This window comes from Lynx rufus, unplaced genomic scaffold (assembly GCF_022079265.1).
Source record: "Lynx rufus isolate CCGP_SWC_20201006 ecotype Redwood Valley unplaced genomic scaffold, mLynRuf1.p SCAF_2, whole genome shotgun sequence".
NCBI classification, from domain to species: Eukaryota; Metazoa; Chordata; class Mammalia; order Carnivora; family Felidae; genus Lynx; species Lynx rufus.
Window position 1 is genome coordinate 62233624 of NW_025814834.1, and position 69313 is coordinate 62302936.

At 44.4% G+C, this 69313-nt stretch overlaps 1 protein-coding gene across 3 annotated transcripts; it reads right to left on the bottom strand.

The window, feature by feature from the left end:
* Positions 1-11184: 11184 nt before the first annotated feature.
* Positions 11185-52717, bottom strand: GAD1 (glutamate decarboxylase 1). Of its 3 annotated transcripts, XM_047084627.1 has the most exons (17): positions 52677-52717; positions 51110-51254; positions 47647-47709; positions 41432-41590; positions 39824-40066; positions 33865-33955; positions 27115-27227; positions 25843-25958; positions 25680-25759; positions 25402-25456; positions 23738-23854; positions 22505-22569; positions 18327-18405; positions 17053-17202; positions 14329-14436; positions 12484-12573; positions 11185-11715 (listed from the first exon to the last, which is right to left on the bottom strand). In XM_047084627.1, the coding sequence occupies exons 2-17, from the start codon at positions 51189-51191 to the stop codon at positions 11542-11544; spliced, it is 1785 nt and encodes a 594-aa protein (XP_046940583.1). In that variant the 5' UTR covers positions 51192-51254; positions 52677-52717; the 3' UTR covers positions 11185-11541. The 3 variants fall into 3 exon arrangements, with proteins under 3 accessions (XP_046940583.1, XP_046940582.1, XP_046940584.1); XM_047084626.1 differs by lacking the exons at positions 51110-51254; positions 52677-52717 and adding an exon at positions 48070-48181 and having other exon boundaries at positions 11542-11715; XM_047084628.1 differs by lacking the exons at positions 11185-11715; positions 12484-12573; positions 14329-14436; ... (7 more) ...; positions 27115-27227; positions 52677-52717 and adding an exon at positions 28666-28702 and having other exon boundaries at positions 51110-51191.
* Positions 52718-69313: the final 16596 nt, after the last annotated feature.

Genomic DNA, 69313 nt, shown 5'->3' on the forward strand with positions numbered 1-69313 from the left:
TGGCTTGGGATATGCTCTCCCGCATCTGCAGGCCATGGCCACTCCACTAAATAGGGAAAGGACACTGACGCCGTGGCACATGGAGCCATTTCCTTGATTGGACCCCTTTTGCTCCTTCCTTCCAATGTGTAAGTGCTTAAGAATCTAGTGGAAGTTCTTTGACTTCATCTGCTCACAAAATGGTTGGGCCAGTTTCATGCCCTTTCCTTTGTTTTGGTTCTCCAAAGTCATTTGTGGAAACAGTCCTCTCTCCAGGGCTTTTTTCCCTTGTAGGAAAGGGTAGGGTAGCTTGCCTACTATCAGGGGGTAAGTAAGGTCCTTGGTGCTTAATCTGTTAGTAAATTCACTGTAAGCATTTTTGAACAATCCTAATTCAGCGGAGTAAAACGTGAAACTGTTCTGTTTGTCTTTCACCCTTTGGTCCCAATTGTTGAACCTCTTTTTTCTCACTATGCAATGGACCCTTCAGCGACAGTTTAGAAGCCATAACTGCCTCATCACTCTCGATTAGTAAATGACAGTCCAGCCCCCTTTTTTTTTTTAACACTAAAAAGGTCACTCTTAATTGTCTTCTAAAAATAACCACTGTTTACAAGTTGGCATATTTTCTCCCAGAGACTTTATTTTACACGGTCGTGTATTTTCAACAAGCGTTCACGACTGAGACACAGGGCAATTTTAACACCCACAATGAACCCGCAGCAGGCGTCACTACTTCAGCAACCCCTCCACCTGCTTCTCTACACTCCATACACTCGCAACCAAATCCAGAGCTGCTGCCGAGAGCAAGACTCCGCGGGGAAGTGCATGTCCCAACTCGGGCTGTGGCCCGCCTTACGCGCCGTTGGCGCATGCTCTGTGGCGATTTCTAGAACCTTCCACGCGGTCTCGCTGGGAACGCTATCCCTTGGGAGCACGACAGGTCCTTCTGCGTACCCACCCCCGAGGCCAGGCCTGGTCCCCTCACACTCCCCTTGCCCCGATTCACCTCACCTCCCGGGCTTCAGAGGCTCATCAGGCAGCCCAGGTCCAGCTCTTCAGTTCACTTCCCGTCTCACCAGACTTTGTGTGGGGAGGGACCTGACGTGGCAGGGGCGGGACCGTGAGCCGAGTCACTCCTCTGGGATGCCTCCTCCCCCTCGACTGCCAGGCTCCATCTTCTCTGGGGGTGTTGGGCCCCAAAGCACAGCCCTGACAAAGTCCTTCTGTCCCCTCTGGGGAGGTGGTGGGGTCAGAAGTCTTGTTTGAGGCCGCGGCTAGTGTTAGAAGGGCCACTTCTACCACCTCTGTGTAAGCTGTGAGCAGGGGAGTGACTTCATGGTGGTCAGTTCTCTTTAGAATGCGGTCTTACTGCTTCTTGACTCTGTAGTTGAATCTAAACACGGATTGGGAGACAAATTGAAAAACCTCACTCAGAAGCCTACTACAGAGTACAAGACCATCCCTCATGCCTTCTTTCCTTTCCCTCAACACACACATGCTTTGAGGACCAGGAGCACAGGCAAAGTCTGAAACCACTCACCCAGCCACATCCTCCTGCCATTTGGTGTGCCTGTTGTTCCTCCGTTCATGCCTGCTGGAGTGACCCGAGGAGCATCCTGATGGCCAAGTAGTCCTGGCATTGGAGCAGAAGCACCTGCCGCACTGGCAGCGGATAGCACTGTCCTTTTTCACCCTTTTCTCTTCCCTTGAGTCTTGAAATGTATTTACGACTGGGAAGAAATACCCTTGAAAGTTAACCACTTTGAAGCCATCATCATTAGAGTCTTTGTTGAAGCCAAACTTAATCCAATAATGTGAGATCCAGACATAAGGCATGGCCTTTTCCCTGACATCCTTGTGCGGATCCCATTCTGTTATGTGGCTACAAAGTCATGCCAGTTATGTTGTAAATGACTCACAGTATGTAGTGAAACAACTTCTCAGCACCTCCTCGTCAGATTTCTGATAGTAGTTCTTAGGAATAATCAAAGGTCTCCCTCTTCAAAAATTAATCTGTTAATAAGCCATTTCTCTGTTGAATTTAAGAGATTCCGTTCATACCAAATTATTGTTCTTGGACCATTAACTGTCTCTTCTCCTCAGATGAAGTTTTTGTCAGGAGATACCTTGGTCCCTAATCCACATTTAACTCATGGTGGATCCAACCCATAGATGGATGTCCCCAAGATGTCCGTGTCCTTATCCCTCAACTGTGGAATATGTTACCTTACATGGTAAAAGGGAGTTTGCAGATGCGATTAGATTATGGAGTTTGAGATGAGGAGATTATCCTGGGTTATTTAGGTGGGTCCAATGTAATCACAAGCATTCTGTAATGGAAAGAAGGAGGCAGGACAATCAAAGATGAAGATGTGTAGCAGGGCCATGAGCCAAGGAATTCAGACAGCCTCTAAAAACTGGAAAAGGCAAGGAAACAGTCTCCCCTAGAGCATCCAGAAGGAATTCACCTCTATCTCCAGGATTGTAAGAACGTAAATTTATGTTGTTTTAAGTTACTACATTTGTAGTAGTTACAGCAAGAAGAGGAAACTAATATAGCCCTTTGGACAAACTCAGCCTTAGTAAAGAATCTTAGGGTGAACATAGGGTAGGCTTTCAAAGTGGGGCCCCCGTTCCATCTGTTATGTCAAGGCCAAGATTCCTCGGGCTTCTCACATGTTGCTTTACTCATGGAATCCTTATTGTCTGGGGCTTCATGACGTCACTTCAGGAATCTCCTCAGCCTGTCTAGGGTCAAGTGTCCATCCCTATGGTCCAGGGGATGGAATGCCCTGATATGCCATATCTCATATCTGAGTCAGGCGATCTCTGGAATCAGGGAATGGTCTCATCCCTTCAAATTACACTGTCAAAGGAAAATTAGAGTGATGTGATCAGAAAAAAAAAAAAGAGGCCAGGCAAACATAAAACACAGATGTTGATTATGGAGGCTGAGGAAATCAGGAGACGTTTTGAAAGTGGCTTTATTGGAATACTAAAGCAACCTTGTATTATAAACCTTGTATTCTGCAGCTCAAAATATAGCGAGATCCCTTTTGTTGCTTTACATCATTTGGTCAGATTAAAGGATTTTAAGATTCTTGCAGGTAAATCTGATGCATGTATCTGACTTCCTGTATGTGTAAGAGATGACAGAGTCCCCATAATGCCTAGGAGCAGGGCCCCTTGATGTGACTGAAACATTTCCTGTCTAACAAAGTCTGCCTTATCTAATAGTTACCCTTTCCAGCTTCAAGCAGCAAATCACTTGGATCATGTGCTTTTAAGCCAGCCTCACAAATGATGTCCAGGAAGTAAAGTTAGCCCATTCTCAGACAGGGGCTATTAAAAGGCTTCAATAAAGAAAAGTTCAAATGCATGCAGATCAAGGAAAAAGAAAATTACCCAAATGGAAGGTCTGAGATGGAAGAAGGTATCATGCATAAATAGAGTGGTAAATATGTGTATATAACTAAGCAAAAATCTATCGAATAAAACTATTAATAATATACAGACTGTACTGTTAAAAAAGAGAGACCTAAGATACTAGCTAACAATGGCATATATATTGGGAGGATGATGATCAGAGTAAAAGTATTCTAATGCTCTTATATGATTCATAAGGAGTAAAATTATTAACTTTTCAAATGGTAATGTTCAGGGTAAGCAATAAAAAAACCCATAAAAACTGGGTAACTTATGAGCAGTTCTACTCTCATAAATAAATGACTATCAGATAGATAAGGAGAGATAGGAGCCTCTTTTAATTAAAATTTTTTTTTTAATGTTTATTCATTTATTTAGAGACTGAGAGAGGAAGGGGCAGAGAAAGCAGGAGAGAGGCCAAGCAGGCTCCACGAGTGTGGAGACTTACACGGGGCTTGATTCCATGACCCAGAGATCATGACCTGAACCAAAACCAAGAATCGGAGGCTTAATCGACTGAGCCACACAAGCCCCTGAAGTCAGAGCCTCTTTATATCCATTTTATATTACTTGTTCTACTTCACCAGGACACCATGGTGCTGTGACTCTGGGTGTTTCTTTTAATGTTTGGTTTTTTTCTTTTTGAAAGAGAGAGAGCAAGCACACACATATAAGCAGGGGAGGGGCAGAGAGAGAGGGAAAGAGAGAATCCCAAGTAGGCTCCGTGTTGTCAGCAGGGAGCCTGATACGGGGCTTAAACCCACAAACTGTGAGATCATGACCTGAGCTGAAATCAAGAGTTGAGACCCAACTGACTGAGCCACCCATGCAGGCACCCCTCTGGGTGTTTTCTAACAACATGACAAGGAAGACTTCTTCCCTCTTCCTATCAAAGAGAGAATGATTTTGGGAGGGGAATAGTGGACCAAAACAAACAAACAAAAAAAAAAACAAAAAAAAACAAAACAAACAATTTTCATTTGTGCTGTGAAATGTGAAAATAAAATCGTCAACTGTTTTAGTTTAAAAAAAAAAAGACATAGAAAACAAATTGTTTATGAGTAATGCCACATTAATTAAACATTTATTTATTACAGAAACTCTTAGCAAACTAGGAATAAAAAGAAATGTCTTTAACCCAATAAAGGGCATCTATGAAAAAACCTAAAGGAAACAAAACTGAATGGTGACCAATGAAAGCATTCCCTCTAATATCAGGATTAAGGCAAGGGTGCCCATTACCAACCCTTCTTTTCTGCTTTGTACTGTGTATCCTGGCCAGTGAAGCATATCAAGGAAAGGGGGTATAAGGATCAGAAAGGAATAAACAAAGCTGTCATTATCCATAGATGGTATATTTCTCAATTTGGAAAACACTAAAGAACTAAAGTTATTTGAGCTTTAGCAAGCTTTCTGGTTACAAAATCATTACCCCAAAGACAATTGCATTTTCATACATCAGCAACAATTAGTTAGAGAATGTAATTTTTAAAAAATGCCATTTTGGGGTGAAATAGATCAGGGGGTTAAGAATACACTTATCATTATGAGCACTGAGTAACATAAAATCATTAAGTCATATATTGTACACCTGAAACTAATATAATACTGTATGTTAATTATACTCCAACAAAAAAAAGATGCCATTTACAATAACACTATAAAGCACCTAGGAATAAATCTATCAAAAATCGTGCATGTCCATTATAAAACTTCATTGAAAGACACTGAAGATGACCTAGTTAAATGGAGATATGTATTATGCTTATGGTTACTATATTCAATATTGAAAATATGCTGATGTTCTTCAAACTGATCCACAGATTCCATAAAGTTCCAATAGGTTTTTTTTTGTGGGGGGGGATCTTGATGAATTGATTCTAAAATTATATGGAAATTTATATGAAAGAGTAAAGGGCTAATAATAGCTCTCACTCTTGAAGAAGAACCAGATACAAAAAAAATGAATAAATAAGTTCAAGACAAATTAAAGACTTAAATGTGAAATAAAACGATAATACTTAGAAGCCAATGAACGTACAAAAATATCTTTGTGACTTTAGGTTAGGGAAGAATTTCTTAAGACACAAAAAATGCAGAAAATGTAAAGATAAGTACTGATGAATTCTACTACATTAAATTTAAGAACTTATGTATCTCAAAAAAGACCATTAATCAGATGAAAAGGCAAGCTCCAAATTAGGAGAAGCTATTTGCCAAACACATAATCAAAAAGAATTAGTTACTTGGAATGTATAAGGAACTTGTAAATATCATAAGAAAAAGACAAACAACTCAATTGAAAATTGACAAAGGGCATGATTTAGGCATTTCATAGAAGGGAGAACACAAATAATTCATAAAAAAATGTGAATAGATGCCTCATTTTTAATCAGGGTAAGACAGATACCATGAGATACTACTTCATACTCACAAGACTGGCAAAAATATTAAGGCGAATGATGGTGAGGTTATGGAAAAATGTGCACTTCTGGTTGATGCACAACTTGGTATGACCACTCTGCTTTACTCAGTAAAGTTCAGCAATGTGAACCAGCAATTTCACTTCTTGGCATAAGCCTTAGAATTTTTTTTTTTTTAACATGTGCACCAGCCAACAAGTACAAGAATGCTCATAGCAACATTGGCCCTAAAGGCAGGAAACTGGAAAAAAATTCATATATCCGCCCCTGATCAAATGGATAAACGAACTGCACTATATTCATACAATAGAATAGTCATAAAAGTGGATGAATCCCAGCTGGAACCATCATCAAAGGTAAATCTCAACGACATGAAGCTACCATGTAAGGCTGTGTTTGCAAGCTGTGGCCATGGGTTCAGTAGGCACGGAAATTTATTCCATGCTCTATGTGCCAAGCTTTACACTAGCACAGGGATGCCTGTCCCTGAAGGGAGGAGCGGCGTCTTTTTAATTTAACTGTACAAAGACCCCCTATAGGTTAGCTCTGGTCCTACAAAATCATAATGTTGTGGGGCACCTGGGTGGCGCAGTCGGTTAAGCATCCGACTTCAGCCAGGTCACGATCTCGCGGTCCGTGAGTTCGAGCCCCGCGTCAGGCTCTGGGCTGATGGCTCGGAGCCTGGAGCCTGTTTCCGATTCTGTGTCTCCCTCTCTCTGCCCCTCCCCCGTTCATGCTCTGTCTCTCTCTGTCCCAAAAATAAATAAACGTTGAAAAAAAAATTTAAAAAATAAAAAAAACAAAATCATAATGTTGAATAGAAAGACAAATCATAGAATTACATATATTCTGTATTAGTCTATTTCTATAAAGTACAAAACCCGGTAAAACTAAACAATAATGACTCATACATGTGGTAAAACTACATAGAAAAACAAGGGAGTGATTAACATAAAATTCAGAATAGTGATTATCTCTGGGGCGCCTGGGTGGCTCAGTTGGTTAAGCGTCCAACTTCGGCTCGGGTCACGATCTCACTGCTTGTGAGTTCAAGCCCCGCATTGGCTCTGTGCTGGCAGCTCAGAGCCTAGAACCTGCTTCAGATTCTGTCTCTGTCTCTCTGCCCCTCCCCTGCTCGCTCTCTGTCTCTCTGTCTCTCTCAAATATAAAATTAAAAAAAAAACATAAAAAAAAAAGAATAGCAATTATTTCTCGGGAAAGAGGAAACATCCAGGTAAAAAGGGTTCATGATGGGTTGGACAGCTCTAAGGTACTGATAATGTTTTATTTCTTTGGCTAAGAAGTGGGTACTTAAGTATTCTGTTATTATTTATCCTTTACTTGCCTGTTTAAAAGAAAAGTAAAAACAAAAAACCACACAAAAACCCTCCTTATATATTCCACATACTGATTTTTTTAAGCTTATTTGAGAGAGAGAGAAAGGGAGAGAGTGCATGCATGTGTGGATCAGGAGCAGGGCGGATGGGGGGGGAGAGAGAGAGAGAGAGAGAGAGAGAGAGAGAGAATCCCAAGTAGGTTCCATGCTCAGGGCAGAGCCTGAAGTGGAGCTCAACCCCATAAATCAGAAGATCATGACCTAAGCCAAAATCAAGAGTCAAATGCTCAGCAGACTGAGCCACGCAGGGGCCCCCCACATACTGATTATAAATAAAAGGGACACCACCCAAGAGTACAGCATGGGGAGAAGGGCTCCCAACAAATGGTTTGGACAGGGTAGATTGTCAAGGGGGCCAGCGCTGAGCATGAGTCCTAAGCGGTCTCAGGAGGAAAGACCTTGACTTCATCAAAAGTGTTTCATAAAAAAGCAAATGAAAATCACAGCAAGATACCACTATTAGTTCAAAAACGTACGTCTATATAAAAACTTGCACACAAATGTTCCTAATAGCATCATTTACAATGACCAAGAAAGTGGAAATAACCCCAATGTCCATTAACTGATGAATAGATAAATAAAATGGAGTATAGGGGCACCTGGGTGGCTCAGGCGGTTAAGCATCCAACTTCGGCTCAGGGGCTCAGATCATGATCTCAGGGTTTAGGAGTTCGAGCCCTGCCTCAGGCTCTGCGAAGACGTTGCAGAGCCTGCTTGGGATTCTCTCACTCCCTGTCTTTCTGCTCCTCCCTTACTTGCGTGTGCTCTCTCTCTCTCTCAAGATACATAAATAAACTTAAAAAACATGTAGTATATCTCTACATGGAATATTATTCAGCAATGAAGAGAATGAAGTAGTGGTAAATGCTACAGCATGGATGAGCCTTGGAAACACGCTAAGTGACAGAAGTCAGTCACAAAAGACCACCTTCGTGTGATTTCATTTATATGAAGTGTCTAGAAAAGGCAAATCTGTAGACAGAAAGTAGATTAGTGGTTTCCAGGGGCTAGAGGGAATATTTGTATGGGAATGAGGAATGACTGCTAATGGGTACAAGGCTTCTTTTTGGGATGATAGAAATGTTCTAAAATTGATTGTGATAATGGATATAGAGCTCTGGGAATATTCTACAAGCCAGGAAGTTATCACTTTAAAGGGGTGAATTATATGGTTATGTAAATTATATCTCAATAAAGCCATAACCAAAAAAAAAAAGAAAGACTAAAATTTGTCAAAATTTATAAGAACAACTGTCAGCGAAAATACAGAGCAACTGGAAAATTGGTACATTGCTGGTGAGAATGCCAAACAGTACAGCCACTTTGGAAAACAGTATAGCAGTTTCTCGTAAAGTTAAACACACTCTTACCATATGATCTAACAATTCTATATCGAGGCATTTACCCAAGTGAAACGAAAACCTATGTTCACACACACGTCTGCAGACTAACATTTAGAGCGACTTTATTTTAATCGCCGCAAAGTGCAAACAACCCAAATTTCCCTCTGTGAGGAAATGGATAAACACACTGGCACATCCATACAAATGGAACACTATGCAGGAATAAAAGGAATTAACAACTGATACAGACAAAACATGGATGGATTCAAATGCATTGTGTTAAGTGAAAGGAACCAGACTCAAAAGGCTACATATTATATGATTCCATTTACGTGATGGGAAAGGCAAAACCCTACGGACAGAAAACAAACCAGAAGTTGCCAGGAATTAGGGATTGGGAGAGGTGGTGCGTACAAAGGGACATGGGGAAATTTATCGTAGTGGTAGTTATGTGACTGAATGGGTTTGTCAGAACTCGCAGAACACTATACACAGTACACTATAAAGAACGAATTTTATTGTATCTTTGACTTTACCTTAATTAAAAAAAAATCCCCATTCCACCCCCTCCCTACCTCATGGTCCCATGAGAAAAAAACTCTCATGGACCAGAGGCCCTGATGCTAGATGAGAATTTATCAGTTACCTAAAATTGTGCCTCTGTTACTTTAATCCCTCTGCCTCTAGGGGAAACGCAGCAGCTAGGGAGCAGAGATGAGCTGAAGAGTGAAAAGAGAAGCTGACCTTATCTGAACACCAGCCCCTCTCCCCATGCCACTACGGGACTGCAGCCTAAAACACTGTCAGGCCGAGGGAGGGTCCCTGTTGTATAAAAACGTGAAGTCTTACTACACTGAGCTGGACATTTGGTTGCTGAGATGAAACTGTTCTTATAACTGAGAGGCCAGCAAAGCTTTGGGATTGACCTGAATTCAAACAGGGGCGTGGAAAGAATCACACCACAGAGAGGATTTGAAGGAACAGTGGCAGATAGAATAAAGTGACTGTGATCATCTCCCCGTGGGACTCTGTTTACTACAACAGTTACATGTGAAGTCAGGATGCTCATTACAAAGGACTTTTATCTAACCCCTGTGTGTGCTGAATAGAGAACTCCTTGTATTCCAAATGAGTGAAATGGTATTATTATAGCTAAATAGAATGTTGTAGAAAATGGGCCCTATTTCCTAACAATCCAGCACCAAAATGTATTTCCTGAGAAAGTGAATTGGGCCCACTGCTCAAGCATAAGCAGCAGTGAGGCACGATTCTGTGATCTTAGAAGTATCCAGATACCACAGATGCCAAATGCTGTTAAGACCCCTACTAGAAGGAAACTTTATCTGCCACGCACTCTACTGTAACCCCAGTGCCTAGAATGGTGGCTGCGACAGAGGAAGAAAACATGTGTCAAATGACTGCATGAATGGAACTCCAAGATGCAAATAGGAAAAAGAGAAACAGGGATGGCTTTTCTTTCTCTAGGCTTGAATTGCAAATTTTATTTAATTACAGTCATAATGATTGTACAGATCAGGGGGTCGGGCACCTATGACAGTGGGTTGAGTCCCAATACCCTTAAGAAGGTTACTGACCGTCACCTAAAGTCAGCTGGTGGAAAGGGGATGGGCTGTGGTGACCCGTAACCATCACTGGAAAGCTCTGTGTATCAAACACAAACTAGGAGAAAATTTTGTTCCAATTCTCCATGGAGAATATTTTTATTTGTTTATATTCTTCTTGCATACTCTAAAACGCACAGTGTGAATTTCCTTTCCTCAAAAACAGTTGTGAGCCTGGTCAGTTTATCGGAGCTCTTCAGAAGGTCTTCGGAAACGTTGCCTTAGGTTTGAGCTAAGCGAGTCACAGAGATTGGTCATGAACTACTACAAAATTACAGGAGATCTAGTTATAATCCAACAGTTACTAGAAAAGCGTTGAGAACACCAGACACACAGCCAGACGGAGAGAGTAATAGAAGACCAGATGCTATTTAAGTAATGGGATTTCCGTATAGATGATTCTATGTACAGTATCAGAATTCTCTTACAGACAGTAAACTTAGGCTTCAATCATTATTTTAAGGGCACTCTAATATAAATACAAGTCTCACTAATTTTAATCTTTTTTCTTTGGCTCACAAATGCACGAAAATACCATAAACAGTTTTCTGAACTTACTGCATTAATATATAAATAAGATACATTACAAATGGGAAGAAAATACAAGATGCCTCTTTAACATGGTAAATCTCTGAATATAAATAAGCAATTATTTCATTTACCTACAATTTAAACAGTCATTGAAACCATTACATGTGTTCTTCCCCTACCCCCCAAAGGTCAGACAACAGAAATATACACAATCTACACAAATTAGTCTCTAAAAATACAGCAACAGTACACCTGTAACAATGACTCTGCTACAATTTTCCCCTCACAGGATACTAATGGGGAGGGTGTGACTCTTGTCATCTAGTGGTACTTTGTCTCATCTGTCATCACTTTAGTTAGGAGAAACACTGACAACAAAGTCAACTCTCACCAACAGTATGTCCCTTGGTCCCTATGACACAACATGTTGAAAAACATCTTTCCCTGGGGTTGTTGGGCAAGCAGGTTTGCAGCATGTTTGGCCCCTCAGTAGCTGCTGAAGGTAAAGTTAATTCTCTTGGAGGGGGACACATGCTGTGATCTATCACCAAGCCACACTCACTATACATACATATACATATACAGAGAGAGGTATATATAACTGTACATATATACTGTATTCCTAATGTGCAACTTTTTAAAAAGAACATTATTTCCTACATACTAGAACAAGCTTAAGTAATGTTTAAACAGTAGTCTTCAAGATATTATATTTTCCCTCAGTGAAATAGCCTATGTGTTTTGGCAATTTATAGAGGTTATTCTAGAATGCCAGAAGGAAAGGGGATTCCCATAAACTCATGTTCTATGGAGGGCAATTACAGATCCTGGCCCAGTCTTTCTATCTCCTCGATGAGGAAGTCAATATCGGACTGTGTAGCAGCTGGGTTCGAGATGACCATCCGGAAAAAGTTGGCCTTGTCCCCCTGGGGCTGGTAGCCAACCATGGTCGTGCCAGACTCCATCATCAGGGCTTTGATTTTGGGGGCCACCTTGTGACGGAAAACACGAAACCAAACTCAAGACCAATATTAACACAACTCTCTTAATGCAAACCATTTCCTAGTTGAAAAAAAGAACAATATACGTTTTGCTATTTGCATTTGTACTGGTATAAAAGCAAATATTTTATATTCTAGTTTCTTCAGTGGTTAGTACCCAATGACTAAGTCTATCCTATCATAAATTCCCTCAGAAACTACTGTGTGACTGAATTTCGAAAGTCAGTCATAGAACAATGATAAAATAAAAAACAAAAACAAAACACTCTTATGGGCTGCAACACAAATTAAGGCTTCTGAATAATCCAGAGCCCAGGATACTGCCTGGCACATAGATTATGCTCAATGAATATTCATTAGATGAATAAAATATTATATAAATTATTAATACCAACAACTACAAATAATAAAATCGATATAGAAATCAACTGGAATGAAGCAATATTAGAGTAGACTTGAACTTAAAAGATATGTTAACAGACACAGTTTAATACAGAAGTTCGCAGGAATACGCATATCATTCGATTGCCCTGCATACCGCAACACCAAACTGAGACAGGGGTGCGTCCTTTAGAGGTTCCCGCTGTATCTGAATCACAGCAAGGGGACAATCCAGAGCCAAAAAGAATATAACAAGATGGCTCCCTACTACCCCAAGTCTTTGTTTTTTATTTCTCTTCCATTAGAAGGACACATAAAGTGTTCTGACCAACCAGAGAAATTGCAGAGGGTTAGATGAGACAAGAAAAGAGTCCATACCCTGTGTAGTTTTTCCCGTCGTTCAGGGCTATCTGGAATGCCCCTGAGGCTTTGTGGAATATACCAGAAACAGACATTTGTATGCTCAGGCTGCAGAAATTTTCACAAACAAAGAAACAAAACAGAAAACTATGAGAACTTGAAAGAAAGCTATTCCCAAACCCCTATGTACCCTTGGTGGAAGGTTCTCAGACCAAAAAAGAAAACAAAACAAAACAAAAAATCCCACACACATTTAAAAAAAAAAAAAAAAAAGGGCTTCAAGTCCATTTTGAAAGCATTGTTATTTCTATACTAGGGAGAACAATACCTAGTTTGTCCAGTCATATCTGGCAAGAGAGCGGTTTCCCATAACCAATTTTCTAGATGACTATATTTACCACTTTTAAACATTGAACTGTTAAAAAATCATTACATTTGGGTAGTTTTTAAAGAGTATTATTCATCTTGCCATTTTGTAGTGCCTCATATATAGAAGATGCTGGACACAGTTTATTTTGATAGTGAATATTTTGTGAGTTTCATTATATTAATTCTGAATCTTTCGTTGATTAGTCAGGATTATCATAATGAATATTAATACCAGCTCTAAACCATAAGACAGACCTCACTGAGATGGCTAGAACTGTTTAGTGTCTCTGTTCTAAGAACTCCTATCCTTTTAGAGTTCTTCTGTATTCTTTTTTTTTTTTTATTTTTTTTTATTTTTGGGACAGAGAGAGAGACAGAGCATGAACGGGGGAGGGGCAGAGAGAGAGGGAGACACAGAATCGGAAACAGGCTCCAGGCTCTGAGCCATCAGCCCAGAGCCCGACGCGGGGCTCGAACTCACGGACCGCGAGATCGTGACCTGGCTGAAGTCGGACGCTTAACCGACTGTGCCACCCAGGCGCCCCGAGTTCTTCTGTATTCTTGACATAATTTTTCAATTTCCTTCCTAGGCTGCTATTTGCTATCACTGTGCCTTCCTCTAACTGGCTTGAGACATCACATTTGTCTCTAATCTGCTAGTAGAATGTTTAAAATAGTGTAAATGATCCAAGTGTGGTCCCATAGGTGAAATGCATGAGAACTGTATCATTAAGTTGAACTGCTCAGGGCTTTTTCGTCCTCGTCTGGTGACTCTCTAGTGTGTTCCTAATAGCTTAGGCTGCCTGACAAATAGACTAAGTTGAATGGAGGTGGTGTTATATTATAATGGGTTATGAGTGGATTTCCTTTTATTAAATACTGGCTCCTATTCCAACTTCCTTTATCCAACTGAGAGCTCCATTAGGGCAGAGACAATATCTGTTTTGGTCACTACTATATAACCCAGTTCACGGCACAGGGCCTGGCACAAAGCAAGGATTCAGTCAATACCTGTATGACAAGGATCTTGTTATGTGTAATGTGGATATGAACTCAGAGCAGAAGCAATTTTATCTTGCTCTCCTCATAATGAATCTATGTAAAGTAGAACTTCATTTTAGAACAAGTCTTAGAAGATAAGGATATACCCATCTTATAAGCTTCATGGAACTGAGAAATACTTATCACGAAGTTCAACACAGTGATTGATAATACACACCCAGGAAAGATAAAGGATTCAAACGTGCCAAGGAAAGATTTCTTGTCTGCAAAGGACTGGTCAAGAGCTGGACAATTTTAGAAAAGGCAAATGGCAAAAGTCATTCCAAAGCTATCAAAAGAAAAGCTCATAGACACAGAGGGAATTAAATGAAAAGTGCATAAAGACAAAAATTCAGAAGTAGCCTCCAGCAATGTGGGAAAATATGGCTTCAGGAGCATCCCTCATTAGATTTTCTGGAAATGCTGTGCATCTAGTCTATGATGACAACTTACCTCACCATCGAAAACCATCTCAAATTCTTCTCTGTTTTTAATCTTGGCATAGAGGTATTCAGCCAGCTCCAAGCATTTGTTGATCTGATTTTCAAATCCCACTGTGCCCTGGTTTAGAAAAAGAAAAGTCATGTTTGTTGGTGATGGGTTGTATTTTCCTGTGACGGGCGTTTGAGAAAGCTATGCTGACCTTATCTATTGGAAATACACGAGAGCATTCTTGGAGATGGTTAAAAAGAACTGCTTAATTAAAGGAGTACAGTTTCTTTACAGCACTGCACCCAATAATATAAAGTGTGTCTATTCTCTTTTGAAGGCACTCTAGTCTCTGGGCAGCTATTGTCAATAGGGCTTTTAGCTTCCCTCTAGTTACTCACAGCCTGGATCTGAAGCCTGTTGCTAGTTTGCTTTGGGATCGTGGTACTCAAATTGTTGCCTATGGATGGAGGACAGTCCACAAACTGTAACTGGTGCAAGATAATGTAAGAACAGAAATTGAGGGGCAGCTGGGTGGCTCAGTTGGTTAAGCGTCTGACTCTTGATTTCAGTTCAGGTCATGATCTCACGGTTTGTGAGATCAAGCCCCGCTTCAGGTTTTGTGTTGACAGCATGGAGTCTTCTTGGGATTCATTCATTCATTCATTCATTCATTCATTCATCTCTCTCTCTCTCCCCCTCCCTCCCTCCCTTTCACTCACAGTCTCTCTCTCTCCCCCCCTCCGCTGCCCCTCCCCCACTCACAGTCTCCCCCCCCCCCAAAATAAATAAACTTAAAAAAAAGAAATTGAGATTAAGCAGTAAGAAAACTTAATATAATTTTGACAGAGTAATTTTATGTTTACTGAATCTAGTTTTAAAAATTGATGTTTAAGCCTTATATACTTTTTACTTTCATTTTTCTAGTAATTTATCTTTATTGTATTGGTCCATGATAGATTTAAAAAACCCAAACAACCGGTTCTTCACCACAAATAGTTTGAGAAATACTACTTTAGAACCCACCTTTCCCAGCAGTAAGTCCTAGCCAAGCATGTCCCCAAACTCCCTGGCAGGCTATCTTCCATATAACAGTATTATATCCCTTTTTGGTGATAGGCAGGCAAGCAGATGGGGAAGCCATTGGTCTCCATACATGCCCTGAGATTCCAACAGCTCCAGTTATTGACAAACTGGTTGAGCATGAGTTTCAAAAACCAGCACGGCTGATTAATAATAGCGGCATGGGGGTTGTTGAGTGGGTCAGTGTTAACAAGGGGAGCAGACGCGCAAGGCTGGCTTGTGGATTGCTAATGGGCCTGGGCAGAGTCCAACACAGGCAAAGCATGAGCCTCCCCAAGTAGTCACTGTTGAGTGTACACCTTGTCCAGTCTATTTTCCACTTGAGAAAGAAGCTTGCACCAGGGTCTCATCTCAGCAACCGATTCGCTATGAGCCAAACTCCCGGCAGACGGTTCAAGAGGTTATTGTCAGGCAAAATGAAGACACAAATTACTGATGTAAGCCACGTGGCCATTATATTTCTAAACGATAGGGCTCCTTCTCTTCTTGCAGTTCATGGCTATTTATATGCTTAAAATACCCATGATTACTTGGTGGTAGAAATCATATTCAGACTATTTCTATATTAAGACAAAATGACTTGGGGCGCCTGGGTGGCGCAGTCGGTTAAGCGTCCGACTTCAGCCAGGTCACGATCTCGCGGTCTGTGAGTTCGAGCCCCGCGTCAGGCTCTGGGCTGATGGCTCAGAGCCTGGAGCCTGTTTCCGATTCTGTGTCTCCTTCTCTCTCTGCCCCTCCCCCGTTCATGCTCTGTCTCTCTCTGTCCCAAAAATAAATAAACGTTGAAAAAAAAAAAAAGACAAAATGACTTAATGAGGGAAAAAAACTAATAATCCATTAAATCTTTCTACCGAAGAAACATTAGATGAGATGTATCACTGGAAAACTTCATTGTTTTGGTATTAGTAGACACAGTTTCAAGTGTGGAAATTTTTAAAACTAATTTACAGTAGGTAAGTAAAAACAACGGTTGCAATAAAGAGATGTGAAATGAAAATTGCCTTTACTTGATTGCATAAAAATACTTTTGAAACAAATAGTCAAAATGGTAATCGCCCTCACCCAAATTCAGGGGGAAATCCCAATAGTTTGCTTTTTGTTCCTAGACACAGAAATGCAACTTGAAAAATTAATAAATGCAGACACAGCATGCCTTAGCCTAGCAGCAGGATTTCTCAGAATAAAATATGCATTTTCTAGAATAACATAAAAAGTACAAATAATGAGAAAGCCATTATTTAAATAGAACTAAAAACTGTCACATATAACCCATGATTCGAGTCCTCATAAGAAATTCAGGGTTCTGCATAGAATGACACAGTAATTTTATCTCTATCTCTTTCTCTACATCTGCACTAAATAATTTCAGCATCCCTAAGGATTGCAGTGGAAGTCCTTTTTTGGCATAATTTTTAGTTGTTATAAGAGGAAGTTACAAGAAAACTTCGTGTTAATTCAAATTGAGAACACAGAATGGAAGGAGGGAGAGTTTGACATAAGGGATAAAGTGATCTCATTCGCAAACAGAAAATACGGTTAACTCAATTATCTAGATATCGATTACACACATGTTAAATTATCTGTGATACACCTTTGCCTCTCTTTTGCCAGCCAGCCTGTGCAAATTGCATTTCTGCTCTCTTTCCTGAATTCACCCCTTCGTACCTTTGCTTTCCACATCAGCCAGAACTTGAAAATGTCCACGTGGCGGCCACACTGGATTGCCTTGTCCCCAGTGTCATAGGAGACATCATACTGTTTGTCTGGCTGGAAAAGGTATCCTGCACACATCTGGTTGCATCCTTGGAGTATACCCTATCGTGCAAATCAAGACAAATTTGCATCATAGGTCAAGACATAGGACAAGTTTGTATTCATAGGTCAGAGACGTGGGTGGCTTTGGAACAGGGCTGGTAGGTAGGAAGGAGGGACTTGGGATCACCTGCAACTTTCTTTTAAAGTCTTTATGAGGCCTTGCATTTGTTCTGATGTCTTTCTTGAAAACCACCCTTGGAAAAACCTTTGCCCCTTTCTCTCTGTCACTCTGATTATTAAATGATTTTTTTTTGGTCTCAGATGCTTACCACAAGGGACCCACTGTGCCTCTAAGAGGCATTTAGAAACGTGTGTGGGGTGTTTGGGGTTGTTTCCAAGACTGGGAAGTGCTATGGTGTTCAGTGGGTAAAGATTGGGGATATAAACTTCCTGCAGGGAGTGGGACAGTCTCAGGCTATGAAGAATTTTCCTCCCCCAAAGTGCCCCTCCCACCCCAAAAGTCTTCTAGTCTTTTCCAGGATCTCCTGTGATGTTACCAGACACTCTATTAGGAAAGGAGTAAGAGCCTGGGCAGGTTCTGGCTCCTACAAACTGGAGACAGATTTTTGGAATGCCTCGTGTGCAAACATTTTACTGGAGCAACAGTGCTTTGAGAGCAGGGTCTTATTATTAGATGCTTAAAGAACTAACTCATTTAACAGAAGCTTTTTAGCCAACATTCCTAGTTGCCCTAACTTGACATTTGCAGCTGTTGTTCCGCCTAATTTACTTCAGCTCTTGGGAACATAAATTCATGCTAAGAACCTGCAGTAGGTTCCAGTGAGCCCTTTTTGTATTCACTGAGGTGAGAGTTTGCAGCTCACTTTTGTTTATACAAACGTGAAGGAACACGCAATGAAAAAGTGCCCTAATAGTTTCTGTCACTGACAGGGCCCTGAGTACTGAAGGGCACGAAGGGCAGGAGCCAACGGGAGGCACTAGTTGGCTGAAGGCTGAAAGACAAGGGCAGGAAGGAACAGCAATGGTTGTCTCAATGGTGCTGCCAGTCTTGTGTGTTCGTCAAGTACTGCCCAACAAATAAAAATAAAACAACAGTCCATGCTTTTCTTGTGCCTCGTAAAGGACATTCGGGCTGCCAGCTCATCTTTGGAGGGAGTACAGACCTTTTCCTTGACGAGGATGGCCGAGCACTGCAACAGCACGCCCATCATCTTGTGAGGGTTCCAGGTGACTGAGTTGGCCCTGCAAGAAGCACATGATACTTTGAGAAGAAGGTGCAGGAGTCAGCAAGAGGCAACCGTCCTCTTGAGGAAAACACCGTCCACCGCAACCAGAATCGGTATATGTTTTAGATGCCTAGTCCCCCAAACTGACTAATCAAGGAGTAAACAAATATTTTGCAGGCAGTCTTAGGGGCCTAAGTTGCAGACTGCCTCTTCTAAATCACTGCTGTTAACAATAACTAACATTTATGAAGAACGTTTGTTATGTGTCCTATTGTCCTGGGAGCTTTACAGGCATTCTATCACTATGGTATCATGGTTAAGGAGTCAGGCTTTGGAGCCAGACCGCCCGAGTCTGAATCCTGGTTCTGACATTTGCTAGTTTGGGCAAGTAACATAACTCCTCTGTGCCTCAGTTTTCTTATCTGTAAAATAAGAAGTTATCCTTAACAAAGGATAAACGAGCGAATAAATACAAAATTCTAAGAACCATTCCTGAAATATCTACTTCTCACACCAACCCTGTGATGCAGCGACTATTATCGCCTCCATTTTACATGGAGAAACCGGGCAATGAAAAAGTGAAATACATCACCCAAAGCCGAATAGCTGGGAAGGGCTGGGGCTGAGAGTCAAGCCCAGGGAGATGGACTGCAGAGCCGTGCTCATAACTCTTCCACCAGCCTGCCTCCCTCTGGGCAACAGACTGGCTTCTTTCTGCCTTCCCCTTCTTATTTACAAAATGGGCTGGTGATGCTGACCTAACTAACTATTTATGAGGTACTATGAAGAGCAACACTACTTATGAGGTACTATGAAGCAAGGAACGATCGGATCATTCTAGACTTTGACTACTTAGCAGCATTGTTGAAATGCCAAATGAGGATGATATTGCCAGTTTAGGCTGCAATGACAGCTCACCAAGCACAGTCTCCTAGCAACCACATCAGTCATTCAGACACAGTAAAATGGTTAAGGGGCACACTAGCTAGGACATTACAGGGACAACTAAGTGTGGTGTATGATGATTGAAACTTGGCTACCTTGCTTCAGTGGTTTACGGACTCCTTCCCAATGGCCCGGCCCACAGCTGGGCTTTGCACTTTAGTATCTGTGAAGGATGCTTTCCCCAGACATAGCAACTGACTCTGAATTCTACTGCCTTGTTTCCCCTAGAGCTAAATCCTTGCTGTGAATTTTTGACCTCCTCATCTTGCTAAGGTCCTTTAGACAGAAAATAATTTAGTGTATATGTGACTATTGGGTGTTTCAAGAAGAAGTTAGGCCTGAAGTACTTTTCCCCTTTGTGCATAATAAGTTAACGTTTGTGAAAGAGACATGTGAAGAATTGTAAGAAAAGGTTACTAAATGTTTATTTCAGTAAAAATCATCAGTGTCGATCCGTATTTAAAAGAGTGGATTTAACCAATTAAAAAAATTTCTTTTAATGTTTATTTATTTTTGAAGGAGAGAGAGAGACCGAGCATGAGCTGGGAAAGAGCAGAGAGAGAGGGAGACACAGAATCCGAAGCAGGCTTCAGGCTCTGAGCTGTTAGCACAGAGCCTGACACGGGGCTCAAACTCACAAACTGTGAGATCATGACTGGAGCCGAAGTTAGACACTTAACCAACTGAGCCACCCAGGCACTCCTAATGGATTTTTTCATAGCTATCATTCACTGATTCATTAAAAAACTCTATTTAGAGCTCATAAAATGTCTTAAATGGTTTTTTGAATGTCTTAGAGGTCTGAAGTAAATGATTCTTTGCTGTTACAAATGTGAAGTAATAAGATACGATATGGTTTCAATTTCCTTTAGAAGACACATGCGCTTTAAAATGTTAGGGGGTGCCCAGGCGGCTCAGTTGGCTGAGCATCCAACTCTTGATTTTGGCTCAGGTCATGATCTCGCAGCCATGAGACCAAGCCCCCAAGACGGGTCTGCACCGAGTGTGGAGACTGGGATTCTCTCTTCTTCCTCCCCAGGTCGGGTGCACGCGCTCTCTCAAAATAAATAAATAAACTAAGAATAAGTAAATAAATCAAATAAAATGTTAGAAAAGTCTGTGCAAAATGTTTAGGTTTTCCTTGACTCAAAGATGGAAAATGGAGATTGCCTGAGAAATCTAAGGCACAGTTGGACTCGTTCATCTACATTTAATACATCATCCTCCAGGTCACAGCGTCATATAGTTATGCTTCAGAGAGCCAGTCCCACTCACCTTGACACTGGCCTTTCAAAACTGAACCAGAAGGGAAGAGGCACAGTAGAGGTAGCTAAAACTCAAGCCAGAGTCCTTACTGTGGGAGAAGCCGCTGGCATGCTTTCCCTACTGCCTGTCTACCTCTCTCCACCTTGGTCTGTTCTCACCTCTCCCACTTTGCTCCAGCCACACTGGCCTTTTTGGATGGTCCTCCAACTTGCCAAGAACAGTCGGACTTCACGGACTCTGCACTTGCCCTTCCGCCACCTGGAATACTCTTTTATGTATCCTTGCTTCCTGTCTCCCTTTATCCCGGTATCCGCTGAAATATCATGTCCTCAGGAAGGTTCTCTGACTACCCTGTCTCAAATTGCATACCTTGTCCTCACTGTTATCTAACCCCACTTTATTTTTCTTTCCTATGAGACAGACTAAACGTGTCTTCATTTATGAACATCTACCTTACTGGACAGTAAGCTTCAGGAAGATTTTAAATCTCTTAGTTGATAATGCCTTCTGGACCCTGCCTTATTTTTCTTATGTGTACCAGCTACACATTTTTTAGAAAAGTGCCAGAGACGGCTGGACTGAGGCAGGGAACTGAGTGTTCACATCCATACCTGCCTGGATCCTGACAGGTGCTCAGCAAATATTTGCTGAATGAATAAACGAATCAAGGTGAGTTCATTTTGGATCAATACATTGGAGTCAGGTTAAAATCATATCTGGCTTATGACTGCATTCTCTCTGATCAGAAGCTTCTGTTTTTGACACAAAATGTGCCAGGTTAGCTATAGCATGTGAGCACAAGAAGCAGCCTTAATTATAGCTGGCGGGGCAGAGTCCTGGTTCCCCAATGTCCAGGTGGAGGTGTCCTGGCAGCAATGAGTATATGGGGAAAAGCCCAGATGGGTCTTGATGCCTCCCTTCTCCTCTGGGAAATCTTCTTTGCCTCTTCAGCCACTGTAGGTGACAGGAGAGGGGACTGCCATTTCCAGCGGATGCAAGATCCAAACATGCCAAAGGCTTTGACCACCAAGTGAAATCAGTAAATTGAGGAGAACGGGGAACAAAGTGGTGGGGGTGGAGGGGCGCTTCAGTTTGGGAGCTTCTGTAGAAATGGCTCAGATACTGGGCCAGGAAAAATAAAAAGTAGAACCAGTTAGAAAAAGAAAATCGTGGGGCGCCTGGGTGGCTCAGTCGGTTGAGCAGCCGACTTCGGCTCAGGTCATGATCTTACGGTCCGTGAGCTCGAGCCCCGCGTCGGGCTCTGTGCTGACAGCTCGGAGCCTGGAGCCTGTTTCGGATTCTGTGTCTCCCTCTCTCTGACCCTCCCCCATTCATGCTCTGTCTCTCTCTGTCTCAAAAATAAATAAACGTTTAAAAAAAAAAAAAAGAAAAAGAAAATCGTATTTGGCTTAGGACGACCCACTGAACTTAAACGGTGAACAAGAAAGTAAATTCGTTAGATCCACTAACTGTCTTACCCCTTTCCCAGCAATGAATTTAATGAGACAAAAGAATGAAATGAATCAGTGCCCCTTTCTGTGCCCTTGGCAGCCTCTCATTTAGCCTCAAGATCCCTGCACTGCTTTGTTTCTCTTCTCTACCACATGGGCACCCAGAAATCACATCCACTGTAGTGCTTATCACATTGTGTATCAGTGTTTACATGTCTTTCTCTCTCTCATTTGTGAACTCAGGAGGACTCATTTGACTGGGCATCTTTTTTTTTTTTTCTTTTTTCAGTGCCTAGCATATGATAATTGCTCAAATGAACGCCTACTGACCCGATGTGGGCTTAGTCAGACTGAAATAAGACATTGGGAATCGGGGTAGGGAACATCAGTGGACCAGGCAGCACAGCATGCTTGATGGCCTGAATGAAAGGTGGCCCGAGCTCAGGCCCTTACCTTTCTATGCCACTGAGTTTGTGGCGGTGCTTCCTGGACATAAGCAGCCCACCGCCCCAGGCAGCCTGTGAGGACAGAGACAGAAGAGGGAAGGGGAGCAGAGACGTTTAAGAATCCAAAAGCAATCACTCCACACTTCTAGTAAAATATGAGACAGAATGTAAATAGTGAAAAATGAAAGTCTGCTTGACAAAAGGAACCCACACTGACTGTTCAACCAGTGGCAGTTGTAATTATTTATCATTCGTCACTTCTTCAAAAGCTCCTTCAGGTTAACCTCAGAGCGGCTGTGTGACTGACACAGGTAAGTCGGGTCTGAGCCAATGGGGCCAAGACCCAAAGGCCCAAAGTGCTGTGGAAAGCCAGGGGCACTCCGTGAGCCCCAGCACGGCTCTGGGTGTGACGCGAAGGACTGGAGGCTGCCATCCGATTCTCCCTGGGGTAGAATTCTAAGGGCTCCTGAAAAAATTCAGGAAGTCGCAGCTCTGCCAGGCTTGGAGGTCCCACAACAGCGAGACATTTCTGCGGGTGCCCCGATGCAGGTTTACTGAGCATCCGGGGACACCATGGGACATGAGCACAGCCTTTGTTAGTTATGTGCTCAAAGAACTGGGCAGATTACCCAATTGTCCAGTTGTGAGAAGTTATCTCCATAAGAGAATGGAGAGAGAAGAAGGGAAAAAATACACCCAGTCACACATGTGGAAAATGTGTGTGTTTCTGGCAAAATTGGGGACCGAATCTCTTACTTGAGAATACCGTCCTTACACTGCCTTATTTTTCCTACATGTAGCAGATACATGTTTCTTTTTAGAAAAGGGTCATAAATGGCTGGACTGGAAGCAGAGGGCGGAGAGTCCAGCTTCATGGCTACTTTCTATATACCGTATCTTGTACATTTTTCCCTCTGAAACCAGCTATCTTCCACTCGGTAGCCATTTGTCTAGACAAAAGTTTGCTGGAAAGGTGGTGGGGGCTGTACCCTCACAAGAACCACAGAAGACAGCAGTGGGCCGGGGAGGAGCTGGAGGAGTCCCAGGGGATGCACAGCTGTACAGTGCAAACCTGGCGTGAATGGCCGACGGGGTGGGGGTGGGGGCTGCAGAAGGGCTGAACTAACGTGATGCGGAGAGAGGGCTGGCTGGAGCATCGGGAGCCACTTGTGGCAAATCATAAAGTGGAGCTGTTTCCACCCCCAGACGGAGTGGCCGCTCTGTGAGTTATGGCACTTACGTCGACATGTAGCCACAGGTTGTATTTCTCACATATATCTGCAATCTCCTGTATCGGATCGAAAGCTCCATAAACAGTTGTACCAGCAGTTGCATTGACATAAAGGGGAACGTATCCCTAGAAGGGAAGAGAGACAGGCTGATTAGTCTTTTGAAACTTCTCCTTTCCACACGAAGTAGAACTGCAGTAGCATTTCCTTCCAGCAGAGATCAGCCAAGCGTATGTGGTGTCAGATCCTATGTCTGGGAGAATTCTTCGTTGGCCCATTTACTCCTTCATTCAACAAATAGTTTTAGTGTGACATTTACGTGCCAGGCCTGCTGCAGAGCTGTAGGGGAATACAGCAGTGAACGCAACAGATGGAGATTTCTGTCTTCATGGGTTAACATTCTAGTGGGGAGTGACAGACAACAGACAAAATTAAACAGGCAAAATATGCAGTATGGTAAGTAGAACTTACCACATAGTGGTACCACTATGTGGTAAGTTCTATGGCAAATAGTAAAGCAGGAAAGAGTAATAATAAGTGTTTAGAGTGATGGGCATGTAGCTCCGAACATCATCTGGGTATTGTATATTTTAGAAGCAATGATGTTCTTTTTTTTTTTAACGATTATTTTTGAGAGAGACAGAGCATGAGTGGGGGAGGGGTAGAGAGTGAGGGAGACACAGAATCTGAAGCAGGCTCCAGGCTCTGAGCTGTCAGCACAGAGCTCGACGCGGGGCTCCAACCCACGAACTGTGGGGTCATGACCTGAGCCAAGGTCAGACATTAACCGACTGAGCCACCCAGGCGCCCCGAAGCTATGTTGTTCTAAGTGTATTGATGTAATCATTATCCTGAAGCATCGTTTGTTTATTTAAAACACGGCGGAAGCTGAAATATTCATGAATAGTGGGCACAGTAAAATTTTGATGTGAACAAGAAATAAACGAGTAAGGAGAGTAATAGAGCTAAGACAGACTTGGGGCAATCTGGGAATCCTACGTCTTTTTCAAATCCAGCTCCACCTATGACCCTTGCTCAGTCTGAGTGACATTTCTATCCATCTCCTCTACTGACCAGCAAACAAACAGCTATAGCTGGAGAACGCGGTACAAGGATGTAACCAAAACAACAAGTTGGTAAATGCCTGACAGCTACCTGGCAGTCCCTTGGGATTACATCTGTTCTCTGAGACTTTTTGTTTGTTTGTTTGATAGAATTTATTAAGGCTGATTCACCAAGTACCATGAACCATCTTCCAGGGCATGGAAGCATTTTGCTAAACAGAAGCCTAAAGCTAAAATGGTATTTGTATTTGTTAAATTGAAATTATACCTAACAAGTAGCAAGTAAAAGGCTCAATTAGGCTGTATCTTCCCGATGCTTGGGTAGTGGATTTATTGAAGTACATCAAACTAATCACTTGGCATAATAACGGTAGGACAAGTGGCTTAGTGACTGAATTTCTCATTTAAAAAAAAAATGACATTGTATAGACACAGCTTTAAAGTGAAATCGTTTCAGAAGTTGGAAATAAGCAAATACCTGAGAATATAATTTTAGAAAAACAACAAAATTATCTCTTATATTATCAGAGACCTTTATTGTCTAGGGCAGAAAGAAAGTATTTTTAAAATTTTGTGTTTGCTAGAGTTCAGGTGTGCCACAGGGTACATACCTTTTGCTTGGCTTCAAGAATTTTTGCCTCTAAATCAGCTGGAATTATCTTCCCCCTGTAATTATTAGAAAGGGAGAGAAATTAAAATGAAGAATCAATGAGATTGCACATGAGAAAAACTGCAGCAGCAGCAAAAAGTAATTTAATCGGATATTTTCAACAGGCCATTAGCAGCTTGGCACACTGTACTGAGTCAGTGCTTAAGCACAATAAAACAAATTTAACAGATGAACACATTTAATACATCAAGAACCTAATGTTCACTCTCCCCTGCCTACCTTTCATTGCACTTTATCAAAATCACATTGTCGGTTCCAAAGCCAAGTGCAGCTCCAGCCTTCTTTATGGAATAGTGACTCTGCAACAAACAGAGGTTTGAGGTCAGAAGTTAGACAGTTCCTTGTAAAACACCATAATCCATGAGAAGAGCACCCAACTCACATGTTCTGAGGTGAAGAGGACCAGTTTGGGAACAGCTGCCATGCCCTTTGTCTTAACTTCCGGGAAGAACTTGTAGCGAGCGGCCATGATGCTGTACATGTTGGAGATGGCTCCCCCTAAGAGCAAGAGGATACACGGGGAGGTGTGGAGCTCCATCATTATTGTTTCTAATAATTAAGGTTGAGCTGGTGTCTTAAGAGACAAGGGAGGAGGTCAGAAAGGGGAGGGACAATATCCGGATAGCTTTTGCTTCCCTATTGCCAGGGCTTCCCTCTGACCCCTTTGCCTTGGGAATACAAGTAGTCACACTCATTACCAAAGCCATCTAGGCAATTTGGCTGGAGGTGATTCATGTACTCCAATGCCTGTTCCACCTGAAGCCTAAACAGAAATACAAGAGGTGGCAAAGGCAGTGGCTGCAAAGAGACAGGTGAGTTACAACCTTCCTGCTTTCACTTTCTGCTCAATCTATTTACTGAACAAAGATGAATCTATTCTCTGAACGAGAAAGACAGAGAAAGAGAGACTAATGAAGCCTACAGAAGGAAACAGTGACATTGCCTGGATACTCTTCTCAAAGAACAGCTCAACTGAGTTACTGAGTCATTTAGGAGAACTCTAAGTTTATTAAATCCAAACTCGTGTTTGTTTACTTAAAGACATAAGGAGAACTGAGGTAACTATCTAGGTATGGCTGGCTAACACAAACTAATCACTTTTGCATCAATTACTTGACAATTAAACAGGCAAATTCATGGCTGACTTGAATAGCCTGGACAATTGTAATTCTTATTTCTTCTCCTCCCCTTGTACACAACAATCATGCCATCTCTGATACCATCCCACAGTCCTACTTACCTCTAAGAATATCTGCCCTTGTTTTAAAGATTCTTACTGTATCCACATCAAACTAGAGATTCAAAGTAGACACACTATTTTGGCTGCAATCGATTAGTCAACTGATAATCTTGATTCACTGATCCTCAGTCCGATCAAATTGTTGTTGACAGACTGGTGTGGTGTGGTATGATTTGAACACAACCTTGGTCAGTTTGTATAGGTGAGGCATAGGCTCTGTTAGATAGTATGTATATAATGCAGCATTCTTGCTAGCCTTCACTCTGACGAAGATAGGGTAGGAGTATTGTAAAAAAATTCTTTTTAAGGTCATGATTCTTCCACAAACTCACTTTGGATTTAGGGTTCTCAGGGATCCCAAGGATCCATGCTACAAATCTCAAGGAGAGTCAGGAAAAGAGAAGAGAAACATACCAGGAGAAAATATCCCATCACCGTCTTTACTTGACCATCCAACTATCTCCCTCATCTTCTTAAGTGTTATTTGCTCCATGAGGACAAATACTGGTGCAATTTCATATGTAAACCTGAAAAGGTGGTGAGGGAAAAAATGATCATAAAGAAGTCAAACCACTTATTTGGGGAACACAGATAATTGGTTTAATGTTTGTACTTGGGATCTAAAAACAGGTACTCAAAACCACTAAAGCAATTTATTTCCTGGAAATGTATTAAGTCACCAATCATAAAATAGAAACCAGCCTGGGTTACCTAGAGAGGTGGTGGAAATACCTGCCCTGTGACTTTTCACCAACAAAATAGATTTTATCTGAATGGAATATCTTAGATGTGGTCCACCCAGAGATATAGAAGGAAGGAAAATGACTTTCTTGGATCTCCTTCACCTTTAAGATGTAAGACGATGCAAATGTTAATTGAAAAAATGTATTCTAAGTTCTACATAAAATTGGTTTGCAACTGACCGAAACCGACTGCCAGTTTCATACTTGTAGAATCTATAAAACTCAGAGCCAAAATCTATCTTTTAAAAACAATGTAAACATCTGAAACCTAACTGTGAATCTAATTGGAAATATTGACCCAGGTTTTAAAGATCTCAATATAATTATCTACATGGTTATTCTACTAATAATCCCCAAGGACAGCTATGGTTCTATAATTCTCTGAAGTCAATATCTGTCAAGAATAATTACAAGTGATGATTTTCTAATTACCAATTATAAATAATAAGAAGATAGTCAACTGGCATACACAGCTGAGTGTGGGTACCAGATACCTGAGCAGGCTAGCTTTGTCTTCTAACAAACTGATTTAGAAGTAGCAAGCCATACTCTTCTCAAAGCAACTGAGAACAGAAGCACAGTCAAGTAGACCGGTCACTGAAACAAGATTGTGGTGCCAAGGATAGGGCTTAAGAGTAATCAGAGAAGGTCCATCCACCGCAAATTAAGCCAGAAAACAAAAAGATATTTACTGACTCTGAGGCTCTTTGTCTTTCTTCTTTTGGTTGGTATTCTTAAGCATTAGAGCCTATTGTGGGCTCAGCTCAGACCATGCTTGCTCAAGAGAGATTCCTAGATTGACTCAGTCAAGTGATATGGGGAGACTTTATCATTGATTAGGGTGTTTGGGCTGAATGCCAATACCGAGGACTAATGGGAATTCTTGTTGGCTTAATGATTTAGAAAAGCTGTTTGCAAGGATGAAATAACAATTGTATAAGACACAGGTGAAGCTACTAAGTTTTGATCATTGGGGGGGGTTGGGAAAACAATCAAATCAATCACTTGGTGGTAAAAGAGGACAAAGGGTAAAAGACAACAAAGAGATCCTGGAGGACCCTCAGGATATATCTGTTGGTAGAAGAATTCTGTTTCCAAAAAGAATATGTCCATTTTCCTTGGGAGGACCCTTGAAATTTAGGAGGAGGACCCTTGGAAATCGTGTTCAGTTACCATCACCTCTGGAGGTCACAATCATGCTTTGGTTCTGCTCTGAGCCCCATCACCGTAGCAACCAACACTCCCTCATGTCTGATGGCCTGATAAAGGAAGAAGAAGAGAAGGATTCCTGGTTTAGCCTGTGCTGCTGAGTGTACCAAGAGGCAAACTCATGATGTGCTTCTAACCATTCTTGAACAAATGTGGTATCAATAGTGCCACTGAGTTTTGCAAATGTTGGAATGGCAAAAATGTGTGTGTGGTGGAGAGGTACTGGTGTCAGTGTGCGTGCTGGAATCTCGCAATACCGAGTGAGAAGGCTCTCTGGGAAAAGGCAAGGAACAAATGGAATCATACACCACAATATCAGAACCTTATCGAGGATTAGATGAAAGCTGAGTTGGAGTCAAGTCAGTGTTAGATGGCCGGGCAGGGGAAGGGAGGATGGATGGCACTGAAGGCCAGGGGGTTGGTCTGCTTCATGATTTAAATCAATTTAGGTCCCAGGTTTGCATGAATTAGTGATTCTACCCAAGAACCAGGAATAGGCCATTACGCTCAGGATTAGGAGGAAGAGTCTAGAGAGTTTGATCATGAGACTATTTGATCTCATCTATTTCAGTCTCCTTATCTATACCAGGTTCCTAGTTGCTAAAATTTTCTTTCAGTTTTGTTCAATAAATACTTATCGAGTGACTATTCTCTGCCAGGTAGCATCTTATATACTGAGGAAACAAAGATGTTAGATACCATTTCCAACTTTGGTGAGGAAGCTTACAAGGATGAATCCAGCATTTGTTTCTTGGCCTTGTTGCATCCTGTTTGACAGCCCCTGTCTAGGTCTAAAGGACCAGTTATCCCACAGCTAACACCAAGCTTATCCTGATTCATGGCTTTAGTCCTGACATCCTCTCTTGGAAGCTGACAGATTGGTCCATGGCTGTTGATCCTCAGCTAAGCCTGACAGATGGGCTAACAGGATGTTCCCTACTTCTGATACTTCTCTGATCCTACCTTCCCATCCTGAACTGTGTTTACAACTGGGAGTCTGCCTGTGCCCAAAGCCTTATAGAAGGCCTTGAAATTCACCCTAGAGCAGTGGCTCTTAACTTAGCTGGTGTCATGGACACCTTTGGGAATCCTATGGAAAGCTATGGTCCCTCTCTCCAGGAAGAAAATGAGGATATGCACATCATTTTTGTATGCAATTATAGGAGATTCTCCTCTTGCAACCTGGACTCCAAGTTAGGTACCCCTTCTCTAAATGACAGACGAAAAGTGAATAAAGCCCAGAGAGCCAAGGTCAAATAAGGATTCAAAAGAAGCTGGTTAGATGCTAAAGTCAGCATATAAGATGACATTTCAGAATCAGAGAACAAGAAACTAAACCTTCAAAAAGCTCTGGGGTGAAGTAAGAACACGGGACTGGAAATTAGGGACCAAAACAGGATGGTGACATTCATGAGTGACATTAAAGGAGAGTTCGGAGTCTTTCTATGTTCTGAGTAGGGTGGTGAGTCGGCCCTTTTTTAGTGGTTCAGCTCAACTTCCTAGTGGGATTCATTCCAAACTAAGGCAAATTGATTAAGGCTTCTACTTCTCTTGTGGCAGAGTCTGTTGGTTGCTAACCAGTATCAATTTTCCTTTGCTTCATTCAGTTTTATTCAGGGTTGTAATTCACCCAGATCAAAGACTACATTTCCTAGCCTCCCTAGGTGTGGCCATGGGACTAAGTTCTGGCTGAAGAGATGCTATGGGAACTGTTGTGTGGAGCTTCTGGAAAGGTTGCTTAGAAAGAAAGAGTGTGTTCCCCTTTTGACCACGCCCCTCCTCCCCTCCTTTCTTTCCTCCATCTTCCTCCCTCCCTCCCTTCCTTCTTCCCTCCCTCTCTCCCTCCCTTTCATCCTTCCTTTCTTCCTCCCTCATTTCTAATTCTGGGACACATAAGTGATAGCTAGAGCTCCAGCAGCCAGCCTGCACCATGAGGTGACTCTCAGTATGAAAGCCATGTGCTACAATATGGATTAGAAAAGCACAAGGAACCTGGAGCTCTGGTGACTGTCAAACTGGGAACTTCTTTAATGAGAGAAATACTTTTCTATGTAGACTCTCCAACTTTACACTCCTCTTAGATTTCTCCTCCTTACAGATGTGGCAGCTGGCCCATCCTCACCTTAAAAGATAACACATCTGAGAGGAAGCTTAGAGAGCCCCTCTGGTGTCCAGAGATGATGAGAGACAGAAACAAAAGAGCTGGGAGGCATCTCAAATGGCAACGGTGGCCTGTGTAGTGGCTGCCTCTCCTAGGCGTGTTCACTGCACCTTGCATACAACAGGCTTAAGACTGGTGCCTTTCCAGTCTTCAGAACCACTCTGTAGGATGGATATTATTATCTCCCATTTTCTGAAGAAGGAACTGAGTCTCAGAGAAATTCAGTGATTTGCTTTAAGATCTCAGTATATTTCGGAGTCAGAATTCCGTCTTTTACCTCCCAGCTGCTTTTCTATGATGAATGAGAACTGCTTACTGCAGGTTCCTCTCTAACAACTTGCCTAGCAGTATAAAATGACTGATAACTGCCACAGAAAATTTCTCCTGTGTAATTTCTATGAAAATAAAGCACTAGATACTTGAAACCATAACCTCGTAACAAGGGGCTGTGATAGATCTTGCCATTAAGATTACGGATTGTCGTCAGGTGCATGAGGGAAGGCTGCTGTTTGCACTTGGGCACTGCTCAGCCTGCAGAGTTGTGCTCGGTGGCCCTGTTTTGGAAGAAAAGAGCTGGACGTGCCATGGACAACTACACATTTGTGAAGTTTTCTTTGGATCTTCATTGGGTCCTTGCTCGGAGAACAGATCTCAAAGCTACATGCACAGGCAGGTGTAAACGCATGAACGTAAATGTTCTATTTTCTGTGAACAGTCAGATACCTTACGCTTTGCCACTCAAATTAGGAGACCACATAGTTCTTTCTGAAAGACTATATTGAGGAATATAATCATTACTTTCTATTACCAGTGCCACCCAAATGCAATGATAGAGCAGGCCAACAAAATGAGTATGTCACTAATTTTGCCTGCTCTGCCAAAGAAAAATCCCTTTGCCATGCTTTCCCAGGTTTATTTTGAACACTGTCCCCAGCTGGAGAAGGAACTGTCTCAAGGGAGCAAATTTCTGCATAAGTTCCTGACAGTGCTACCACATTTCATGATCTTCCAGGGGAACTGACTTAGAACAATTTCTAGATAATAGTTATTACTTCTTCAGACAATGCCTTGTCTCTAGAACTGACAGAAACTATTTCACTATGTTAAATAACCTTCTCTATCGATCTGTTGGAATCGGATCATATTTTATAAATATCCATTGTGTTCAGTACAGCTGCAATTACTATGTGCCATTTAGTTGGACTGGCCTTGACCTCAGATGGCTGGGACATATTTTAGTGTTTCATGGCTGAGCTGAGGTAAGGAAAGAGTAAGAGACTTGATTTTATGGACACACAAAAAGGAGAATTTGTGAGATCTCTTTGGTTGAAGAAAAGCCTTTTAGGAGACTATCTGGTCATGAACTCACAAAAGAGCGAGTTCCTTTAATTTACCTTGAGATGGGCCATATATGTTAGGAAATTGCAGCTGAGAAGCCTACAGGATACACACTTAAAGATGCTGGGTGAATTCAGTGCCTGTGTTAATATGAGTACTTGGGCCTTAAAGGATATATACCTTTCTACCTATTCTATTTTTCTCATTTATTTTCCAAATAGTTAAGTTTTTTTTTTTAAAGTTATACTTCCTCATTTAAAATTGTTCCTTAGTATGAGATGTTCCAATTAAGCATTAGTGTCTTTTTTCAAGTTATAATTAGTACATCATGATGTCTGGGCTTGCTGATATATTTGTATCTCACAAATCATACCACAGTAAAGGTTGCAAAGGCGAGTTTTTTTTTGTTAGAGGAGGCCAAACAAGCAATTGTATCTTTGATCCCAATTCCTCTTGTCTCTTCATAGCCTCGGTGCTCCAACATACACACTCTGTGACGTTGACCATGACTTGCAAACAGGGAGCATGAAAATCATTTTTGTTTTCAATCAATTTAATCTCCTGTGCCTTTTAGCACTAAAAACTTCACTTGTCACATTTGCTTTTAAAAATCGGTCACTGCTGTTTTAAATTAGCAAACAACGCAGGAATCCTTAATTAATAAAAACTTTTCTGAATGTAGTTAAATATTTTGAGTCACAGCATTAAATAGCTTTGGAACACACATGTATCAACAGATAATTTTAAAGTGCCTTCTCAGGTTTTGTGGCCAGTAGGAATTTGTTGAAGAAAAATAGAATATCTCGAACTTTAATAACTTACATTCTATCTTGATGTCAAATGGAATTTCTCATCTTAAACAATATCACCCTTTCACTTATATTCATTTTTCAAATCTACTTCACCATGAACTTAGAAAGTGGGTGGTTATTTTCTAAATATTTCCACGGTGACTAATGTAATTCTTCTATGGTTATTTTAAAAATTATTGTTAGAAACTTGTTTTATTATTTTCCTCTGGATATTTTAATAGAATGTGGTGCCATGGGCTGGGTGTATAGATAGTGGTAAAACATGATCATAGTGCTCAGAGAAAAGACAGTACTCAGTAGGCTATAACGACCCTCCATCAATTCGTAACCTGTCCTTGTCTCGAAAGAGGGAGTATATATATAAAGGAGTCTGTGGGGGTGATTGCAAGAAGACTACCCAGGAAATCCTTGCACCTCCAGGGCCTTAGAGTCAGTTTCATATAAATTTATAGGAAACTGGAAACAAATGAAGGTTTTGCCAACTCAAGTACAGAAAAAAATGTCAAATTCAGAAAAACAATGAGTTATTTTGAAAGGAATATATATCACTACCAGCTGAATTTTGTTCTAGAACTTTTAGGTAAGCAATAGGTGGGTCAAACTAGTTTGTGGCTTTCTGGCAGCTTTAACTGTGAAGGAAATATGCCCTAAGTGATGAGGACCAATGTACTTAGGTGGGAAAACAGACCAAGATCATACTCCAAAATGTGACCTCTTTAGATGCATCTTTAAGAGACATGGATTCTCTTAGTCTAATATAAACTTAAAAGATTTTAAGAGAAAAAATGACTAAGGTAACTGTAATAACATTATTATAGAACCATTGGAAGTGGGCTTTTAAAGCAACAAGCCATAATCACACATCTTGGTTGCTTACATGAAAATAATATGCGGAACTTACATATTGGTATTGGCAGTTGATGTCAGCCATTCGCCAGCTAAACCAATGATATCCAGTCCAGTGGAGAGCTGGTTGAAAAATCGAGGGTGACCTGGAGAAATGAGTAACAGGCAAGCATCAAGGCAAACAGATTTTTCAAGCTATCTTCCAAGCAAAGGCTGGCCACACTGATGGGCTCTTTATCCCAAGAGTCTAACAGGACTTCCCAAGGATATGGGGGAAGGGAGGGCAGATTGACCTACCCTATTCCAACCTTTAGCATCAATGATGTTCCCAAAACTTATGTTTCTGAAGCTGAATCCTTAAAAAAAATTTTAATGTTAATTTATTTGAGAGAGAGAGAGAGAGAGAGGCAGACATAGAACCTGAAGCAGTCTCCAGGCTTTGAGCTGTCAGCATGGAGCCTGACGCGACTCAAACCCACGAACCATGAAATCATGAACGGAGCTGAAGTCAGATGCTTAACCAACTGAGCCACCCAGATGCCCCTGAAGCAGAATGCTTTTGAAGTTAAAAAAAAAAAATCCTATGTCATGAAACTAATAAGCTTTCCAGTATCTAATTTATTGATTTTCAGATGAACTTCTCTGTCATAATGATTTTTTTAATTACAAATCTGGATAGAGTGGTCCTGATTTTATCCATAAGTGTTTCAACTTTTAATTGAACATCCCAAGGATTTAACCCCAAATCAACATTTACTGATGGAGGAGAGCCTTCAGGACTCAGAGAGGATTTGTGACTCTGTGGCCCAAACCAAGCCCGGGGACGGTGCGAGCTCTGGTCCCGATGTCTCTGGGTCTCTATGTCACTCAAATATGATGTCAAGCATTAGTGTGTTTTTGTCCATACATAGTCAGGTGACCATTAAACCAAACTTGTTGCTGAGATAACCTGGCATCTCCTCTGTGAAACAGAGGCAAATATAGCTTCATTCACTCATCAAGTTGTTGGTAAAATAATTGTTATTACTATATAACCTTAAAACCGGTTATAACACAAAGTATGCTTTAACAGACTTTGTTCTCAGCAAATTCAGGATTGTTGCCAAGTTTTGGCCAACTTGGCATTCACAGGAAAACTCAATCCCACATCAGCAGGCTTGGCTAGGTTGTCACGGAGGTGTCAATGCAATAGATTATCTAGGGGTGTGTGACAGAGAACTGGTATTAGAGAGAGATGCTGACTGCTGTGCTTCCAGTAGAAATTGCTTTTGCCTCTGAAATAACTGTCAGAGAGCTGGTGTTTGAATGTTCCTGGTCTGAGACCCCTCTCTGAAAATGTCTATTCTTCCTTAGATGTGATGGCGACTCATTTAGAATATCCAGACTATGACTTCTTATATCAGAATACACCAATCTCTGAATCTCAACAGTCCTCAAAAAATAATACTGATCTTCAGGGGGAAAAAAATGAAAGAAGCATAAACAGTAAGCTTAGTGTAAGTATGGGGCCAGATTCCAGATATTTATGTAGATTACTCTAAAAAAATGATTCCACTTTGCTCAGTGCCAGCAGAATCTATGAGATCTCCTGCAACATAACAAATTTTGTTGATATCCACTAAAAACATGCAATATCCATTTGAAAACTTTCAACAATAAACATTTCAAGACTGAATATATATATATGTATATAGAATTTATCATAAATAAATGCAATCGCACTTTTTGACAATGTATCAAAACAAGCCATCTCTATGGCAGACACAAAAGATGGACAATGATAGATGGACTAACACAAATGTCCTCAAATAAAAGTGAAACCATATTGGGGTGCCTGGGTGGCTCAGTTGGTTAAGTGTCTAACTCTGCCTCAGGTCATGATCTCACAGCTCATGAGTTCAAGCCCCGAGTTGGGCTCTGTGCTGACAGCTCAGAACCAGGAGCCTGCTTTGGATTCTGTGTCTCCCTCTCTCTCTGCCCCTCCCCCACTTGCAGTCTATCTCAAAAATAAATAAACATTTAAAAAATTCTATAGAAAAAAAAGTGAACCAGTATCTCTTTGTCCATTGAATATACAAAGGAAACAAAATTGTCTAAAATCTTACTTTTATCTTATGACTACAGCATTCTGCCTCCAAATTTCTATCAAGTAATAAAATGACCTATTTTCAACTTCAATTTCAATTCTCCATATTCAATGAAGAGATGATAAGTGTGGTACTAAGCAGCACATGGCCTAAAGTCAGGTAGGGGGAGAAAGTTATTTTTCAAAGTGTTTCAATGAATAAAAAATGGAGGGGGAAATTTACTAAGAGACACATCGAGCAATTGCAATGTGGGGGATGAATTATAAAATTATAATTTATGAATTACAAAATTCATGAGACCATTGAAAATATAAACATTGAATATATTAAGGAACTGTAAATTTTGGATTTTTTTGATCTAACAATGATATTATGGTTATTTTTTGTAATGTTTATTTGAGAGAGAGAGAGAATGCATGAGCTGGGGAGGGGCAGAGAGATAGGGGGAGAGAGAGAGACAGAGAGAGAGAGAGAGAGAGAGAGAGAGAATCCCATGCAGGCTCTGTGCTGACAGCACAGAGCCCCACATAGGGTTTGATCCCATGAACCATGAAATCACAAACTGAGCCAAAATCAAGAGCCAGATACTTAACTGACTGAGCCACCCAGGCGCCTCTTGTGGTTATTTATTTTTTAAAGAGTTCTTGAGAATGAAGAATATTTATGGATGAAATAATATCTTTGAGATTTGCTTCCATATAATAGAGAAGGGAGGGTAATAGGTGAAACAAACTTGTCAGGAGTTGATAAAAGTGTTGGGTATACAGGGTTGATTGTACTATTCTACTTTTGGAAAAGTTTAAACTTTTCCATAATAAAAAGTTAAAAAAGAAAAACCAAGGAAGTTGGTATATCTACCGTGATTGTGGGCTGACCAGTCTCTGTCTCAGGTCACAGAGAATCTATATATACTAGTTCCTTTTTCAGAGATTGTTAATTTGTGGGGGGTTTTGTTTGTTTGTTTTTAATTTTTCGTAATGTTTATTTATTCTTGAGAGAGAGAAAGTGGGGGAGGGGCAGAGAGAGAGGGAGACAAAGAATCCGAAGCAGGCTCCAGGCTCTGAAAAGAGCTGTCAGCAAAGAGCTCAATGAGGGGCTCGAACCCATGAACTATGAGATAATGACCTGAGCTGAAGTCGGACGCTCAACCGACTGAGCCACCTGGGTGCCCCCAGAGATTGTTAATTTGTAAAGAAATTTCCAATACCAATATCATCTCTTTACAAACTGCACCCAGATCAGTCTGTTTTCACTTTATTAAAACCCAATTCATTATTTTGGCTGACTATTAACATCCTTAAAAAAACACCTTCCACCTGTGGGGTTTACCCTATCACTCTGATCTATATCTAAATTACAGATCAGCCACCAGGAGCTGTATTTTCATCTGGCAGCAATATTATACTTTCCCAGGGTCAACACCTTGAGATACAGGTTTCACACTGCCTGAGAGATTACAAACTCTATAAACGCAAATATCTGCTCCCAGAAGCTGCTTGGAGGAACAGGGGTGAAGGGCTGCAGGCTAAATATCTAAGTAGAGTCATACACTGGTCTAATAAGAGTCCATGCTTCTATGACCATGTGATGCTTCAGTTTTGGAGGCAATACGAGCTGCGATTATGACAAATCAATTTTTCTTTGAGGGACAACACTACTCTGAGCTTTGGTGATAAAAGCACATGGTCTCACCTGTCTGAGAAAGTGTGTGGAGAGTGGCTTGACAAAATAAAAAACACTGGACTAAAGCAAGTCCACCTAAAACACACATGGAGAATCCCGACTCTTTTTTGTCTGGCTACATAACACTACTTGATCTCCATCAGGGATAGGTTAGCCATCAGACCAAGGTGAGCCGCAACTAAACTGATGAGCAGGCTTTTCTTTAAAAGTCAAACAAAGACTGGGCGCCTGGGTGGCTCAGTCGGTTAAGCGGCCAACTTCGGCTCAGGTCATGATCTCATGGTCCGTGAGTTCGAGCCCCGTGTCGGGCTCTGTGCTGACAGCTCAGAGCCTGGAGCCTGTTTCAGATTCTGTGTCTCCCTCTCTCTGACCCTCCCCCGTTCATGCTCTCTCTCTGTCTCAAAAATAAATAAACGTTAAAAAAAATTAAAAAAAATATCAAACAAAGACTTTATAGCATAATTAAGTCTTGTCCATCCTGCAGTTATTCAAGGAAGCCACATTCGTTTCAGTGGTCTTGGCACACCTCAAAAGCTGTTTGGGATTCCTTATTTAAAAATGCTTCTTTGGCCAGCCTATTTCATTCCAACACTTGGTTTTTGACACGCAATAGTCTCACTCAAGCTCTATCACCCCCAACCTCCCTAGTCTTGGCCTTAAATCTATCTTCAAGTGACTAGGAGGAGTGAGAGGGATAACAAAGGAGAGGAGAGGGAGAAAGAATAAAAAGAACAAGGGGCTACCAGGGGCTCCCCTGTGGTGGCAACTATGCCACGGACTGCCACTTCCTGTAGATCTGTCTGCCCAAGAGCTCGGGAAAGCCAAGCTGCTGTGGGGGAAAAACAGCAGGAAGGAGAAACCATTGCTCCACTCGTAGGCTTAGAAACAGCCAGTCAGAGATCCAAAAAGTCCTTCAACTTGAAGCACCTGGGAAGTAACCACTTTGGCCAGGACCATTGACTAGAGAGGGTTTCTATAACATGAAACAAAAGGCAAGAGGGCATCCTCAAAGGCCTCCTATTAGAAATAGGATTTAATGACTCAGATTGTCTAAACTCCAGAGGTTAGAGTAAGGTGCAAATGGTGTGTATGTGTGTGACATTTTTGCCTAGAGAACAGAAGGGGTTGTGGGTTGAACTGTGTCCCTCAAAAATATATGATCAAGTCTTAGTCCCTGGTTCCTGTGAATACGACCTTATTTGGAAAGACGGTCTTTGCAGATGTAATCAAATTAAGATGAGGCCATAATGGAGTGGAGTAGGCCTAATCCAAAGACTGGTGTCCTTATAAGAAGAGAAAACTTTGGGGACACTTGGGTGGCTCAGTCAGTTAAGCATCCGACTCTTGGTTTTGGCTTAGGTCTGATCTCATGGGCGTGGGTTCAGGCCCCGTGTCGGGCTCTGCACCTACACCCACCATGGAGCCTGCTTGGGAGTCAGTCTCTCTCTCTCTCTCTCTCTCTCTCTCTCTCTCTCTCTCACTCTCTGTCCCTCTCCAACTCACACTTTCTCTCTAAATATAAATAAGTAAAGTTAAAAAAAAAATAAGAGAAAACTGTGGACACATTCGCAGGGAGAATGCCATGTGAAGGTGGAGGCAGGGACCGGAGTGATGCATCTACAAGCCAAGGATGCCCTCATCCACCAGAAGCCGGAAGAGGTAAGGACAGAGCCTAAGAATCTTCTAAGAGGGCATGGCCCTGCACACCTAAATTTCAAACTTCTAAACCTCTAGAACTGTGAGAGAATAGATTCCTCTTGTTTTGAGTCACCGGGTTTGTGGTAATTTGCTATGGCAGCCCTAGAAAACTAATACAGAAAGGGAGGGAAATGGGCCCAATTCTCCCCCGATTTAGGGGCAGGCAATGGTAAGATTTATCAGAATGAAATAGGCATGAAATGGAGGAGAGAAAAGAAGCAGGGGACAGGTCATTCTCCTCTTTTTGGGTTGGGAAGAGCCTAAAACCAAGAATGAAAACTCTTTTTACAGAACTTGAAATAGCACCATGTGTTTGTATTTCTTAATTTATGTTTACAACAAAAAAATGATGATGAGCTTTTGCCAGACTTAGGCCTTCCACCCACTGCCACTGTCCAAAGTCGTTCTGTGGTCGCTAAACATGTTGCTGCTTTCCCTCATCAGAGTTTGTGCTTCACCTTGAACATGAGTTTGCTGTCCTCAACTGGCAAGGGTGCAATGGGGGGCGAATTTCCCGCTGCACGTCCGCCTGGCTCTCACTCTTACCTGTACGAACCCCATACTTCAGGGTGTCTCTGCAGTCAACCAAGATCTGTTCCAGGGACTCAGGGTGGTCAGAGAGCTCCAAGTTGAAGCCCTCCATGCCTTCCAGCAGCTGGTGCGGGTGATGGAAGTCCAGCACCTTGGTGGAGCGATCAAATGTCTTGCGGACATAGTTGAGGAGTATGTCTACCACCTCCAGTAGGAACTGCACAGTTTGCTCTTCCCCGTTCTTAGCCGGAAGCAGATCTGAGCGGGAAAGCCAACAAGGGGTTATCGCCTGGCTCATGTCTGAATTACCTTAGTCCAGACATCCCTCATATCAGCCACGACAGCTTTACAGACCTGGTATATTCCAGGTTATGTATACACATTGAGAATCTGATGTGCCGTCTCCCCAGAAAAGTGCACATATGTCTATATACAGAAGTTGTGCATAGACTTTCTGAAGGTTTACAGACTGTCTGAGAGTTGGGCTGCTCGTAAGTGGAATGGAGTGCTTTGAGAAGCCATGAGCAGCCTACTCCTACTGTGGTCCACTTGCAGGCTGACTGAGTGCCCGTCAGGTATGTGATGGAAGGAGCCTCTGTCTTGCTCCCCTGGGACCAGGCGTGTCCCTCTACATCTGTTTAAGACACTGGCTTTTTGGTTGGGCATTATGATATGCTTGATCATTGACGGCAGAGGGTGAGGGCTCTGTGGGCAGAGGCTGAGGTCCTCCCCTGAACAGAATGGTCCGCTGTAGTGTCTGTCCTTGGATAGAAAACTAGAGCTAGAAGACGGGCTCAGAAAAGTGGGAGAGGGAACTCCCACCTCTCTCCCTCTTGACCTCATCCTTTGAGCTTGGACTTTGGGATATCTGGGGGTGATTTGGGGTTCTAGCCTGTGGGAGGCAGAGTCAGGCTGGGTTAAGCAGGGAGGAAAACTGTAGGGGGCCCAGCTGCAGTTGTCAGCCATAGCGCAAGAGCTGATTGGCTCTACATGAGGCTCTGTATCGATTCACCGGATTATCTCTGAGGTTCAGTGAAGTCCTATTGACTGTTTGGGTCTGGCCTCTATGGCCTGTGGGGAGTTAATGGAAGGGGGCAAGTTTACCTTCAAGCTGTTTTAGGAGAGGCTGAGAAAACCCTCCAGAGACCAGAGTTGTGGGGACAGCAGTAATCAGTGAAAGATCTCCAAAAGGAAAAGGAGTTTCAGAACAGCACTTGGTCTTTAGGCCCAGCCGCACAGCTTCCCACAGAGTGATTTTCTTGTTGCCAACCCTGAAGGATAACTGCTACCATGGGAATCACTGGATTTTCTTATATGTAAGATTTCTTCACGTTCAGAGATTCTATGAAACCATATTTGCCCCTGCAAGTATCTTCAGAGTTGACTGTTTTTATTGACTGCCCTCATCCAGGACCCACAACGAAGAAGTCCTAGGCAGTAGGGAAGGAGGGAGTATATTCGTTCAAATATTGGAAAAGTAGTTTCCTGACAGTTCAGAAAAAGTAATGACATTTTTGATAACAGAAGTATAATTACAGGAAAAAGTCAAGAAACTCAAGGCACCTACTGGATAGGACTGGTGAGGGTTGGGGGGCATGGAGAGGGTAGGAGGGTGGGGACTACCTCGAGCAAACAGGTTGGAGAAGTCCGTCTCCGTGCGCCGGAAGCGTCCATCCCTGTCGCTGTTTTCACAGGAAAGCAGGTTTTTGGAGGACTGCCTCTCCTTGAAGGCGCTCACAAGCCGGCTCTTCTCTTCCAGGCTGTTGGTCCTTTGCAGGAAGCCTGTAGCACAAGATGCCGGGTCAGAGGGAATGCACTAAATTCCCAGCCTTGGAGGGTCAGCTGCCAGGCCAGATCTGCTCTCCAAGCAGGGTTCTTGCTTCTCGTGAGAAGAAGCAGAGTATCTGCATTTTATATATAAGGGCTTTGGCACTGCTGGCCTCCAGGCGGGGAAGGGGCAATGCCAAGTGTCATCAGTGGCACAGACCCAGTCATGCAAGAGAGGAAAACAGTAAGCAAAGCCCATCCTCCTCTCTGAACATGACACTGAACTCAGAATTAAGTCGATTGGACAGCTTCCACTCCAGTAACTAGCCCCGGGATGGGGTTTTAAGGGGAAGGACACAATTGGAGAGGATGCTGCCAGCACTGGGTTTATGGGAGGTGCAACCAGAGGAAGGAGGAGGTGAGAACCAGCAGAGGGAGGAGTCAGGGAGGACCAGCACTAGGGGTTAGGGAACATGCTTTCCTCAGGCACCAGGTAATGCTCACAGGGTTGAATGTAAGTATAATTTTTCTGACCCAAACATGACATGCAGCTGTCTCCACCCCACCCCCTCTCCTTGAATAAAGGTACTGGGGAAAGAGACAAGGAAGCCTAAGACCTTATGTGTGCCGACATTTAATTCTATAAATACTTACTGAGCACATATCTTTTCTTAATGTTTATTTTTGAGAGAGACAGAGAGAGACAGAGTGTGAGCAGGAGAGGGGCAGAAAGAGAGGGACACACAGAATCCGAAGCAGGCTCCAGGCTCTGAGCTGTCAGCACAGAGCCCAACACAGGGCTCGAGCTCAGAAAGTGCGAGATCATGCCTGAGCTGCAGTCAGACACTTAACCAACTGAGCCACCCAGGCGCCCCCCTTACTGAGCATCTATTGTGGAAAAGCACTATGCTAAGCATCTAAGATAGGGGATAGATAGAGATAAATGAGACAGATCTCCCACCCTCCACAAACCTACAGTTTGGCAGATGGTCACCAACATTGGAGTAAAGCTAGAAAGCCACCCTAGAACTAAACAGACTGAATTCCGAGCCCAGGGTGGGACTCAGAGCACCTCACCTCTGCTCCTCAGAAGGAGGAGAAATCTCTCCCATCTGAGGTGAGCAGCACAAGCACCAGTGGCCAACAGAGAAGCAGGTTGAGGCAAAAGAGCTGGAGACTCTGCCAAGGAGGAGCACCCTCTTTCCCTCAGTATCTACACCCATTCCTTCTGGGGCTGGGGACCTGCAGACCCACTCCTTCCCTCAGCATCTCCTCCAACCTTGCCTCAATGTTAGCCCCAAATGCAACACACAGAAAAGAAGAACGTTCTAAGCTTCTTGGTGACCCCAAAGCTGTCTTTGTAGGTACCAAGATCCTCGGGGAGTCATGCACATCACAAGGCAGGCTTGGCGGAAAGTCCCAGGAGGTTCAAGGAGAGACAAGTTAATCTGGGGAATGCAGCTTTACTTCCCCAGGACTGCAATTCAGTGGCGAGGGGTGGAATAAGGAGGGATGCAGGGGGAAGGCTGCAGTGATTGGAATCCTCCCACACACAGGAGCGGGGGGCTATTTTTGGAGGGAAGAATAGGCAGCAGGCCGTTCATTCTTCCCAGAACTCACCTTGTAAACTTATTGCTAGAGCCCCAAAGGACATCAGGAGAGGGGTAGGACACTATAATAAAGCTCCACAGTTGGATGTAAAGATGGGGGTTGTATTCTTTCCCTCTCCTCTTCCCCTACTTTCTGAATTTCCCCTACAACCCCCAGAGTCCAAAACCTGGAGCCAGCACTCATTTGCCACGGGGATGCAGGAGCACTTGGCCCGTGAATTCCAAGACTGCTCACCTGCTCCTGAACAGCGAGCTATGGAATTTGCCAGGCTAAAAAGACCAACCATGTGGCCTAGTGGAAATGAGGTCCTACTGGGTGAACTCTTACTCTTTAGGTCTCTGACCTCTGGTTGGCTCTGACTCACTCCTTGGGAAAGCCATAAGTCTCTACCTTGAAACCCCTTAGAAACGCCTTTCCTCTGGGCAGCTGCAGGACCTATGACCTTGATATAGGCTTGGGATGTTATCTCCAAAGGAGGTGCTGATACAGGCATTCCCAGACGTGTCCTGATAGTATTGAGAGATGACAATTATGACACAACTTTAAATCTGCATCTCATCCTTGGGCCACACTTCCTGGAGTGCACTAGGAATCAATGTTTCCTATCAATCCTGTACTTATGAATAGCACACTTACATTGCATTATAAATTGTGTTTAAAGCCATTAATTTGCTATATAAATTCTTACTGCATATTGCTATCAGAATAACAATTTCTTGGCAGGTATTTGTTTTCTAGGACATTGGGAGCCTCACAAAAGGTAAATGATCCAGACCTCTCATGGCTCTGAGAGGCTCTGGAAAGAAATGTATGCTTCTCCAAGGATGACCAGGTGGAGGGTGACATTGAAGTCAGTGCTTTGGCAACTTCCCCGGCTAGCAAGGGGTCCTGGAAGCAGGGGTCCCTGACACTGAAGCAGACTGTATTCTCTCTTGCTCTGCACACCACCCGTGAGAACCTAGTTCAAGCCTGTGAGTGACTGGTAATCCAGCTCAACATTCCTGAGAGGCAAAGAGAAAACCAGAGGCAAGCTTGTAGCACTCTAGCTAGCTTTAAGGGGAGAACAGGAGCAGGAGGTGAACCCTGTCATGACTCCTTCTCTGGGCAGTGAGGAGATCCTGAGGCTGATTCCTTACCCCTACCCCTAAACTCAAAGGCCTGGGGGCCCACTGAGTGGGGAAAGAGTGTAGGGAGCCAGAAAGCACTCGACTTGAGCCAGTTGTTTCCAAATGTGTCTGTGAGCTGTGCATGGCATAAGGGCACATGGCCAAGGGGTAAGTGGGGGTTGAAGCCCATCCCCCCCTGCTCTTGCTAACCAAGCTGTAGCATGGAATTGCATCTACCTAGAGAAAGGAGCTCTTTTTCTAATTTTTATGGGCTGACCTTGCCAGGTCTCTCCCGTCCCACCTTTTTTTTTACTTCAAGAGAAGCCAGAAATACAGAATATTCGAAGTCTTTCATTGTTTAAAAGTTGCATGGGGGCATCTGGGTGGCTCAGTCTGTTAAAGTGACTGACTCTTGGTTTTAGCTCAGGTTGTGATCTCACGGTTCATGGGTTTGAGCCCCACATCAGGCTGCAGCTGGCAGCCCGGAGCCTGCTTGGGATTCTCTCTCTCTCTCTCTCTCTCTCTCTCTCTCACTCTCTCTCTCTCTCTCCCTTTCTCTCTGCCCCCTCCCCTGCTCATGCTCTCTCAAAATAAATAAACCTAAAAAAAAAAATGTTGCATGGCAGCTGACACAAAATTAAACACACCCACACCTCATGGGCTAAGTAAACCAGCTCGGAGGCTGTAACTGGTAGCCAGTTTTAGAACTCTGCGTACATAAGTGATGGAGGGCCAAGGACACAGTGAGAAGTTAGCAGAACCCAGAGCCCAAACTTTGGGCTTCCTGCATCGCGTTATATTTAAGTCATACCACCATGCCTGTAGCTACCCCACTCTACATCTTGGCAGACCCTGGGTTTTCTCTACCTGATTATTTTCCCAGAGGATTCTGACATCACCGGTGAGACCCAGGGCCTTCCTTGCAGCTTTAGTCCCTCGCTTCCAAGGAAGGGAGGTTGGAGAGGGGGTGGGAGTTAAATCTTGGCAAGGCACTGAAGATGTTTAGGGGAGTCACCCAGGGCAATGGGGATTTGGAGGTTGGAAGAGGACCATTAATTCTTACCCCGTCCTTATGTGAAAGGTCAAACCAACCTGGGTAGTGCCAAGAAGGCGGCATCCAGGCTGGTGAATGTCTGGGGGGAAGGGAGCTGGGGTGTCTGTGCATGGGCGAGGTGGGAAGGCTGTAGATTTAGGTCAACACCGAAGACTTCACTTTGGACAGCCAGAGTTGGCCTAAAGTATGGAAACTAAATCTGCCTGGGGTTTTGTTTCCTTTCAGAATCAAACCTAACGTGAAGCCTCCTCACGCGTGGCCCCCAAAGCTTGCCTATTAGCAGAAGGCAATTTCCCCTCAACAGACTACCAGGCCTCTCCTCCTGTCAAACAGGTTGCCACTTCTCTGAAATTAGTGTCGGGGTACGTGTGTGTTTAGAAACAAAGGAGAAACTCTCTGGGGATGGTCACCTCCAAATGTTCCAGAGTCCTTCCTCAGGCTAAACTGATGCAAACTAGGGGACTCCTATTTTCAGACCCAAGGAAGCTCAACTCTTTCTTGCCCAGTTACTCTTTAGAGACGTTTCAGGTGTGTCTCCCGAAGGGGGCAGTTAGACCTTTTCTTCCCCCGACTCGGAGAGGGGGGCGTAGAGGGCAAGGCCGCAGGGAATGCGGGTGGACGAAGGCTGCCCGCCAGGCAGGCGCAGGACCGCGGGGAAGGCCGCGCTCATCCCAAGTCTCCCCCGCCCTCCCCGCGACCGCGGCGGGCGCCCAGGGCTCGTTCAGTTCTGCTTGCCCGGCTGCATGACAATGACGGCTGCAGAAGCTGAGCGCCGCGGCCGCCGAAGGGACCCGGCGCGAAACGGGCCATTAAGCCGGGAATGGCAGCTGGGGGAGGGGGCTATTTATAGAACAAAGCTCGGCTGCGGCCAGCTGCCCCCGCGCGCGGACGCGGCCCCGGCCTAGCCCCGCGGGCCTCGCGTGCTGGGGAGAGGGTCAAACCCGGGGCCGCCCCGCGCGGCAGGGCTGGGCTTTCCCTAGAAGATGGCTGGGTCTAGTCGAGCAACGCTTGCTCACCGAGAATGCTGCTTGTTGGATCAAAGGGACAGAGCCCCGGAAACGCAGGGAGGGCGCCGCGCGGCAAAGCGGGGGACGGAGGGTAATTCCCAGAAGCCGTTAAATGCCCCCGGTCTGCTCCGGCCCCAGCTGCCGCCTTCCTCGGGCCCCCGGACGCAGAGAAGCTGGAAGAGCAGGCCCGGGGAACACGCCGTGGCCGGCCCGCGCTCGCGGCTGGGGCGGGCGTGCCCCGTACTCGTTCCGCCGCTATCTCCCGCGCGCAGCCGCTGACGGATGGCTCTTTAATAAGCCCCTCGTTAATCTTCCCCCGCCCCTCCGCCCCCTGCCCGTCCGTATTTTCTGGCCCGATAAGGTTAGAGATTTTAGACGGTGAAATGTAGCAAGGAAAGCAAGTCCTCATTGTTCAGCCGGAGCCACTCAGCTGTGTCCCTTCGAACAAATCTCCTTTTTCCCTTACCAAAAAAAAAAAAAAAAAAAAAAAAAAAAAAAAAAAAATTACAGCCCTTGGGCGTTTTCATTTCAGACCATCACGTCTCCGGAGAAAGGTTCTTTCTCCTTTCCAGCTCCCAGATCTATTTTTCTTCCTCTTTGGCAAATCGTGCCCGACACCCCCTTTCTCCTCTTGCGGCCCCACGCCCCCGCCTGCCCCGTTTTCCTACCCTCCTCTCCTTCAAGGGCAGGCTCCGCAAACCCTCTGGACTGCGCCCGCCCACACCTCCCCCAGGCAGGCCACCGGGGGCTGCAGGCAAAGAATGAAAGAACGAAATCTGAATCCGTTATGACATATCGGAGCAAATTCTCAAACTGGGGAGGCCACTTTCAACGTACGTTTGGCGGGGGTAGGGGGCACGACCTGCCAGCCTCCGCCTCAGGCGGAAATCGTGCCTTAGGCCTGCTCTCCAGGAAAACCAGACTAGTTGACCTTTTCTACCAGACCCTCTGGCCGCAGGTTGAGCGCACGCGTAGGAACGACCCGGACGCCGGGCAAGAAGAGCCCGGCTGCCGCGCGGGGGCGCTGTGCTCGCGCTTTCCCGCCTTAGACCGGGGAAGTCCCGCCGTGTCTTGGTTAGTCCCGGACTCCAGTAAAAAAGGTCCCTCCCGGCCGGGTCAAGCAAAGGCGGAGGAGGGTTAAAACAGGTAGAGGAGCGTCTCGCTAGGCGTCGGGGCTTTAGAAAGCCAAACCCAAGAGATCGGATCTCCTTCTGCGTGCGCCCCACTCTCCCAAACCCTCAAAACCCGCGAGCTGCGCCGGCCCGCCAGGCCCCAGCGGGCCCTTTCACTCACCGCAGATCTTGAGCCCCAGTTTTCTGGTGCATCCATGGGCCACGCCGCACCAGGTGTCATATGCTAAAAAGCAAAAGAGGTGCGATCAGTGAGATTCGGAACGTGGGGGACCGGGTCGAGGGCAAATGTGTTCTGGGGAAAAGGAGGCCGGTCTTTCGCCAGTGCTCCTCAATAAAAACTCCTTCGTGAAAGAAGCAAGAAGCCAGATCCGTGGGCCGACGGGCAGACTCGTGCCCTTCGAGGGCCCATCACACTCCCTTCCTGTTCCCACTTTCAGTTATAGAACGGGGTCTCTGGAAGGCCGAGAACCCATGGGACCCGCCCGTCTCTCCAAGCGACACTGGCAGGGGAGCTGGGGAGGCAGGATCGGAGTGGGACAGGGCCCAACCCACGTGCAAAAGACGGGGCCAGGCCGCTCCTTACCCAGGACCCACCCTCCAGGCCCTGTCCCTTGGCCTCCGCCTTGCGGACTCGAAGGGCGACCACAGCAGCCCGGAAAGGGAACACAGAGGCATCTGGGACCAAAACGTCTCATAATTTCTTGGCGGGTCTCCAGCCGAGTGGCAGCTTAAAATAAACTGGCATGAAATGGGGTCGCGGAAGAGTTCAGGAATTAATTGGGTGAAAAATAGTATTTGACTAGATGATCGGGCTCGCATGGCTGCTCTTCAGTCGGACCCAGAATCGGGAAACAATAGTGCGCCTCCGGTCCTCATCTCCGATCCCTTCTTCCCAACCTGCCCCTCATTAACCCTTCCCTCGGACGTCTCGGGTGTGGAGAGGGAGAACGCAAAGGGAATCGGGCGCCTTTCCTCCGGGTCCGAATGGCAGACCATTTCCTTCATTACCAGGCTCAAACTCCTCAGGGTCTATGCGGCCCTCGAGGTTCGGCTTCCAGGAAGGTGCACGGGGGTGCCTGTGGCGCCCGCACTCTAACTGGTGTGGTGGGCCCAGCGTGAAATACCCTTCGTATCTCTCAAAGCAAGGCGCCTCCAATCATTCCCACCCCCCACCCCACCCTGGCCCAGCCTTTCAGCCCCGCGCGAATGTTGGTGGCGATAAGGAGAGTGACATCCATTAAACCCGAGGCACAACAGAGCCCCAGCGGGGAGAAGAAATAGACCGACGTCAGTGAGACAGCAGGTCACAGATGGAGTTCCTGCCTCAGACAGAAAATCGGTGCGAAAGCAAAACCCTTATAATAATACCTGGCGGGTAAAGAGCTATTTCCACTCAATAAAGTGCTTTTGCTTTAAACACCATCTCCACTAATAGTCAGAACAACCCTGTGAAACAAGAAGAGTGTTAATCTTAATACTCATTTTACAAATAAAAACATTGAGGTTCAGAGAGGTTAAGCGAATTTTCCAAGGTTACTCAGCTGGGACATTGGCGTTCAGACCCACTGCACTGCCTTTCAGAGTTGGGGGGTTATAGTGAAATAAAGGGACGGAAAGATGAGGAAAGGAAGTGAGGGATCCCCTTTGGCTCAAGGAAGGTCCAGGAGACCGAGTGGCGGAGAGCTGGGAGAAGGGGTCGCTGGAGCAGGAGGCCGAGTAAGGTTGTGCGGATCAAGCAAGGCCACTTCCCAAGAGAGCTTGGAGGGAGAAACGGAGCCAGCCGGCGGGTAGAGGGTGTGTCTGCAAGGGAGGGTGAGAGCCGGTAGAGAGCCGGGCAAGCGCTTGCAGCTTAGGATGCCCGCTCCGCAGCTAGGCTGCTGTGGGGCGACTGACGGCGTTCTCAGGACAGGTGCTGCACGCTCTTCCCAGGCAGGGTCCTCGACTATCTTCCTTCTGCCTCGGTGGCTTCCGGGCGCGCCAGGCCAGGTGCGGACTCAGGTCAGCGCCTTCACTGGTTCTCGCCCCCGAGGTTGGGCGTGTGCGTTAGACCGTGGGCTACCGCCGGGGGTAAGGTTAACGGGGGTGGGGTGGGATGCGGGAAGGACTCTGAGGTAGGTGAACACAGCGATCGCCCAGCCCTATCAGGCAACAAAAAAGGGGCGGGAAATGTAGACAGGTCTGGAAAAGAAATCCATCAAGGCCAGAGCAACAGACAAAGGCGGGCAGGCCTCGCGTTCCTCCCGGCCTGTTCCGGCCAGCTCGGCCGCCAGTGCCCGGCTCACGTGCCACCAGGGCTGGCGGCTCTCCCGAGCCCCTCTTTGTTGTGTGGGTAATTGTAGCTCGCCTGGGAGGCGGGGAGAGGGAGCTGCAAAGGGAACTGAAACGCAACCTCAGGACTTAAACCCCGGTCTCCGGGGCCAGGAGCCAGTAGCTGCGCCAAAGAATTGGAGAGGGGGCTTGCCAGATGACAATCCCCCACCTTCGTTTATGGGAACAATTGACATTTTCTCAAGCTTGTAGAAAGTGCCATAAAAGCGTAGCAATAAGCTCTTCTAACCACACTGCCACTCCTAAGCCCCTCTTATATAGAAATTCTGGGGCTGTTACTACTGGAGCTGATAGATTGGTGTGGGGGGGGGGCGCATATCAATCCAAAATGGGAAAAAAGAAAAACAATTCCCTCATCGCCAGGCTTCTACAGAAAGGTAGGAAATACATCTAAATTAAAGACAGATTCTGGAAATGGGCTAAGGAGCACACTGAGCTAGAGGTGGGGAAGCATAAAGCCGTCTCCCCCACCCCCCCGCCTTGTATCTGGTTCCCCCTTTTTTCTCTCTTCCAAATCTGTCAATTGCTAACAGATCTCTTGCCCCGGAGAAAGGATGGGTGCCCTCTCCTCCCGCCCTAGCAAAGCTTCTTGCCCCTTCCTAGTTCCCCACCTCTCTCCATTCAGGTTGCTGCCCGATCCTTGCTTTCTCTTTTCTCTTTTCTTTTTTTGGTCTGAGATGTAATTAATTGCCTGAAATGTCGAGGCTCGATCTCAAACCGTTTTATGCACCTTTCTCACTCCTGGCTTCTCCCTCACTCGTCAATAGCTCGACGCAAATTTCCAGCAATTAGGGACCCCGAGTTTTCTAAAAGCTGCAATTAACGTCGAAATTTCCGCTGATTATAGACTTCGAGCACAGCGCGGGGGGGGGGGGAAGGGAGGAGGGGGGCCGGATCTCCGCTCAACGAGAGCTGGAGACAGAAAACTCTATTCCCGCCGAGGCTACAGTCTCCTCACACCGCCCTCTGCCCTGACCCCAGTCGTCCCACCAAGCGAAGAAACCACACACAAGAAAAACAATACTCTCTCTGTCCGACCCTCCCCCGAAGCGAAGCCCCCAACGATCGCCGCTGCTCGAACCTTGTGTGGTTCCTACTCTCCAGCGCCCCAGAATCTCCTGGCATCCCTGGCAGTCAAACGACCTCTGGCCAGGACCCAGGTCAGGGCCCCATCTCTTTGCAGCCTCCATCATCTCTGCGTTCCCCCTTCCCTTTCCGTCAGCGCAGCCTCCTCACGTCCCAGCGCCCCCATCTTCCCCGCAGTCTATTTGATAGGAAACTGGGACAGAACCTACTTGTGGGGCGCAGGTTGGTAGTATTGGGGTCCGCTCCCGCATTCGAGGAGGTTGCGGACGAAGAAGGGGTCGAAGACGCCATCAGCTCGGTCGTCCTGGGGCCTCTGCTGTCCGGGGTCCTCGGCCAGTCGCGCGCAGGAACAGGCTGCAAAGAGAAGCGAGAGCAGTGCGGGGAGGGCTTCCGGGGTCCGGCGCGGGAGGCGACTGAGCAGCTGGGGGCGCGGACGCTCCCCCCGAAGTCTGGGCTTGGGACAGAGAGGCGGGAGGAAGGGCACCTAACCGGCTGGGTCGGGGTGCGCCGAGGGGAGGAGGAGACGTGCGCGCGATCTCTGGGACTCTGGCGCGGGCAACGTAGCCCAGGGCTGCTCTCCAGTCTGGCGGCGGAGCGGGGTGACCTGGAGTGCAGCGCAGAGACTAGGGGAGCCCAAGGCCAGTGCAAAACGCTGAGGTGCGGGGGATAGGGGTAGGAGGGCACGGGAGGCTCAATGTGCGATTTTCCAGCCGAGCCACGACCAGCCCCATTGGGCTCTCAGCAGCCTGAGGGCGGGCAGGCGGGGGGAGCGCGCACGGGGCGGGCACGTCTGGTTCGGTGTCTGGTTCCCGTTGTTGTGTCTGGCTAATTCCCTGGAAAGAAGGAGGGTAACTGCTCCGGGGACCGGGGACTTTGGTGAGACAAGGTGAGGGGAAAAAAGAGTCATGTTTTTACATTCTCTCTCTGACTTGATCGGGGAAGAACTACAATCACCTTGCACTCCAGACAGCAAGAAAGCAGCGGGTCGGAAACCTTGTCCCACCCCGCTTTGAGCCATCTGGAAGCCTAGGATGAGGCTCGGTCCGGGTTTCTCTGTTCCCTCTCCACCTAACTCTCTGAGGTCCCGGGATTTGTCGCTGTACAAAGCCGGAGATTGAGGGGGGCAAGAAAGGACATTACCGGAGAAACGAACTTGCCCTCTGCGCGCTGAAGGCGGCAGACTAGGATCGGTGCGCGACGCCCCTGTACTGCGCTCGGCGCTGGCGCGATGGCTACCGAAGGCCCCGGGACAGAGAGTGCGGGCCAATCTGGGTAGATCTAAGACTCTGCCGAGTAGCAGCCGCCGGCCACAGCCTTCACAAGCACCCTGGGACCCCACACCTAGCCCTGCGCGCGCACTCAATACAGCAACGCAGACAGCCGGTAGACCGCCGCTTCTGGGGAAGTAACAGGTTACCGCTCCGAGTCGCGCCTTTTGGCTGCCGCTGCCCACGAGCCCTTCGGTGAGACCCGCGCTCACAGCCAGGCAGCGTTGGGGAAAATCGTTCTCTCTCCACTTCAGCGCAGGTCTCAGCTTCTGGACATCCCTAGGCGTGAATTTCGCTGGTGCGGGATTGGATGAGTGTGAGGGCGGGGGTCACTGCGCCGCGCACCAAGGGAGAGCCAGGAGTGGGGCGGGCGGGACGCGTTCTGCTCGGGAGGGTAGGTGGCGGTCGCCGGGAGTGGGGGTTGACCAAGAAACCGTGGGTGAAGAGCACCCAGATGAAGAGCTGAAGCTGGGCACTGGGAAGTCCAGGCGGCCGCGCGCTTACCCACCTGGGCTAGGCGACAGTAAGCCGGGCGCTCCCGCCGCTCTTCTGCGCAGCGCGCAGCGAACCGTTCGGCTCCGGTCCTGCCACAGGCGTGATCTTCCCGGCGTCACCTCCAGCTGCCTCCTCGCACCCGCCAGCACCGTCCCGCACGCGAGCGCCAGGAGGAGAAGAGAGCAGTCGGGAGAGGCAGCTGCTAGGCTTTGGGGGAGGCGGGGGAGGAGTGGGGAGGCGGGGACCCGCTCCGCGGGGGAATCACGAGGCCGCTGCTTGCGGGGGCAGCTCGTCGGCAGAGCGGTGGGGCTCCTTTGCAGGTGCCTGATCGCCTCTGGAGCTTTAAAGGGCGATTATAAATCCAGATCACGGTTTGGGGCCCGGAAAAAAAAAAGGCCCTATGAGTAATCCAGGCTGTACTCAACGTGCTCTATTTTTTGAAACAGAGTGTCGGGTAAGACGATGGAAAAGATAATTTCTATGAAGAGTTCTGCCTTGTTGAGTGCTTCTTCTTCATCCCTCTCTCCCTTTCCCTTCCCCTCCCATACTTTTGAGAAGACTAGAGCAGTGGCTTTCTTTCCTCGCTGTCCTCCCGGATCTACGACCCGATGACTCTTTCTTGAGTAAAAGGGAGCTCTGGGGTTGCGTCCTCACTGGCTTTCTATTGAACCAGGATTGTGGTAAAAGCAAAGGAGGCAGAGATGAGGGGGGAACACTCAGACCCCCGGAGAGACCCCCACTCCTTTCCCTTCAGTTTTCTCATCCAGCTCAGAGCCTCCCCAAAGTACCTCAACTGAGGTACCTCAACTGAGTACCGCTACCCACTGCCATCCGCAGAGCAAAGGTCCCGTTTCCCATCCACTGTGCACTCCCTGCTTGCTTTGGTCCCCTTGGTAATGGGGAAAGAAGTCCTCCTGATTGATCACATCTGAAGGTTAATAACACGCACGAGCGCTGCTCTGAAACAAACGGGAAACCCGAGCCCCAGGGGGCGGGGGTGGGGGTGGGGAGCAGACAGTCACTCCCTGCCCTGCCCACTCTCCTCACTCCTCTTTCGATTTTGCGCTTTTAAAGGATTTTCCCTTTGCAATATTTAAACATATTTAATGAATTGCCGCGTTGGGAGAAGCCCCTCATAATAAAAAGGCGTTCGCGGAAAAATTTCCACCAGGGGGCGCCAGGCACTCAGAGACCGCGAGGCCGTGTGTTAGCGGGGTCTTTCCTCCCGGCGGGAGCTAACACCTGGAAGGGCTGTCTGGGCTCTGTTCTTCTCCTGCCTGGTCAAGCCATCCCTCAGCCACCCTCGTCGCTAATGTATGTTCTCCTCTTTCCAATTCCTCAATTTCTTTTTCTTTGGGGCAAAAAAAAAAAAAGTTTATCTTTGTGTGTATCTGGATGATATCGTGTAACCAGTGATTCCTTTATTCGTTTCACAGTGATTTTTCGCCTCCTGTTGGCGGTGCAGCAGGCAGGGGTTATTTATGGACAAGTCTGCGGCCTTGCTGGTCCAACCGAAGCCCACACCTTCTCTCTGAATAGTCTTGTCTCCTTTTACCACGACACTGTGGGGATGCAGAAAATCTTACTAATCACCGAAAATTCCATAATAGAGATCGAAGATTCTGCCCTGAGAAGATATAGTCCCATCAGTAAGAGGGTTCGCGCTCTGAGGTTTGAAATCACCGCGTTGCCCTTGATACTAAAGAAAATACTGTCGTTCTCTCTCCACCTTGCAATAAAAGCTCGGGCACTTTTTAAGGACACAAAAGCATCCTGAACGGGGGGTGGGGGGGCGGGGTAGGGCAGTAACCTCAGCTCTGAGCGCCAGAGCTCCAGGCTGGGCAAGGTGGGCGTGCCCAATCAAAGCAGGAAACATCCCTTCAAAACCCGGCACCGCAACACACGAAAAGTGCGGTTTACTCTGAAATGAGGCTGGGAGTTCCACCCACGTCCCCTCCCAGAGCCTCCCTAAAGGAGATGTTGCACCAATCAGAGAGCCCAGTGCCGGTGCTAAATCATTGAGGACGCGCGGAGCAAGTCGACTGTCGGGAGGAGGCAACAAATCCCGATACCCTTCGGGGTGCGCTGTCTCAGAAAGATGCCGGCTCTCCCTGTCTCCTCAACCTTCTCCTAAGACCGGAGATTCTCCGGAAAGGAAGATTCGTTTACTTTCACCTGTGGCTTGAGACTCAGAAATTTCCAACCACTCCTTCTTCTGACCCCATTGTCCAAAACGTTCACCCCTAACGTTTTAGCTAAGGAAATTATCTCGTTGGAAAAAGAAATCTATAAGAGCAGGTATCACAAATTAAAGTTGAGTCCGTGCAATTGCGAGGACATCCCTCTCACTCCTTTATGGAGGGGGAGGGAATGAAGTCTTCTCCTTAACTTAAAATTGTTTAACTAGGGGCACCTGGGTGGCTCATTGGGTTAAGCGTCTGACTCTTGATTTCAGCTCAGGTCATGATCTCACAGTTCGTGAGTTCGACCCCCGCATGGGGGCTCTGTGCTGACAGAGCCTGCTTGGGATCCTATCTCTCCCTTTCGCTCTGCCCCTCCCCACTTGCTCTCTGTATCGCTATCAAAGTAAAAATAAACTTTAAAAAATGTTTAACTAAATATTAATAATTAGTCATTAAACGAATATTTATTAATCATCTGCCTCGTGAGAGGCACTATTCTCAGGGAGTTTTACACTGTCCCAGCAACTTATATTATCTCTGTACTCATGGAGTTGACATTCCAGGTAGGCAGGGAGAGTAACAGAAGCCCTCCCCCCCTGCCCCCCCCCACACACCAAGTTGGGGGCTTCATGGTTTGGGTTAGTTGCCGATTATTCCCCATTCCAATCCAGACTCTTGGGCTCTGCGAGGATGTCAAGGAACTAAGGGCCTGAAATTACAGCCAGTTCCAGCACACGAAGTTGGGAGGCAGGGCACGGCTCTTTCAGAACCAAGGACAGCGCACGCAGCTCTGTCCCTTAGGCCTCCCTTTGGTCGGCTTCAGTCACCAGCCCTTGGCCAACCCGCCCCACTCACCCTGCCCGTCTCCCTCCCTGCTGTTAACTGCTGTGTTTTTCCCTTCTTGGAGTGGGGGGTGGGAGAATAGTGTATTTCGCCCTCTCCTTCTCGGTAAGAATTTGTAGTGAGGGTGGTTGTGGTTGTCTTTTGGCTCTTTAGAACATTTGGAATCCGTATTTTTGTTTGTTTTGCGCTATTCTTTTTATCTCTTATTACTCCCGGTATGGGTGGTGGGGAAATGCTTTGGACAATGAGGGTGGAAAATAGATATTCTCTACAGGGACTCGAACCGGTGATGAGAGGTGGTCCGGAAGGGAGTGGTGTCCGCCCAGCTGTTTCGTTTGCATTTGATGTAAGGTTTAGAGCTTTGAAGAAAGGGGAACACGGCGCCCAGAGGCAGACGGAGTGGGCGAGTGCGAGTCCTCCGTTCTCTCCGGGGTGTTAGGGGTTTCCGAGCCTGCAGCCTCGGCTACTTGATCCTGTCCACTCAGGACAACCTTCCTTTAGGTCAGCGATGGCTGGAACTTGGGAACACGACCCTCCGCCCACAATGCCCTTTCCCAGGGATGTTTAAAGATATTCCTGTTGGATTTGGAGCAGAGCCTTTCAGCAAAAGAAAAAAGGGAAGGGTGGGAGGAGAGTAAGGCGTGGAAGGGGCGCCTAAACAGGCTGCGGGTGAGATTTTTATGCGTAAAATATGGTCCACGTCAAGGTGAGTAAATAAGAAACGTCAATCTTTTTTTTTTTTTTTTTTGACGCATTTAGCATTCTTAGCCTCCAGGAAAGGTAATTTAGAGTCACGGTGTTGGTTCATTTCAGCTGGCTCTTTAGGTCTATTTTAAGTATCTAATTTATGACCAAAAAAGAGGGGAAAAAAATGGCAGTGCTCACCGTTTAAACGTCTGTCTCCCGAGACCAGGGCTGTGAAAAGCGTTGTTAACCTTACACTCGGCTTTTCTTAAGTCGAAGCTAAAAGTCTATTCGGTGTGTTTGTGTACTTTAAAGATAGTTCCCAAATCATTCTGTACTTTCTTTGGGAACCATAGCTAAATAGACACCCCCGCCTCAAAAAAAAACCCCACGCCATACTCACTCCTGGGAGGCAGGAAAGGGTTAAAAGGGTGGTGAGGAAGGCAGAATTTCAGCCACAACGCTGGAGAGGACTCCGGAAATTACAGTCTTTTCTCCTATCGGAGAGCGCTGAGTTCCTCAGATAATCGTCAAATGGTCCCTTCCTCCTTGGTATTCAAAAGATGAAATATTCTAATGTTAAAGAAATTAATCAAGGAGGACAGAGTGATTTGTATTTGGGCAAATCCTGTGTAAATCTTAAACTCAATTCCTGCTATTCCAAACACGTAGACAGAAGGACCAGCAGGTGGCGATAGATAACAATTTCTGAGAGGAAACAACGGCTCCACAAGAAAGCAGTTCTTCAAGGAAAACTGCAGGCCCTTCCCACTTCCCACTCATATCCTGCCATATTTCACAAAGCAGAGCTGTTTAAAAGGCTGAGAGATGCTGCCAGAAGTGGCCTGAAACACCTAGGATCTCTATCCCTTTGGTGAAAGAGAAGGAGATGTGAATATCCCATGGAGCTTCACCCCAAAGGTAGCCTGAGGAAAGGAACTCTTTGATATTAGGCAAGGTATTTCACTGCAAAAGTGGAGACCAGGGAAATAACAGATCTGGATTGCAATTCTGATGGAGAGCTCTTAAGATGTATTCACGTTTTCTGCTCTTCTCTCGACAAAAACTAGGACAAATCAGTCCTTTCCCAAAGGAGTGGGACGGAAGAAAGTTGACTTTCCAAATGAGATGCTTTGGTGAAACAGTATGGAATGGTAGAGTGGGTACAGTAATATTTTATCTATTTCAGTGTAAAAGCCCTTAACTATTTAAAACAACAGGTATTAGCCTTTATTTTTTTTAGAGGTATGTGCCTGGGACTGTTGTTTATGAGAAGGTTCTGGAAGGTTCTGATGCAGTAATGGAGAATCTGATCATTTAAACTTGTTTCAGATTGGGTTTCTTCCCTAAGCCTGGCCAGGTACACAGGGGAGAAAAACTGGAAAGTTAATGGGAGGGATTCATGTGAGCTGCTGTAGCTCAGTTCCCTTTATGTCAAGAAACTTTATGTAAGAAACTTACATGTAAGAGCTCACTGGAATGTATTCACAGCCAAGAGTCTCACCTATAACATCTGCAAATCAGTACCATGGGTTTCCCCAAAGCAGTTAGTCACCTGGAGCTCATTCTTTCTATCTTAGTTACAAGGCTGAGGTCCTGTTTTCTTTGCCTTTGGATAAATCAGGAACCCTTTAGATCTGCACAGCCTGAAATCTCAAGCAATCCCTAAATATGTGGATTAAATGGGTCAATATCTTCTCACTGAGGCTACAGGCACAGTATCTCAACTTCAAAGCCAGGGACAAGCCACAGGCAACCCCTGGAACAGCTGAATAGACAATATATCCCTAAAATCTTCAGGCAGCCATCTGGAAGGCACCTAGCAACTGTGGAGTGAGTGTGGGGACTTGTTTTGCATCGATTTTTTTTTGTTTGTTATATCAGGATTCAGAGGAGTTGAAAAGAAAATGTAGAGAAGGAAGAAATAAGTCTTAAAAAGTCAGAGCCCTCTACAAGACCTCAACTAGCCTATGAAGGATCAGCTAGTTTTATTAGTATTTAAACTACTGGTTTAACAGGTTGTAAAATATCTCAATTTAATGAGTTTTACTTTGAGACAACTTTCTGAAAGTGTTCTTTTAATTCTGTGTAGTACATGATTTTTAACATTTTTCTTCTTACTGTTTTTCATTGGTGGGTTGCAAGTTAAGAGAAGGCAGCTTTAGAATGATGATGTTGTCTGCTGATTTGCGATTCTGCCTCACCTTTGGTTGAGTTCTTCTGATGCCAGTAGGAAGAAACTGAATTTGGCGCCTGTTATGATGAGGAAGAGATTTTTCTCCTAACACACTGCTCAGTGGTAGACAGGGAACTGTGAAATTTATCATCTTTACAGAGTAATCATTTTCAAGTTATCTATTTTATGGAAAGATATTTAAAATAATTTTTATTAGAGATGAAGATACACTTAGGGACCTGAGAGCATGAAACACAGAGAGCTTTGTTTCAGAGTAGAAGAGGATGCAACTTAAAGTATTAAAAAAAGAAGGAAAGAAGCTTATGAAAGTTAACCAACTATTTGTTGGAAAGGAATAATTTTCTCTGCTCTTCAAGGTCCTTCTAGCTGGACTAAAAATCAAGTTGACATGAGACAGATTAACAGGAGAAAATGAAATTTCATTTTGTACATGTAGGAAATCCACACAGATGGGAAATTCCAAAGACAGGCAGGCAAAAAGAAGAATAATGTCATCCTGAACTAAGGAGAAGAGATTAGGGGTCTGGGACTTCAAAGGGAAGGAATGCAATTCACAGGAAAATGAAAAAGAGTGAACAGTGTTTACCAATAAATGTCTGCTAGGCTACTCAGGAACAATGGGATTTGATCAAATAGGCTTTGTTCGATTCCTCCCTGTCTACCACATCTAGTTCATATTATACTGTAGTTATGTGTGGTGATTGCTTTCTTCCTACCTGAAGTCCTCTATTTAAATTCTTTTTAGGCAGTTGGGGCGCCTGGGTGGCTCAGTCGGTTAAGCGGCCGACTTCAGCTCAGGTCATGATCTCGCGGTCCGTGGGTTCAAGCCCCGTGTCAGTCTCTGTGGGGTTAAGCGGCCGACTTCAGCTCAGGTCATGATCTCGCGGTCCGTGGGTTCAAGCCCCGTGTCAGTCTCTGTGCTGACCGCTCAGAGCCTGGAGCCTGTTTTCGGATTCTGTGTCTCCCTGTCTCTCTGACCCTCCCCCATTCATGCCCTGTCTCTCTCTGTCTCAGAAATAAATAAACGTTAAAAAAAATAAAAAAAAATAAATTCTTTTTAGGCAGTTGATTAGGAGGTTAAGAGCTTTTCTGGAATCTGCTGGTTTTTTTTTTTTTTTTTAATTGCTTTTTAACTCAAAAGAATTGTTATGCCAAAGTGGCCCATCTTGGGTTGCCCTCTGCCCCTACAGTTAAAAGTGTATTTGTACAGTTATTCAGCAATAGGAGAGCTACATAATCAATTCTAAGCAAACAGGGACTGGGGGTTTGGGGGGGGGGAGTATTGGTGATGGATTGCAATTATCCCTATTTAAAGTATACAATTAAGCATAAGCGTAAGCAAGTTTGTGAATATAACTGTTCTATGAAGATCAGTAAGTTTCTGTATCAGATGATATTTATTTTTTGAACATAATTACCTATTTATTTACTTATTAGTATTTACCCTCATTAGAAGCTTCTAGCATACCAAAAAGGATACTAAGATGTGTTAAAATGGCTCAGACACAATAGACACTCCACAAATACTGATTTGTTTTGTTTTTTCCTTGTGTTAACTTTTCTGTATCTCAGGTGAGTTTTACCTTAACTCTTTTTAAAAGTTCCTTTCTTTAAAAAAAAACACATTTTTTTTCTTTAAGATAATATGTGATTGTTAGAGAAAGTATATGACTTTATAATGAAAAAAAGTGAAATAACCTCATCACTCAAACACAACCATCTTTAGCCTTTTTATTAATTTTTTCCCAGATTTTCTCCCCACTTCATGGATAGGCTTAAATAAAATGTTTTTAGTATTGGACAGATATTGTACATCAATGTTCATAGCAACATTATTCACAATAGCCAAAAGGTGGACCCAACCCAAGTGTCTATTAATGGATGAATGGATAAACAAAATGTGATATATACACACAATAGAATATTACTTAGCCATAACAAGGAACAAAGCATTGATATGTACTATGATACTAGTGAACTTGAAGACATTATGCTAAGTGAAATAAGTCACAAAAAGGACAAATATTGTAAAATTCCACTCACATGTGTTACCTAGAATAGTCAAATTCATAGTGATAGAAAGTAGAACAACAAAGTGATAAAAAGTTGCCAGGGGCTGGAGGGAAGGGGAATAGAAGTTATTGTTTAATGGGTATAGGGTTTCAGTCTGAGAAAATGGAATAGTTCTTGAGATGGATGGTGGTGATGATATCACAACAATATGAAATTACTAAATGCTCCTGAACTATACACTTAAAAATGGTTAAAATGGTAGGGGTGCCTGGGTGGCTCTGTCAGTTAAGCATCCGACTTTTGGTTTTGGCTCAGGTCATGGTCTCACAGTTCATGAGTTTGAGCCCTTGGTTGGGCTCTGTGCTGACGGTGTGGAGCCTGCTTGGGATTCTCTCTCTCTCTCTCTCTCTCTCTCTTTTTCTCTCTCTCTGTCCCTCCCCTGCTTGTGCTGTCTCTCTCTCAAAATAAATAAATAAACTTAAAAAATGGTTAAAATGGTAAATTGTATGTTATGAATATTTCACCACAATAAAAAAGTGATGCATGCCCATGAAAAAAAAAAGAGGATAAATAAAAAATGTAAATTGAAAAATAAACTCTTCTTACCTACCTCCCCTCCTCAGCTGCACAATACAGAAATTAACCATTCAAACCAGTTTCATGCAGGCATACCTTGGAGAAATTGAGGGCTCAGTTCCAGACCACTGCAATAAAGCAAATATCATAATAAAGCAAGTGAAATGAATTTTTTGGCTTCCCGGTGCATATAAAAGTTATGTTTAGGGGCGCCTGGGTGGCTCAGTCGGTTGAGCGTCCGACTTTAGCTCAGGTCACGATCTCGCGGTCCGTGAGTTCGAGCCCCGCGTCCGATTCTGTGTCTCCCTCTCTCTCTGCCCCTCCCCCGTTCATGCTTTTCTCTCTCTGTCTCAAAAATAAATAAATGTTAAAAAAGAAAGTTATGTTTACATGATACTGTAGTCTATTGAGTGTTTGTGAGCATTATGTCTAAAAAAATCTAAAGCACATACCTTAATTTAAAAATATTTTGTCAAAAAAATGCTAACCATCACCTGAACTTTCAGTGAATCATAATCTTTTGGCTGGTGGAGGTTCCTGCCTGGATGTTGGTGGCTGCTAACTAATGAGGGTTGTGGTTGGTGAAGGTTGGGGTGGCTGTGCCAGTTTCTTAAAATAAAACAACAATGAAATTTGCTGCATCAATTGACTCTTCCTTTCATGGACGACTTCTCCATAGCATGCAATGCTCTTCAATAGCATTTTACCCAAAGCAGAACTTCTTTCAAAACTGAAGTCAATCTTCTCAAGCCCTGTCACTGCTTTGTCAACTAAGTTTATATAATACTCTAAATCCTTGGTTGTCATTTCAATAATCTTCACAGCATCTTCACCAGGAGTAGATTCTATCTCAAGATATCACTTTCTTTGCTCATCCATAAGAAGCAACTCCTCATCTGTCCAAGTTTTATGAGATTGTGGCAATGCAGTCACATCTTCAGGCTTCACTTCTAGTTCTAGTCCTCTTGTATTTCCACCACATCTGCAATTACTGCCTCTACTGAGTCTTGAACCCCTCAAAGTCATTCAAAAAATTTTTTGCTGGTGGAGGTTCCTGCCTGGATGTGGGTTGGAATCAACTTCTAACTCCTGTCAATATTAATGTTTTTACCTCTTCTCATGAATCACACATGTTCTTAATGACATCTAGAATGCTGAATCCTTTCCAGAAGGTTTTCAGTTTACTTTGCCCAGATCCATCAGAGAGGAATCACTATCTATGGCAACTATAGTCTTATAAAAATGTATTTCTTATATGATAAGACTTGAAATTTAAAATTCCTCTTTGATCCTTGGGCTGCAGAAAGGATATGTTAGCAGGCATGAAAACAACATTAATTTCATTATACATCTCCATCAGAGCTCTTGGGTAACCCAGCGCATTATCAATGAGCAATAATATTTTGAAAGGATTTTTTTTTCCCTAAGCAGTAGGTTTCAGTAGTAGGCTTAAAATATTCAGCAAGCCATATTGTAAACAGATGTGCTGTCATTCAGGCTTTATTGTTCCATTTATAGAGCATAGGCAGAGTAGGTTTAGTACAATTCTTAAAAGGCCTTTATTTTTTTCAAGTTTTAATTCAAATTCCAATTAGTTAACATGCAGTGTAACATTAGTTTCAGGTGTAGATTTTAGTGATTCAACACTTACATATAACACCCAGTGCTCATCACAACATGTGCCCTCCTATCCCATCACCTATTTAACACATTCTCCCACCTACCTCCTCTCTGGTAACCATCAGTTTGTTCTCTATAGATAAGAGTCTGTTTTCTGGTTTTCCTCTTTTATTTCCTCCCATGTTCGTTTTGTTTCTTAAATTCCACATATGAGTGAAATCATATGGTATTTGTCTTTCTCTGACTTATTTTGCTTAGCATAATACCCTCTAGCTCCATCCACATCATTGCAAATGACAAGATTTCATTCTTTTTGATGGCTAATACCACATCTTCTTTATCCATTCATCAGTTGATGGTCATTGGGACTCTTTCCACAATTTGGCTGTTGTTGATAATGCTGCTATAAACATTAGGGTACATGTATTCAAATCTATATTTTTGTATCCTTTGGGTAAATACCTAGCAGTGCAATTGCTGGGTCATTGGCTAGTTCTATTTTTAACTTTTTGAGGAAACTCCATATGGTTTTCCACAGTGGCTGCACCAGTTTGCATTCCCACCAACAGTGTAAGGGAGTTCCCCTTTCTCTGCATCCTTGCCAACTAAGCGCCCTTAGATTTTCAGAATGGTGAATGAGCATTGGCTTCAACTTTAAGTCATTAGCTTCATTACCCTGTATTAAGAGATCAGCCTATCCTTTGAAACTTTGAAGCCAGACATTAAGTTCTCTCTAGCTATGAAAGTCCTAGGTGGCATCTTCTTCCAATAGAAGGTTGTTTTGTTTATGTTGAAAATCTGCTTAGTGTAGCCATCTTCATTCATGTCTTAGCTGGCTATCTGGATAACTTGCAGCTTCTACATCAGTACTTGCTGCCTCACCTTACACTTTTATGCTGTGGAGATATATGCTCCTTTTATGCTACTCCTTTCCTTAAACTTCGTGAACCAACTCTGCTAGCTTCCAACTTTTTTCCTGCAGCTTCCACACCTCTCTCAGCCTTCATAGAATTGAAGAGTGTTAAGGCTTTGCTCTGAATTAGGCTTTGACTTAAGGGAATGTTGTGGCTGGTTTGATCTTCTATCCAGACCACTAAAACTTTCCCCCTATCAACAAGGCTGTTGCCTTTCTTATCATTTGTATGTTCACTGAAGTAGCACTTTCAATTTCATTTAAGAACTTTTCCTTTGTGTTCCCAACTTGGCTAACTTGCAAGAGACTTAGCTTCCAGCCTGTCTTTGCTTTCAACGTGCCTTCCTAAGCTTAGTCATTTCTAGCTTTCGATTTTAAGTAAAAGACATGTGACTCTTCTTTTCACTTGAACATTTAGAGGCCAATGTTGGGATATTAGTTGGTTTAGTTTCAAAATTATTGTATCTCAGGGAATAGGGAGTCCTGAGGACAGGGAGAGAGATAGCGGGGTGGGTTGGTAGAGCACATTTATCGGTTAAGTTCTCTGTCTTATACGGGCATAATTCATGGCACCGCAAAATAATTACAATAGTGATACCAAAAATCACTGACCACAGGTCACTGTAACAAATATAATAACGAAATAGTTTTAAATATTGTGAGAATTACCAAAATGGCACCAATACACTTGTTCAGTGCAGGGTTGCCACAAAACTATAATTTGTAAAACATGCAGTATCTGCAAAGTGCAATAAAGCAAAGCACAATAAAATGAGGTATGCGTGTATTTCTATTTTACACATACTGTTAACTGGCACAAAAACCCACCAATTCCCCTTCCTTGGCTTTGAGTGGCCATCCTGAGGGTCACCTAAAGAGTCCAGTTTGGCTTACAGTCTTAGAGGATGTTGTCAGTCATCATGCTTGCTATCCTGTGGCAGGTACATTGGGTAGGACTCGCTCAGCTGCAAGTTGTAGGAAATCTGAAACAAATAGGCTTAAATGGTAAGAAAATATATTGTCTTACGTAGGATATTTAGAGATAGGGCAGGTATTAAACCAGCGTTGGTCAACTGAGTCAGTTAAAATGCCATCGAGGACTAGGATCTTTTTTCTCTCTGCTCCACTGTCTTTAGTATAAAAACTCCTCATAGCACCAAGATGGCTGCCAGTAGCCATGAGGCTACACACTTTCTTGTCCATTTCTAAGTCCTGCTCTTGTTTTATTAGCTGAGACTGGTAGAATTCTGTGCATGTCTAGTAATAACTAGTAGCAAAGGGATGCTGGTCAAAGGGTACAGAGTTTCAATTATGCAAGATGAATAAACTCTGGAGATCTAATGCACAGCACAGTGATAATAGTTAACAATACTTACTGTATACTTGAAATCTGCTCTGATGATAGATTATAAATCTTCTCAACACACACACAGTGGTAACTATGTAGAGGTGATGGATATGTTAACAAGCCTGATTGTGGTGATAATTTCACAATATATATAAAATCATCAGGCTGTATACCTTAAAAATATATATATATAATTTTTATATGTCAGTGCTGTCTCATAAAAGCTGTTTTAAAAAACCTAATAGCAGGGTGCCTGGGTGGCTCAGTTGGTTGAGCACCCAACTCTTAAATTCAGCTCAGGTCATGATCCCAGGGTCATGGGATTGAGCCCTGTGTTGGGCTCTGTGCTGAGTGTGGTGCCTGCTTGGTATTCTCTCTCTCTTTGTCCTTCTCCCCTGCTTGCTCACTCACACTCTCTCTGAAATAAAACAAAAATATTAAAAAACCTAATAGCAAGGAGGATGGGAGTACCATGATTAGCTTAGACGTATCATCTAGGTTGGAATGGACGTAGGAGAAACCAGCCACAATGTCTGCTACAGGCTATCTCCTGGTTCAAAGGGTACATTTTGAACAAGACCATGCAAGCCAATCTCATCTCCCAGTGCTTCACTTCACAAGTCCCTCCAAGTTCTGCATAATCCCCATGTCCCATTATAACTCATATCCCATGGCAGCTGGGGAGTTTATTAGGAAAGCCAACCAGAGAGATCTTTGCCTTCCTTAGTCTGGCCTTGGCAGCCTCATCCTCCCTCCCTCCCTCCCTCCTGTGAACTCTCAGTACCTCATGATATAAGACACTTGCCCAGAACCCGAAAACATTTCCAATAGATCTAGGCTTTCCTTCACATATGGCACTAGGAGTTATGTTCAAGGGTTCACCCTTGTCAAACATCAGTATTTTAGGCAAATACCAAAATTATATGTATTTTACATGTCAACCAGAATAAAATTAAAGGAAAAAAACCCGCACTTCAATGAAAGGGAATGCAGGTTATCACCCCGCTTCATATATAAAGAACTGTAGGATAATTGAAGGCTTTATAAAGACAAATACTGGAGAACAAAGGAGAGGCAACTCTAAGAGGCAACTCTGAGCAGTCCAGAGCCAACTACCACAAACTAAGGTTATGTTACATGCATTTTCTGAGTATTAGGCTTCACTTCACAAACTATCTCCCCTTCTGCAATCTGTTTCTCTCTCCTGACCTCTTAGGGAGGACAGCACAGGGGTGAAGGGTAGGGCAGCATTAGACTGAACCTGAACTGGAATACCTTGCCCTCTTCTCCCTCTTTGTGGCTCTCTCACAAAGAAGGGCAAGCGAGAAGGGCCATTCTGCCAGCAGTGAGTGACCAGAGAATACACCATCAACATTCACAAGTGCATCATCCATGGAACAGGCTTCAAGAGGTGTGCTCCTCAGGCACTCACAGAGATCTGGAAATTTGCCATGAGGGAGATGGTAACTCCGGATACGCTCATTGACACCAGGCTCAACAAAGAGGTCTGGGCCAAAGCAACAGCAAATGTCCTAGAAAGGAGTATACTATATGTGTGTGCAGTTGTCCAGAAAATGCAATGAGGATGAAGATTTACCAAGTAAGTTCTATATACATTAGATACTTATACACCTATCACCACTTTCAAAAACCTACAGTCAGTGTGGATAAGAGTGGACCAGATGGTCAAATAGTTATGAAACCACAACACACACCAAAAAGACCTAGATTTGCCTCTGCTAATTCCCAGGTATGTGCTCTTTAGAAAGTTACTCTCAATTTCTCTAGACCTCAGTTACTTTATATGTAAATGGGGATACTAATATCCACCCCACGCAGGTGCTATGAAGACTGAAAACATGAACATATGGAATGCTTAGTACAGTACCTAATGCATAATAGGCTATCGGTACATGTAATTATCATCCTTTCTACTAAACATGCTCATCTTAAACATTTAAAAAATTATATTTCTTTTCCCTTATGTCTTCCAACAATACTTCATCTTCCTTCATAATCAAAGTCCTTGGTTTCCTTTTCCTCATCTCCAGTGCACTCAAGCTCACAGAAATAGGTCTCTCCCCACCCCACTCAACTGACAGTGCTCTCCCTAATGTCATCAACCTCCTCTTTGTTGCTATCCAACACCCTTCTCAGTTCTCATCTTACTTGTCTTCTTTATAACTTTTAGCCAAGCAGATCTTTCCAGACCTTGTAGCCCTCCTGGGTTTCTGTGGTAGTTCTCATCATCACTTAGGATGCCTTTGGCAGCAGGTTCAAGAAACCTCAATCCAAACCAGTTGAAATGATAAGAAAGCCGTCTCACATAACAGAAAATGCAAACTGAGGGCTGGCTTCCAGAGCAGTTGATTTTGTGGCTGAACATCACCAGAAATCTAGGTGCTTTTTGCTGTAGCATCCACAGCATCAGCTTCATCCTAAGATTTGGCCCTCTCATCATCATAAAGTGGCTGCCAGCAGAAAGTAGGGCAGTGTGCTTCCTGGTTCTTAACCAGAGGAATGGAGACATCTCTCCTCCCAATCATGAAATAAAGTCCTTGATCTTGTTGGGCCAATGTGGGTCACATGTACCCCCTTTGGAAGAGTTTGGAACAGTAACGTTCACCAGAGAAATGCCATGTACTGTTGGCTGAGGGTGTCTTTCCTGAGCCCCATGGCTATGTGTGTGGGGAGTGAATATCCGACAGAAGCAGGGCTCTCTTAGCAAAGATGTAGAGGGATAGCTGCTGAGTGGGCAACCAATGGTATCCACTATATTCATTTTCCCGATTTTCCTCCTGGCTGTTCTTGTCTCCTTTGTGCATTTCTCATTCTTGAACTACCTCTTAGGTGTTATCACTTAAGACCATCTTTTAATGTTTATTTTTGAGAAAGACACAGAATGCTAGTGGGTTCGGGCAGAGAGAGTGGGAGGCACAGAATCTGAAGCAGGCTCCAGGCTCCGAGCTGTCAGCACAGAGCCCGACGCGGGGCTCGAACTCACGAGCTGTGAGATCGTGACCTGAGCTGAAGTCAGATGCTCAACCGACTGAGCCACCCAGGCGCCCCCTCATTTAAGACCATTTTATTTTCAGTCCTCTTCTATTCAGACTACACTTTCCCTGTGAGCCACCACTTCCTTATCTTTGACTAACTACTGTCTCTAAAGAGATACCTCTGTTAGGTGTTATCTAATGGAGTTGAACCAACGTGTCTGGTCTGTTTGGTCTGTTTCCAACCAAAGTGTTTCTTCCAAGCTCCATACCATGAATTCCAAAAAAATGAATATTTACACAATACTTTCTGTGATAGGCGGAATAATGTCCCCCACCCTAAAAGATGTCTATGTCCCAATCCCCAAACCCATATGAGGTCACATGGCAAAGGGCAATTAAGGTTATAGATTGTATTAAAATTATCAACTGACTCTAAAATAGGGAAGATTATAGATTATCCTGGATCACCCAGATGGGTCCAATGTAATTGTAAGTGTCATTAAAAGTGGAAGGAAGAGGCAAGGTATTGAGAGTTTGGCTCAACTATTCCATATCATTGCTGCCTTGGCATCCATTTTGTGTGGCTAAGCACACTAGCCTCTCCCTCAAGTACGTGCCCTAGATAACAGCCCATGTACTAGATAAGAGCCTGTAGAATCACAAGTAAGTGTATGTTCCCGATACAATTTCCCCAGTGCCCCTGGTGATAAACAGTCTCTCCTGCCTCCCAACTCTTTCCCCTGTGCATCCCTTAGATAAGACCCCCACGGAGCTTACTAAAACCTGATCTTTTTGGTTTGAATTGGCAAATCCAGCCTTAGCCTGAGAACCCCCAAAGCACTCCACTCATGGCCCTAATAAAGGCATGCCCCTGGTCCTGCTGTCCACTCTGTCTGCACCTTGACCTCCTTATGTGGCCCCTCTGATGCATGCCATGTACCTCCTCCAGGACCTGTGAATAATAAACTTCTCATTTTACTTTCCCTTGTGGTCTTTGTGGAAGCATCACGAACCATCTGACACACCAGGGCTCTACTTAACAAATGTTACTTTAACAAAAATCACAACAGATGGGAGAGAGAATTAGAGAGATGACAATGTGAGAAGATCTCAGCCAGATGTTGCTCGTTTTGAAGATGCAGGAAGAGGCCAGGAGCCAAGGAATGTGTGGAGGCTCTAGAAGCTGGCAAAAGAAAGGAATGAGATTTTCTCCTAGAGCTTCCAGAAAGAGTGCAGCCTTGCTGACATCCTGATTTTGGCTGAGTGAGACTCATTTT

Coding starts and splice junctions, on each gene's coding strand:
- GAD1 (XM_047084626.1), bottom strand. CDS start 48,181: ATGAGACGTTTTGGTCCCAGATGCCTCTGTGTTCCCTTTCCGGGCTGC. Junction 47,710..48,069: donor GCCTGGAGGGTGGGTCCTGG/GTAAGGAGCGGC, acceptor TTTGCTTTTTAG/CATATGACACCTGGTGCGGC. Junction 33,956..39,823: donor GAAGTATGGGGTTCGTACAG/GTAAGAGTGAGA, acceptor TCATTTCTCCAG/GTCACCCTCGATTTTTCAAC.